The sequence below is a fragment of the Onychomys torridus genome, chromosome 16 (assembly GCF_903995425.1).
Source record: "Onychomys torridus chromosome 16, mOncTor1.1, whole genome shotgun sequence".
Lineage (NCBI taxonomy): Eukaryota > Metazoa > Chordata > Mammalia > Rodentia > Cricetidae > Onychomys > Onychomys torridus.
Window position 1 is genome coordinate 64432466 of NC_050458.1, and position 71696 is coordinate 64504161.

The following is a 71696-nucleotide window of genomic DNA, read 5'->3' on the forward strand; positions in this document are numbered from 1 at the left end:
ATGGCGGTGGAGATCTGTGCGGAGCTGGAGATCTGCTCAGGGTTGGGTCAGAGCAAGCTCAGTGGCGGCCCATCAGCCGCCCACCCTAACTCTTGTCTTGCTCTGTAGGCGGCTGTACACAAGTCTTGGGGATGAAAGAAGGGAGATCTTGTTCTCTAGGTCTGGGGACAAGGGTGGGGACAGACGAGCAAAGTTTGAGGGAGGTGGTAAAGCAGCCCCTGCCTCCTCTAGTTTGCATTGGGGAACGGGGCTCGCTGCAGAGCAGTCTCCAGGTCCTTTCCACTAGGACTCTGCACCTCAGCCAGGGGCATGGTGCTCCTCTGTAATTGGTGAGCTGCGGAACGCCCTTTCTCAAGGCGTCCAGTGTGTCCTCATCACCGTAGCTGCTCCTTGTCTGAAGTGTGAAGACAGTGGAGAACTCTTCCAAGCTTGGCTTCTTGCCAAGAGGCCCAGTTTGTCATGCCTGTTCAAATCAAGCATCAGTCGTATGGTTTGGGCCTTCTTGAGCGCATGACAGGAACCTCTTGAGCATGTTGGCTTCATTGCGGCCACTCTGTGTCATACTTCTGTCAAGTGTAAACAAAGTTGGAGTTTTTCTGTCCAGCCGCCCAGTCTCAAATAAACACACAATGGCTTTTATTAACTGCAGAAAGATCGGCCGATAGCTCAAGACTTATTACTGACTGACTAGCTCTTACATTTAAATTAACCCATTTCTATTAATCTATGTTTTGTCACGTGGTCCGGGGCTTTATTGATCCTCGGGCATCTTGTTTCTTGGGCATCTTGTTTCTTGGGCTGCTGGGTGGCATCTCTCCCAGCCCCGCCCTTCTTCATCCTAGTCCTCAGTTTGATTGTCCTGCCTTGCTATAGGCCAAATAGCTTTATTATTAACCAATGACAGTGACACATACTCACAGCGTAGAGAAGGGTCATCCCACAGCAGTTGAGTTCCATAGTGCTGGAGCCCACCGAGCTCTCTGGAGCCAACACGCTGAAGCACAGTAGGCAGCGTCCAGCTGGGAGGGTGTGCAGCAGCTCCACCATCTCAACTGTCCCATTCAAGTTCTAGACACACATCTGCGTGACTACCTCATTCCCGGTTTTCATTCTTTGGCATGTTCCGGGGCCTCTTCTTGCCTCCTCCTCCCCTGCACAAGCTTCCCTAGCCCTTTTCCTTCCACACAGCCATTTGTGCCAGAGTGCTTTAGGTTTGCCCGGGAACTGGGAGGTGGTCAGGTAAGGGAACTGCTGCTGCTGCTGCTGCTGCAGACCAGAGATCTCAGGCAGTTCAGCCTCGGCTCAGCTCCGGCACTTTCCAGGACTGAGATTTCGAGGTGATAATGGCCTAGCACTCTAATGCCATTATCCAGCCACTTCCCACCCCACCAGGTTATCTTCCCCAGAGCCTCCAAGCCTTATCCAGAGAAGATGCAGAGATTAGTTATCCTCTAACCCAGCTAAGACAGCTCCCTTAAGCTGCCTGACCGCGGGAGGTTCCCGTTAAAGCAGAGCAGCTGGAGAGGACTTAGCCCTTTAATGCCAGCAGCTGTATCTCCAATGTGGCTGCTATGCTGAGGGGCTGGATGCCATCCAGGAGCATCAGGCGTTTAGCCCTAGTCAGTGCACATTAGCCCAGGAGGGGAGAGCAGCCAGCTCCCTGAGAGGAAAGGAGGTACTTCATTTAAGCACTTCCACCCCCAGGCTTCACTTCCCAAACAGGGAGAGAACTGCAGCCCCTGTGCATCTCGCTGGCTGCTGTAGACTGGGCAGAGTATCACCTCACAGGCGGGGCGCGTCCTCTGCGGTAGGAACAACCCGCCTGAGGATAAAGCCGCTTGTTAGTTTTGACAACAGAAAGACCTTGGACCATTAACCACACTGACTCCTGTGCTTGAAGCGAGTTCCCCCTCTCTAAGGTCTAGCAGATTCTTCTGATGCCAGGCATGCACACATGTGGACACAACACACTGAGGATTGTCGAGAGCGCTGGGCCCCAGGGTTGATGAGGAGGAAAGCTGAACCACCTCAGAAAGCCCTGGCACAGCACAGGCTGCTGAAGAGAGCACTCCAAGACATCTTACTCAAAGCCAAATGGTAAACATGAGTCAGAGTGAGAGCTAATGCCACTCAGAGGGAAAAGCAAGGAGCTAATCCGCTGGCTGATAGCATGGCTCACACTTGTCTGTCTTGGCTTTCAGCTTCATAGCACAGAGGCCACACACAGGTGGCATGAGAACAGACTAGCACCAGGACCAACCTCATGTGCTCATACCTGTTCGTTCTCCTCCTTCCATACAGAAAACAGCACAGGACCAAGTTCAAATCCTCCAATGTCCATGCAATACCCCGACCAGTAGGAAATCTGTCCCGTCTTCTGTGCCTGCAGTGTGGGCTGCCCTTGCTCTTTCTGAGTCATCTCTGAGAATGGGGAACTATATCCACGTACAGTTATCAGTGCGTCTTGACTCTAGGTTGGGTGTGACTAACAAAGCTGGGTATGGTAGCATCTCTTTGGATCGGGAGTGAGACCTAGTCTCAAAAATATTCTTATAATGACGAGAGAAGAAAATTCTGAAATATAAATAATCACTGACCACTTCATAATATAGCTTTTTGTCTGTTTAATGTATATGGGTGCTTTGTCTCAAGTGTGTCTGTGCACCAATGTCCCTGTCCCCTCAAAGACCGGGTGGTCCACTGGAACTGGAGTTAGACAGTTGTAAGCCATTGTGTAGTTCCTGGGAATGGAACTCTTCATCATCACTGAGCCATCTCCAGCCCTTTACTACAGTTCTGTTTGTTGTTGTTTTCATTTGGTTGGGTTTCTAAAGTTTGTTTTGGTTTGGTTTTGGCAATTCTGAGGATCGAACCTCTGGTCAAGCACTCTCCCATGAGCTATATACCCCAGCCCTGTTTCTTAAAATTTTGAGACATGGTCTCACTAAGTTGCCCAGACAAACCTTGAAATGGCCAGTGTTCCTGCAATGCTAGAATTCTAAGCTTGGGCCACCAAGCCCAACTAGCTTTGCTTAGTAACTGTTTGACCATTTGGGGATATAAGTAATACTGGGCCTATATAAAGGCCACTTAAACTATCAGGTTAAATACCACTAAGAGGACTCTGCTAATAAGTTTGCAAATAGCATCCACAAAAATTGCTGACACTAGGCTAAGAGCTGGAATTCCCAGGTTCTAATCCCAGGTAAACTATAGTTTGTAGGCATTTGGGCCAAATCATCTCACTGACTTTACCAGCTGGGACACACCACCCATCCTTCTGCCCTCACAAGGTATGGTGAGGTCAAGTAAGGAGTACACGAATTGGACAAATCACTATATTAAGTGTCCTAGAGGCTTGGAGAGCTCGCTTAGCAGTTAAGAGCACTTGCTGCTATTACAGAGGACAAGGTTCCATTCCTACCCAGTTCCCACACGGTGGCTCACAACCACCTGCAGTCCCATTTGCAGGGGACCTGATGTCCTCTCCTAGCCTCAGTGGGCAGCTGCATACACTTAGTGCTATACATACACGCAGATCAACACTTACAGATTTTATGGAGATTCTAATCTGTCCTTAATTTCAGTGATGAGCAGGGTAACTGGCAAGTGCCTTATCCAAAGCCTACATATCCATTTGTCAGGATGGCCGACTGTGTGGGATACAGCAGTGTGTGATAAAAACAGCAGTTCTGTTGATAGAATGGCTGCCTAGCACGGACACATGGGAAACCCCAGGTTTGAGCCCTAGCACCATATAAACTGGTGTGGTGGTACATAGCTGTAATCCCAGCATTCTGGATGTGGAAGCAAGATGATTAAAAGTTCAAGGTCATCCTCAGCTACATTGCAAGTTTTGAGACTAGCATTGGCTACGAGACCCTATCTCACAACCAAAAATAAACAAAACCCAGACACACAAGTCCCCACTTCCAACTACAAGTCCCCAAAGTGGCCTTCTTTCCCATCCTACATGACCACAGAGGACAAAGCTCTCACACACTACAAGGTTATTCCTGGTGACGTTGGCTGTCTTCCACCTGACTTCATGAATAGAAATCATCAACAAATATAGCTCTGAGAATCAAGGTCTAATGAATTACATAAGTTAGGGAGCTCTTGGCCTGGCGCCTTCCATTGTTTACAAAATATACCAGCTACAGGAAGCATATTTAAAAAATTTACCAGGTTCTTAGGTTAAATGGTCATTCTCCAAACTCTGTGTACACTAAAAGCATAATGCTAATAGGCCCAGCGCTCCAGGCTTAAGTTTTCCCTGCATCCTAATGATGGCTAAACCCGAGCCATCACCAAGACCATATTAAAGTACATTGGATGGGAACCTACTGTGTGGGTTAGCTGACTGTGGTCATACTCACTTCTCAAACTTGGACCTCCACAATAGCTCTTTCCCATTCATGTTGAAAGCCCTAGAAAAAATAATGTACCATTAAGAACACCACTGTTTTCCAAACAGAACAGCACATTCCAAATGTACATTGTATGTGTAGAATAATGTATGCAGCTACACACATATGTATGGGTACAACAGCCCACACAGGGCACATTGTATATGTAGAATAATGTATGAGGCTGTGCACATACGCATGGGTACAACAGCCCACACTGGGCACATTGTATATGTAGAATAATGTATGAGGCTGTGCACATACGCATGGGTACAACAGCTGCTCCCATTAGTGGTTTCATTTTGTGCAGTTTCAATTCCCCAGTCAACCATGACCCAGAAATATCAAATGGAAAAATCCCACAAATAAACAACTTAAAACTTCGGTTTTAAGCTGTGTCCTATTCTGAGTAAGCATGGTGACTTCTTCATGCCAATGGCGCTGTTCTCCCTGAACAGGAATGGCTGCTCTGCCCATCTACACACATTATACAAACTATCTGCCTGTTAACCACTTAATGGTCAGACTGTGGTGGTATCAGCGCCAGTGTTCAGCTCTTACTTTACTGAACGACACAAGGGAACAATTCTGATATATCAAAGAGAAGCCATAAAGTGCTTCCTATAATTGCACAGGACATGTGGCACATGTCTATAATGCCAGCACTTGAGAGCCAGAGGCAAGATCTGTGAGTTCCAGGCCAGCTAAGGCTATATAGTGAGATCCCCCTCCCCCCCAAAAAAAAGAGATAGAGGAAGAGAAAGAAAAGAGCAAGTCATTACGCTCCTGCCTGTCATTTGGGGTTGGCTAATAATTTAAGCATGAAGAGATGAAGAACCCCTTCTTTGCATTGGCACATTTTTAGTTTACAGCCAAAAATTACTTTCTTCTCTAGAAAATCAGCTGCACATCCTAATGGTAATAAAACTCAATGCTTTCTATTTCTACAAATGGTAAATTCATTCTCTCTTCTCTTTTCAGGCAATCTTACTATGCAGCCCTGGCTGGCCTGGGAATGGGATCCACCTGCCTCTGTTCATGACTACTGGAATTAAAGAGGTGTGCCACCACACTCAACACAAATTCAGCCTTTTTCTTTGTTGAGACAGGGTCTCTACATAGCCTTGGCTGTCTTGTAATTGACTCTGTAGACTAGGCTGGCTTTGAACTTGCAGAGATCCACTTGCTTCTGCCTCCCAAGTGCTGGGATTAAAGGTGTTTGCTCCCAAGCCCAGATACAAATTCATCTTAAGGAGAAATGGTTAAACACCCAGAAATAAACACATTGCTGCTGTTGAATCAAACCAGGTAGTGCACGCCCAGTTAAGTAAATATCACTAGGGAGCTGTGCATAGATTGAGACTGAAGGTTTAAAGATTCCCGTTAGCCTTGGTATGGTGGCTCAGGTCTAGTTACAGAACCTGGAATGCTAGGACAACAGGACAGCTCCTGGTCCACACAGCAAATTCCAGGGATATATAGTGTGACACTACCCCCAAAATAAATAAAAACAAAAATTCTCAGGTTTGACATCAAAGTTGAAGTAATTCTAGGCCAGTCTGGGCCACAGTGAGACATGGTCTAAAACAAGACGTGACAAGGCAGAGTGAGAAAGGGTCAGAAGCAAAAGAAAAGGATCCAGCCACTTCAAAGCACTGGATCCCTTTAATTAAAAAGGCCCTCGATAGTCAGGCTCTTACATGTGAAGCGCTGCTGAGGCTGAAAGTGGGTGCATTGTCTTTGCTAGAATCAGAATTACTTTCATGGCTAAGGTCTCTTAGATTAGCTCAAAACCTGAGCAACTGCCTGCCAACAACTGACACACAAAACCATTTCCTTTTTCATTAACGGGCCATCAATTCCTGCATAGGGGAGTCTTGCCTTCACTAACGCTACACAATCCATTTACTTCCTCACATTAGTGACTTCAAGTGTACCTTGGAGGGATGCTACAGAACGGCAAATGTGGAGCCAGGCCAATCTGAAGCTTGCAAAGACAGGAAAAAAGAGGTACCATCCTGGACAAAGTTTAAAAAAAAAAAAAAAAAAAAAAAGCCTAGCAGGCCTGTGTGTGTGAGGAGGGAGTCTGGGAGATGGGACCCATCTTCTTCTGTCAATTTGCTGAGGCAGATGGGCCCTGCTGTGAGAGCTGCCCCCTCCTGGGAAAAAGCCAGGAGGTTGTCTCCTCTCTCCACTGTTACATATTAAGCCTGCAACTGTTTGCGTTCAATCTCAGCTCCATTCTGTTCAGCAGCTTCCGAGTTCCGAGCGCAGGTGCCCTCAGTTAATCACCCCAGCTCACTCCAGAGTCACTTCCAGCAGTGAAGAATGTTCCAGGCAGCCAGCCAGCGGCCATCTTTTTCTTTAAATCTGCACCATTCTGGTCCCTAAAGACTAGTTTTAAAAGTTTATTTTTTGTCTAAAATGCTTTCTTCAAACAAGAAGATAACAAATCTAGGACTTCAGTTGAGAAAAACAGACTTAATAAAAAAGGAGAAACAACGCCCTACAGGTTCAGGTGGGAAGGAGATGAACAACAGACTCTAAACACTTTCAGGGAAGACATCTTCTGAAAGGTGTTGAAGGTTTCATTATCATCCTGATAAGAAAACCAACATCACATTCATTTTGAAAAAAAACTATTTATTCTTTCCACATCATATTCCAAATATGTATCTTACAGATAAGAGTTAGTGTGAGTCAGAAAACACCCTAGGGAAGGAAGCCATTTGGACACTGGGAAAATGCTAACCAAAAGCCAACATTCACATCCACGAGTCTGCTTCCCGGGAACAGCTCACCACCCAAAGCGCAAAGACAGAAACAACTAGCTTTCCTGCCATATATGAAGATGTTGACAGTCTTCCGAATTGGTAGCTGACTGCACACTGACTTTTAAAATAAAACCAGAGGTCAGTCACCAGAATGAATTTAGCTTTAGATCAGTCTGGCTCTGACCCCAATCAACTCAAAGCCCAGCCAGAAGCCGGCTAGAGGCTACGAGGCGCAGTATCGCAGGCTGCGGCCCTTTCTACAACACAGACCTAATCAACCCAAATGCAAGTGAAGAATATGCAAGTCAGTGCCTCAGTCTACCCCACTGAGGGCTCCCTGCCACAGCTCAGGCGAACAGGGTCTGGGTTCTGAGCAGGGGCCTTCCTGCAATCTCTTGTCGTGAGACGACACTGTCTAAGTGACACCAAAGTCATTTTATGAGCAGTATTTGGCTTTAAGCCAAGGGATACCCCTTCCCCCCAAAGAGTCACAACCAATACCTATTTCCCTTCCCCCTGGTAACTAGTACAGGTGCTGCTAAGTCACCCAAGTGAGAGGGAGCTGTGTAAAAATAAACTCATGCACAGTGAACTTTATTAAAGCCCAGAGAAGGCTAAAGTACTGATTACACGGAGGCTGAAGACCAAGTGTGTCCTGGGGTCAGCAAACACTGGACACCACAGAAACGGCTTCACTTGAGGTATGGAGCAGGGAAAAATTTGCCTTGTTGACCTAAGTTGGTGGCAGACTTGCTTTTGTTCCCAAATCTAAAAACAAAAAATGAAACAAAACAAATTAGAGAGAACGAATCAGAAGTATTCCACAGGGCTGGTGAGATGATGCCAGGAGGAAGGCAGGCTCTGTATAAACACGGAGACCTGAGTTCCATTCCTGGAGCCCATATAAAGGTGGAAGAGAGCCACCAACTCCGGAGCTGCCCTCCACATGGGTGCCATGGTACACACACCCACACACATATCATACACACAAATACATATTTTTTTAAAAGTATTCTGTAAAAAATATTGAGTAAACAATTACAGTGTTACTTGATATAAAGAACTGAATATAGGAAACTTCTAGAGGGCTATTTAAAGGTGCTATTGATCACCCAATATGACAGAACACAGTGGAATGCTTCATTTAGCCTCTATAGAAGTTTCTTTAACGTCTAGTTACTTCTAGTTCAATTATTCCTTTTACTCTTTTAGATAAGGCCTCACTATACAGCCCTGGCTGGTCCTGGACTTATGGCAATTCTCCTGTGTCAGCCTCCTAAATGCTAGGATTTGTTGAGACTGCAGGCATATACATCACTGTGTCTAGCTTCAATAAACTATTGCTCCAAAACCTAAAGGCCTAAGTTCAATTCCGAGAAACCACACAGCAGGAGAGAGTTGATTCCTACAAGGTATGCTCTAACCTTAATATACTGCTGTGACTCACACATGGGAGGACACACGTACACACACACACATACACACACACACACACACACTCACTCACTCACTCACTCACTTCTGCATACCTGGGAGTGCTCTTGGAGAGGTTATACAATCTCTGTGACAGAGAACTTGATAAAGGAGTCTTGACAAGTTGGAATTCAGGAGTGGTCACAGGCCCCAGCAAGCTCACTTATTTTTAAGAGAATGGGGGAAAAAGAAATGTCTGTCACGATGGATGTTCACGCCGACCACCTTCTAAAGGTTGACATGTAGCAGGTTCACAGGCCGCTGCAGCCCTTGTTTTGTAACTCCTGAACCTTTTGAACTATGCAGGCTGAACTCAATGGACAGCTGACATCGACTTCTGATTCAGACCATTTTCAAGCACCAAATTTCACACATCTAAGATCTGAACATTTGATTTTCAGAGATATTAGAAGAAACAAGACACTTTCCTTAAAAAGAAACTTTGAATGTGTCTATGTGGTGGGAATAAAATGGTTCTACTCACATGTGATTGCTAGTGGCTTCATGAATGGCAAATTTTGTCATATAAGAATCAAATGGGGGTTGGGGATTTAGCTCAGTGGTAGAGCGCTCGCCTAGCGAGAGCAAGGCCCTGGGTTCGATCCTCAGCTCAAAAAAAAAGAATCAAATGGGAAGCCAGTGAGATGGCTCGTGAGCAAAGGCACTTGCCGTCAAACCTGATGATCTGGGTTCGATCCCTGGGACTCACAGCAGAGTGAGAGGAAAGAACCAATTCCCTCAAGTTGTCCTCTGACCTCCACAAATGTACCATGGCATATGCACCCACAGACATAAAATAAAATGTAGTAGCAATTTTCAAAAAATAAAACTGATCAGTAAAACATACCAATAAACCTAAGATGGGAACTAACCCTTAGGGTATATTCATCATGCTGGGTGAAGTACCATCTGTAACTATGAAACTGTTGGAATTTTCAAGATGACTATAAGGGTTGGTGGGGGTTGAGAAAGGGGTCTTGTGTAGCCCAGAATGGCCCTGAACTCAGGATGTAGGCAGAGGACAACCTTGAACTCTGACCTCCTGCCTTCACTTCCCAAGTACTCACCAACACACCCAGCCCAGCACATTGCAAACTAAAGGAAAAGGGCACACAGCCAAGCCCCTGAAAAAGCAAGCATGGCGCAGAACTGACCTTTAAGGTCTGGTGTCCGCGGTGTTGAGCTTCCATTGCCACGCTGGACGTCAATGTTCTCTTGTTCCACCATCATGAACTGATTCCAGTACTCCAGGGGCAGAGAAAGCAGGCGCTCCACCACCTACCAGGCATCAGAGTCGAGGCTTACTTCAGGTATGACTATGTTTGAGACTTTCTCACTCTGCAGCCTAGGCTGGCCTACAACTTGAAATGTAGACAGACCAGGCTGGCCTCAAACTTGTGGCAATTCTCCTGGCACATGTGCCCAGCATGCAAGGCTTATTTTTTTTTGTCATTATGTCATGTTAGGGCATTGCAAAAGCTTGTATTTTATGTATCCCTGCATATGCATGTGCACGCATGTGTGTGTGCATGCATGTGTGCATGTGTGTGTGCACATGCACTTGCACACCTACCTTGAGCTGACGCTTGATGTCCTGAAACATTGTCACTGGGTCTGGATTAGGCACAGTATGGGCAACTATGGTAGGGCCAAAGACCTTAGCTAGATTGGCAATATCCATCTTAGTGTTCGGACTCTGAGCCACTCTAAACAAAAGAAGATATTGTTAAACAAACAAATGTATTATTCCCTTAATTATCAACTAAGTATAAATTCTGTAAGAGAACACTCATAGTCCACGTTTCTCAGAACCCACGTTACCTCCTTGGGAAACCCTCTACCTCCCAAGACAAGCCCCGCTGTGCTGACCTCTGCAGGTGGATCATGAGGAAGGCCAGTGTGTCCCTGTTGGCCTGGGGCAGCTCACTGACAGCCTGGTACATGGCAGCTGTGCTGTTGTCCTCGTCTGCTATCTCTGTAATGACAAGAACGCACTGAGAGGCCCTGACTCTTCCCCTTGACAGCGGCTTCCAAGTTATCGACCACAAGGCTCATCTATTCACTGAGCTTCTGAAACTTCTGATGAGGTTCATGACAGCATCGGACTCTAGTTTCATTACCAAGCGGGACACTGGCCAACAGTTCAATATGAGACGTCAGAACTTCCTAAGCTGTTAGAGAAAGCAGCTGGCAAGCCATTTGCTGGGAAGACATTCAACCACAGTGCGGACCAGCCACAAGGAACTCCATTACCTGACATGTGAGGGCCTACTAGACACCAGGTGCCATTTTAAATGTGAGGCATACAACACAGGCCTTGTCTCCTGGAATAAACACTCTATTGGAAGAGTTGGTCAACAAACAACAACAAACCAGGTAGCTCCACATGAGATAGAGGAAACAGGCAAGAGGGATGCTGGAAAGCAATGGGAGCCGCTACGTCACACAAGGTGATAGCTTTTGCTTAGTTTCTGAAACTGGGTCTCAGGTAGCCTAGTCTACTGAAACTCGCCACTCAGCCAAAGCTGGTCTCAATCCTGCCTCACCTCCCACATGCTGGGATCACCGTCATGAAACCTTAGGAAAGGTGTTTCTGAAGAGAGGAACTGGGGGCGGGGGTGGTAAAGGAACAAACTACAAAGAGATCTAGGGGTAAACATTTGGGGCTAAGACTAGAACCTGGGTTCAGTTCCTAGCACCCACATGGTGGCTCCCAACTGTAACCCTAGTTCCAGGGGTTCCGACACCCTCTTGAGGCCTCCGTAGGCACTGTGTGCATGTGGTGCACAGACATACAAGCAAAACACCTACATACATAAAAGATAACATAGAGCCAAGTCACAGAGGGTCTTTTCAATCATGTTAAGGAGGAGTTCAGTGTAAAACTGATGGGGAAGCTGGGCATGGTACTCACGCCTTTAACCCCAGCAGAAGCAAGAGGATCTCTGAGTTCAAGGCCAGCCTGGTCTACAGAGTAAGTTCCAGGACAGCCAGGACTATACAGAGAAACCTTTTCTTGAAAAATCAAATAGGATAAAATAAAATAAAAATGATGGATTGATGACAAAAGGGACATCAACTACCTTAGAGTGTAAGAGGAGCACTCCAGCTCCCTATGGGATTATCATGTGACAGGCCCGTGCCAGCTCCCGTATAAAGACTATCTTGTAGAGGACACAAGCAGACACAGGACAATCTGTTAGCAGGTTCTTAGCATATTCCAGAGACAGTTAAGTACCATGACTTGTGATAAATATCAAATTTAAGGTGTATTTACAAGGCTAGACAAGATTTGTTGTGGAAAAGAAAGGAATCAAAGATGGTTCTGATTTCAAGAGGACAACCTAAACCTTGACCAAACAACAAACCTTATTAAGTCCTATTTAGTTTAATTCTTCCCTTTGCCTACATGGCAGTCTGAGCACATTGCATGTAGTACCCAAAGAGACCCGAAGAGGGCGTCAGATCCCCATGGACTGGAGTTACAGGTGGTATGACCCAACCATCATGTGGATGCTGAGATCAAACCCAGGCTCTAGAAGAGCAGCCAGTGCTCAGTCACTGAGACATCTCTTGGCCCCCCTATATAGCTAAAGGGAGAAAAAGGCGTGATGAGAGGTGTGTGCAGTTATTCACCCGCCAACTATGTGAGTACTCACTACATTTCAGACACTGTATTGGGCAGCAGGAAAGCAGTAAAATGTGTGAACAAAGTTCAAGTCTGGAATCACAGTCAAGTATTAAGTTCTGCCCTTACCTGCTGCCTCCATAAAAGTTTTGCTTAGCCAAAAGGTCAGAAGGGGTTCTTTGAGGTTTCGAAGGAAGTCTTTCAGGAGGCTACAGATGGCATGGATGTCGTCCACTTTGCTGAGGAGAGGTACAGTTCTCACTTTGAGGAATTTCTCTTTCAGCTCTTTTACTGTCCGGTCACAACCTGAGATCCTGTACAAGCCTGCCTGTTATAAAGACAACAGTTAGGGACTCCCCAACTACGAACACAAACAACAAGTCCCCCTGCTGGAGTCCGCTCACCTCAGTCAGGCCTCGCTGCTCGATCTCATTCACACAGCTGACAACGATAGCAGGGATCATTGGGGAAGTCTGGGACACGAAATCCGCCAGCATTCCCTGGGGAAAAAAGATCTTTATTATTTATACCACTGAGACCAAAAGAGGAAGACCGTGTGCAAAGAGTTGCCATTAAACACAAGGAAATTATACCAGCTTTTGATATCATTTCTATTCTCAAAGTACATGCTAAAATAAAACAGTTTGGGGCTGTCTTAAGTTAGGATTTCTATTGGTGTGAAGAGACAACATGACCACAGCAACTCTTACAAAGGAAAACAGTTAAATGAAATGGTAGGTTACAGTTTCAAAGTTTCCATCCATTATCATCATGGTGGGGAGCATGGCAGCATGCAGACAGACATGGTGTTGGCTACATCTTGACATGCAGGCAGCAGGAAGTGGTCTGTCTCACTGGGTGTGGTTTGGGTATATATGAGACCTCAAAGCCCGCCTCCACATTTTCTCCAACAAAACCACACCTACTCCAACAAGGCCACACCTCCTAATAGTGCCACTCCCTTTGGGGGCATTTTCTTTCCAACCACCACAGGGGCTGAGAGATGGCTCAGCAGTAAGAACAGGTACTGTCTTCCAGAGGACCTGAGTTCACTTCCCAGCACCCCTACACCAGGTGACATACAACCACTCATAACTCCAGCGCCAGGGCAATCTGACATCTCTGGCCTCCAGAGGTATCTGAACTCATGCGCACATACCCCACCCCATACATAGTTTAAATAATAATAAAATAAAATAAAATCTTGTAGGTATGAAGTGTGGCTTGGTTAGTAGAGTGCAGGCCTAGCACGCATTAGGCCTTCATTCTGGTCCCTACAATTTCATATACATTGGACGTGGTGGCTCGTGCCTGTTATCCCAACACTGAGACAGGAGCAGGAGAATCAGAGTTTCAAGGTCATCCTAAGCTACGCAGTAACTTTGAGGCCATTCTCAGCTACAAGAGATCCTGTCTCAAAACAAAACAAACAAAACAAAGAGTCTTGGTCAGTTTTCCTACCCTCATGCTGTTATTGATTTATACAAACTACACTTTCTCATGAGCAAGTAAACACTTCCTTTTCGGGGCTGGAGAGATGGCTCAGAGGTTAAGAGCACTGGCTGTTCTTCCAGAGGTCCTGAGTTCAATTCCCAGCAACCAATGGTGGCTCACAACCATCTGTAATGAGATCTGACACCCTCTTCTGTCATGAAGGCAGAACACTGTATACATAATAAATCTTAAAAAAAAAAAAAAAGTACTTCCTTTTCTTTTACTTAAAGACAAGAGAAAGCAAGCAATGAAGAGATTATAGCCATGGGCTAGGTGTGGTGGCAGAGACTCTAATCCAGCAGAGGCAGGCAGATTTGAGTTCCAGGCCAGTCAGGAACCCTGTCTAGAAAAACCAAAAGTGCACTGATATGAATTCTTTAAATACTTTTTAGATTTATTTTATGTGTGAGTATTTTGCCTTCATGCATGTATGTACACCATGTGCATGCAGTACCCTCAAAGGCCAGAAGAAGGAACTGCATTCCCCTGGAACTAGAATTACAGACAATTCTTATGGGTGCCAGGAATCCAATCTGAGTCCTCTGGAAGAGCAGCCTGTGCTCTTAACCACTGAGTCATCTCTCCAGTCCCCTGATAAGAACAACATTTACTAAGAAAAACTTGGGTTTAGGCCCTATGCATTCATAACAAAGTGACAGAACCCTGCATTTGTTAGTAACTGAGCAAGGCAGGCACACTTGGGGCAAAGTTGTGTATTAGTTAGATGCCCATTAAGGTACCCTTCTTTTATTTCCAGCTAACCTTACAGTGCAAACCAAGCATGTCCAGAGGCATGTCCATCACTTTAATGCCCCCCCCAAATTAGTTTATGTTTTTTAATTATGTGTATGTGTGCATGTATCTGTGTGTAGGTATGCCAGAGGCATCAGAGCCTCTGAAACTGGGGTACAGGCAGTTGTGAGCTCTTAATCATGCTTTAATCTTTTACATGAGTGCATCATGACTTTGAATAAAGCACACCCCCAAAAATGTGTCTTCTATGCTTTCTCCTTAAACAGAGCATGCTGAGGCTGCTTTTGGCATGAGCTGACCCCAAGGTGAATATGTATGGACTCCCTAAATAAAACCTCCATTTTCCTTTGTTCAGGAAAAACCTGATCCCAGTATTGGCCTGGCTTGCTACAGGTAACGCGTCTCTTCCCACTCCTATCTTGGCTGGGCCAACTTTAGCTTTATACTCACTGTATCCAGTTCCATGTCAACATCTAAAGCCAGGTAGAGAAGTCAGCGGTTACCTTATGTGAGCATGGAATTTGACTACGGTCTCAAAAGCTACTGTATGAGAATTACAAGCAGGGGAAAAAGTAACCTGGGAAACTTCTAAAGAGAAGATGATAGGCTTACATTTAGAATGAGCACAGACAGGACTTCCAGAGTTAACATGGATAATACACAAACTGTATTTTGGCAGGGATCAGGTTTGACCCCGGGCCAGTCTCAAATATTCTTTCTAGTGTTAAGGAATTTCATAGTGGGGCTGGAGATGGCTGAAGTTAGGAGTCCTCTTGCAGAGGACCAGAGTTCAATTCCCAGCACATATGTCACCTGGCTCACAACTGCCTACAACTCTAGCTGAAGAGGCTTCAGTACTCGAGGACACAACCAAACATATACATACATAATAATATAAAAATCTTTAAAAATAATTCTGTAGCACATATGTTCTTACATACTATAATATGTTACAGTTTAAAACATGTAAGTCACACATGTGCTGCCTAACATCTATGCTAACAGTAAGTGTCCTAATGCTAAAACTCTGCAAGGACACTTTCACCAAGACTGGGGGCTGGAGAGATGGCTAAGTGGTTCAGAGCATTGATTGTTCTTCCAGAGGACCTGAGTTCAATTCCAAGCAACCACATAGCAGCTCGCAACTGTCTGTAACTCCAGTTTCAGGGGATCTGACACCCTCACACAGACGCACATGCAGGCAAAACACAAATGGACATAAAATAAAAAATAAATTTAAAAAACAAAACTGTAGTTTGTCATTGTTGGCCAACTGACACAGAACAAAGCTCTTTCAGTTTGTAGACTGGACCTAAATAAACCGATAATTTTTCAAAAATACAAACCAAGCAGACTAGCATACGCCTTGGACCCCAGCGCTCTGTAGGCAGAGACAGACAGATCTCCGAATTCAAGACTAACCTGGTCTACAGAGGAGTTCCAGGATAGTCAGGGCTACACAGAGAAACCCTGTCTGGAAAATCCAAAAGATAAAGAAAGAAAATAAGACTGGAGACCTGATAAAACAAGAATGGCTGTGAGATCACAATTGTAGAGTCAAGTGGTAGGAACCAGGGGTTAGCTATAAGAGTGTCTACTGCGCATGTGTGCAATCTTCCTAGGGGAGGAGGGAGGAGGGAGGAGGGAGGAGGAAGAAGGAGGGAGGAGGAGGAAGAGGAGGAGAAAAGACGAAGGGAAGGGAGGAAGAGAAGGGAGGAAGGAGGAGGGAAAGAGAAGGAAGAGGGAGGAAGGAGGAGGGAAAGAGAGAAAGGAGGAGGGAAGGAGGAAGGAAGAGGGACTTTATGTAGAAAGGTTATTAAACAGAGTAACCCAAACAAGATTCTGCCACAGGTCAACATTTTACCATTTCTATTCATTTTTCATGAAAGGAAATTTTATTTGCTATCAATAATTTTAAAATAAAAACTGACTATGCCTTTGAAAGACTAAAGAACAAACAAATGACGGCTGGCTTCCATTGAGACTTACCTCTCCAATCTTAACCGGAGTTCCCACCAGGGGAGAGATGCAGGGAAGGGGACATCGGTCCCGACACTCTGGGTGGGAGACCAAACGACAATCTCGACACTTCAGAGACAGCTTGCCAAATTTGATCCGCTTTCCACATGGAACACAAGACTCAGGCTTGATAACCTGAAGATAAAACAGGGCAGAAGCAATAGAATGATATGAATTAATATCAACCACATGCATTAAGCACACAGTATGCACAAAATAACTTTTTAGGCCATTACATATTTTAATGTAATTCCTACAAAAACAAAAAACAGGTCTTGTTTGCTTCATTTTAAATGGTTATGCTGGGCATAGATAGTGGCACATGCCTTTAATTCCAGTACCTAGAAGACAAAGGCAGGTAGATCTCTGTGAGCTCAAAGCCAACCAGGGCTACAAAAGGAAACCTTCTCCTCAGTTAGGGTGGGTTCTTGTGAGCCCTTCCTCCAGCCATGCTGCTGGAGGGGGAACGTCATTTTTCTCTGGAGGTGTGGCCGCTGGGAAGTTGCTCATGTTCCAGCGTATAAATCATCACACTCATGCATGTGCTGGAAGCACTAATCAGACTCAGTTAGTTAGTAAAAAATAAAACTTACAAAAGGACAGGAAGTTGAGAATGGAGCATGTTGAGGGTAGACCAGGAGTTTCGGGTAGTAGAGGGCTGATCATGATCAAAATACATTTCATGAATGTTTAAAACTCTCAAAGAAGAAACAAACCAAAAATAAAAAATAAAAAAATGGGGGGGGGGGCAGCTAATAATAAGTGTTGACATGACATAGAGAAACTGGAACTGAAATCACTGATAGGAATGTAAAATACACATAAGGGAAGTCTAGAAAATCCTCGGAAATTAAGCATAGTTACTCATATGACCCCGTGACTCCTCTTCTAGGTGTGCATATCCAAGAGAAACGAGAATGGCCTCCATAAAACGTGCACATATGCAACATTTCTGTTGTTGTGTTCCGAGACAGGGTTCCCTGTAGCTTTGGAGCCTGTCCTGGACTAGCTCTGTAGACCAGGCTGGCCTCGAACTCACAGAGATCTGCCTGGGATTAAAGGCGTGTGCCACCACCGCACAGCGCAACATTCTTTCTAGCAGCTGAAAATGGAAAACCCTAAGTGTCTATTCACTGATAAACAGATAAATATGTGGCATATGCTTTCCACAGAGTAGAAGATCATTCTTCAAATAAAAAGAAACACACAGGCTCCAGCATGGCTGAGTAAATGAAAGAAGCCAGACACAAAGGCACGCATACCATATATACATGAAATGTCTTAAAACAGACAAATCCATAGACATGAGTGGTATGGATGGTGGTAGCCTCTGGCTACTGATGTTGATGTAGCACAGCCTGGTGGGGAAACTCTATCAGGTACAGGGTTTCATTTTTGGATGGTGAAAATGTTCTAAAGTTGACAATGGTGACAAAGACCTAATTCTATGAATATACTAAATGTCACTGGTTTTAAATGGATGGATGAAGCCAGGCAATGGTGGTTCACACCTGTAATTCCAGCATGCAAGTTGCCAGTGGAGCTGGAGAGACAACTCAGTGATTATTGTTCTTGCAAAAGACACAAGTTTGATTCCCAGCACCCACATGGGGTAGCTCACAACTGCTTTTAACTCTAGCTCCAAATGAGCTGAAAGCCCACATTAAGGTCACCAATATCATGCGAGGTAACTTTCTGGAAATAAAAATGTGTAATGTCTTGATTAGGATGTGAGTTACATGAGCTATGTGTTTGGCAAATTCGATGAAAAGTACCCTTAAAAATCTGTGTATGAATCAGGTAGTGGTGGTGCTCGCCTGTAATCCCAGCACTCTCAGTGGAGGCAGGGGGATCTCTGTGAGTTCAAGGCCAGCCTGGGCTACAGAGCTAGTCCTAGGACAGATAAGAATTAGAGTTACACAAAAAATCCTGCCTTGAAACACACACGTGCACACACACAAAATAAAATAAAATAAAATAAATAAAAAGAAAGAAAAGAAAAAGAAAAACAACAACAAAAACCCTGTATATTGGCGGCCAGCAAGATGGCTCAGTGGGTAAAGGTAACTGCCATGCCTGATGGCCTGAGTTCAGTCTCCAGGACTCATTATGATGGAAGAAAACCAATCATGACATGTGCATGTCCCCCACCCCCTGCAATGCACACAGAAAATAATAATTTCTTCTAATAAAAGTCAGTATACTTAGCCAGGTGATGGCGCACGCCTTTAATCCCAGCACTTGGGAGGCAGAAGCAGACGGATCTCTGAGTTTGAGGTCAACCTGGTCTACAGAGCCAGATCCAAGAAAGGCGCAAAGCTACACAGAGAAACCCTGTCTTGAAAACAAACAAGCTCAATCAAAAGAAACAATGCCCCTGCTCCCTGCAGACACAAAGACAGACAGGAGTGTGGAGAGGGCTGTTATCCCGCACTCGGGACGTTAAAGAGGAGGCATGATGGAGGTAGAGGCCAACCTGGGCTACCAAGAAAGAGCCTGTTCCAAAACAAACTAACTGCCTCAAAGAACATGAAGCTCTCCTGGACTTACCGTCTTTGAGACAAAGTCATGGAGGCGCATGCCTCCGTTATTCTGAGGGGTCCCCGGATTGTCTGTCTCAGTTCTTGGCTCCACTGGCCTGCTGTTCAGAGCGGAGTCACTGTTCACAGGCTGTAAAGGACCTAGAAAACAATCAAATTTAAATTTCTGTCCTAAAAATTTTCACCCTTCTGGATTTTAATCCCATTTTTATTTTAATTTTACTTTTCCCCTTTTAACTTTGCTTTTAATATAACTAGGAGTAGTGAACACACAGTTTCCAAGAAAAGCTCCAATCCTTCACTAGTGGTACATGCAGACTGACGGCATCAGAAGTAAAGACAGCACAAACACATCAGGCAGCAGCGTGCAGCTAGTAAGAATCTCCCCTCTATGGCTCAGCCTTGTCTCAAGGGCTTCTAAGAAACCCACTCTCAACTTCAACCAATGTTTTCATTTATTTATGTTTGGTTTTGGTAGCCAAGGCTGGCCTCAAACATATGCTTGACCTTCCTGTCTCAGAACCTGGATGGTTCACTTTCAGATATGAGACACCACCCCTGGCTTTTCTTTCCTTTTTTTTTAATTTTTTTTTTTTTTTTTTGAGGTTTTATTAGTTATGTGAGTGTCTGCCTGAATGGATCTGTGTACCACATTTGTGTAGAGCCCAACGAGGCCAGGAAGCAATGTCAGATTCCCTGGGTCTGGAGTCACAGATGGTGTGAGCTACTATTTGGGTGCTGGGAACCAAACCTGCATCCTCTGCAGGAGCAGCTAGCGCTAAGCCATCTCACCAGCCCTGCTTCTGTTTTTTGGTCTCACCAGGTATCCCCGGGCTGACCTTGAACTCACTATGAAGACTAGGCTGCCCTCCAATTCCAATCTACCTATGCTTCCAAGTGATCAGATTATAGCTGTGTGCCTCCACAGCCAGCTCGGCGAGACAATGATGAAATTTAGCCATAAATCCATCAGACCTGATTTCCCCCGACTCCTGGTCCAAGATGGCAATGTCTCAATAGTAGACACGGCTTCAATGGGTCCGCCATCACTTGGAACAGTCACAGTAGTTTTTGCAACTATTGATTCATTTGCCTGAAACAGAGCCATAAGGAAAGAAAGACAGACTAACTTTGTTTCTATATAGGTGTTTCCCAGTAGCTAAAAATTACCAAATCCAGAGTTAAGACTTATATTCTGGTCCTAAGCCTTTAAGTTGAACTCTCAAACACTGCAGGGAGATATATACAGTGATATATATATATATATATATATATATATATATATATATACCTACAGCTGATAGTTCTGGTTTTTTTTCTTGTTTGTTTTGAGACAGGATCTCTATGTAGCCCTGGCTGTTCTGGAACCATGTTAGACCAGGCTGGCCCCAGCTTCACTGCCTCCAGATGAAAGGTGTGTGCCACTGATAGTTCTTAATCAACACCCACTCACATGGACAATAGAGGCTCTTACTACATAGAAAATCACTCAAACTTCTCTCAAAATAGCACTGCAGTAATATTGACTGCCACTTTACTGTGTGGCGCCACTAACCCCTGGTGCGTTTAGGACCCCAGTTCTCTGGCTGACTCCTCTTACCTGGTCTACTGTAGAGCCAATGGAACAGGTTTTTTTTATAGGCCCAGGAGGGCCATCGATGAACTGTCGGCTGTTGGAGCGCTAGAGAGGAGTAAAGACCAAAACTTTATAGTGTCAAGTAGAACTGAAGCCCAGAGAACACAATAATCCTATCAGCAACTACATGCAAGTCCTAAGAAGCAGAGCTACACAAATAACAATGTGCTTTCTTGTGGCCTGTTTGTTAAACAAACACAAAACTGCTTTCAGTGCGATAGAAGAGACCAGCTCTGGAGACAGCATCAGAAAAGAAGAACCGTAATCCTATCTAAGGACATGAAGTCTTTGGAAACACATCAAATACCCTAAGCACGTCAGCCAGATAGAGCTCATATCCCATTCTACACACACTGCATCTGGAGCTTATGTTAGAGTACAAAAGTCCTGCATAAAAATTCACATGACAACTCAAAATAAACTCAAATATATTTTTTCCTATGACATGGAGATGTGGCCCAGACCCATGAACTAAAGTAGAATCCTGCCCACAGTCATTACTTCAAGTGACATCACTGTGGCCCTGCAGGACCGGAGAGATGCTCAGTGGGGAAAGGTGCTCACTGCACAAGACTGATGGTCTTTCCCAGAACCTACAGTGGCTGGGAAGGAACCAATTCTACTCACATGGCCATTCCCCCCCCACACACCTCTCTCTCTCTCATTCTCTCTCTCTCTCTCTCTCTCTCTCTCTCTCTCTCTCTCTCTCACACACACACACACACACACACACACACACACACACACAAATAGTAATAAATAAAATTTTTAAATCAAAAAAGTATTGCCCCAGTAGCACTAATCCATTTGTGTTTTGTGCTTGTTTGTTTTGAAACAGGGTTTCTCTATGTAGCCCTGGCTGTCCTGAAACTTGCTCTGTAGACCAGGCTAGGCTCCAATCACAGAGATCCACCCGACCCCGCCTCCCAAGTGCTGGGATTAAAAGTGTGGTGTTAAAAGTGTGCACCACCATAGCTGACCTACAGTTTGTGTTTTTTGTTTAACGATATCCAGAGATGTGTCAGAAATATAGTTTTGTATCCCAATTTCCCAAAAAGAAGAACTATTACTAATGGGATTTTTTGTTTGGTTGGTTTTTCTCTTAATATTTTCTTTTTCACATTATGTGTATGAGTAGCCTGCATATACATGTGAACACCACATGTATGACTGATGCCCAGGGAAGCTACAAGAGGCATTGGATCCCCTGAAACTAGAGTGACACACATTTGTGAGTCCCCACCTGGGAACACCATCCAGGTCATCTACACAAGCAGCAAGTGCTCTTATAACAGCAAGCCATCTTTCCAGCCCTGCTTTTGTTTTGTTTTATTTTGTTTGTTTGTTTGAAATAGAATATTACAATGTACTTCAACCTGGTCTCAAACTTGATAAATAGCCCAGGCTGGCCTCAAATTCATGATCTTCCTGACTCAACCTCCTTAGTGTTAAGATCACAACTGTGGGACAAGATGCCAGGAAAGAAAAAAAATTGTTTTGGTTTTTGGAGATAGGGTTTCTCTGTGTAGCCCTGGCTGTCCTTGAACTCATCGAGGTCCGCCTGCCTCTGCCTCCCAAGTGCTGGGATTAAAAGGCATGTGCCACCATTGCCTGGTGAGAACTCTTATTTTATTAACAATCAAACATCTGAGTCTAGTGGCCTAAGTTTATAATCCCAACCACTTGGAAGGCTGAGGCAGAAGGATCACAAATTTAAGGCTTTCCTGCACAGTAAGTTAAGGACATCCTGGGTGACAAGTGACTAGTGAGAGAGCATTTGCCAAGTGTCCATGGGGCCGTGGGTTCAAGCACCACCCAGGGAGAGGCAAGGAGAACATATACATACCCTCTTTTCTCGTTTCTTCATTTTGAAATTCTTCACCAGAGAAGAATCCCAGTCCTGTTGACAATTAGACTATGTTAATCTCTTTCTTTGGTTAGGCTGATCATAAATCCTGCAAATAAATTTACAGCAAACAAGTCAGACTACCTAACTTAAAACCCCAGGAGAGAGAAATTAAGACAGTCTTTGGCGTTTGCTCCACAGCTCCAGTTAGCAGCTTCCTTCAAATATTGAAGAAACAGTAACAGAATCAGGAACCAATGCCACAGAGACAGGGAAAGGTTAGACAATCAACCCTGCCGTGATTATTCCAGGTGCCTGGTCCTTTATTCCTGATTATTTTTCTAATTAGTTTTAGAACTTAGAGAATTTAAGACACTGCACTAACCATGTCAGATGTAACTCTTGCCCTAAGTGACTGCTCCAGTCTAATCGGACATTCCATCCAACTGTCCCACTGAAGGAGTTAGTTCACAGTTTCAACCCTCGTATCTCTCTTTCTTGATCCTAAGAGGTGGTTTGGTTTACTTTTGCATTCTGTGATTTTCACTACAGACTAGTTTCACTTCTGTTACGTCCAGTGGCATTCATTTTCCTACCACCCGAGCTGCCCTTGCTCCTGGTTACCCTACAAACACATTACCTAGAATCAGCACATACAACAGGAAGGCAACATGAACTGAACTTCCCCAATTCATGTTCAAATAATTTAGCTAGTGGTTGATCAGCCCCACTTATAACAGCTATCAGTTTTCCTCAAAACTCACCTGATGTTTGACTATATACCCCAGACCTACTCTACGTAATTCTTTATTTCAAAAGGTGGCTTCCCAATATTCATATCCTTAAAATGGACATTTGCTTCTCTGGTTAAACCCTGACTATGAGCAAAAACACTCCTAGGAATGTAGTAAGTACTTGCTACTTGCTTTGCCATCAAAAACCAAACACTAACAACGTCCTGTGCTTTGGTTTGTTTGCTGGGTTTCAGACTCCCACAGAAACGATGAACTGCCGTGGACTACCAGTCTCCTGAACATTAAAGACTAAAACACCAGTAGGGATATGAAACATTACCATTTATACAGAAATTTCACAGTTCTGCTGTCAACAAAAGCAAGGTAACAAGTTAGACACGACAACCATCACTTAACCAGAGAATAATATACTGCCCAGAAATTTAAATTCCCATCCTTCTGGCTCAGCTCAAGTCCTCCTATGAAGGATGGCTAAGCTTCCCTCAAGAAGCAGACTAACTGGGAAATAAAGTACAAATCTACTTGCAGCAGCAGCAGCAAATAAACCTAACCTGGGTTTACACAGCAAGCTCCAGGACAGCTTACAACTACACAGTGAGACCCTATCTCAAAAATTAAAAATAAAACACCCTGCCTGGTCAATCTTGCTGATTTTTACTCCTAGCTAGGGCTTTAACAAGTTAAGACATAATCAATTACTAGAGGTACCTCCCAGAGACCCTTCAGATAAACTCGACCTCACAGCAAATCCTGAATTTTACATTCTTACTTCTAGAAAATAAATATTTAAGTTAGTATCTTATAGCTTGGGTGGATTTATATTTTAAATTGCTAGCTCAGAATCTGTAACAAATCAACAATGAAAGAGTCGTAAAGGCTGGCCAAGGACAGGAGCAGAGATGCTCCTACAGGGCAGGTTAACAAAAGCAGATAACTCCAGAGATCAAATGTTTATTACCAGTGATTCATCAGTCTTGTCAAAGCTGATATCTGATAAAATGGAACCAGATTCATCAATGGTTGACAGTCTGGATTAAAAACAATAACACAGTGTTAGACACAGAACACCATAAAACAGAAAAGCCACCAGTACCCTGAAAAGTCCCACTGGTCAGATAACATGAGCAAGTTCACAGACACGCACAAGCTGCAGTCCTCGATGCAGGAAGCTGCTCTCCATTGTTTCCATAGAGCGCTGTGCGTGCAGAACAGCACAGTGGTGTCAGCAGCAAGTGGGGATTACAGCCAGGGCTATGGGAGCTTTTCTTGCTGTACTAAGGAAGCAGACTGAGGTTCAATTCGATTCCAATCAAGTCTGACACTTCCTACAGTGAATATTACCCAGCACTGGGCTTTAGGTTTGATATTTTTGTCTGAGACAAGGCCTCTAGACCAGGCTGTCCATGAACTTCCTATGTAATTGAAGATGATCTTCAACTTCTGACTCTCCTGGACCCACATCCCAAACACTGAGATTACAGATATGTACCGCCATGCCCAATTTACAAAGCACTGGGGACTGAGTCATACTAGGCAAGTACTCTACTGTCTGAGCTACCTCCCTAGCCCCCAGCACTGAATTTTTAAGACGTTAAGCCTAAGCTGAATATAGTAGTCCATGCAGATAATCCCAGCACTTGAGAGGCAACAAGCTCAGGAGTTCAAGGCCAGCTTGAGATATGAAAAACCCTACCTCAAAAAACAGGAGGGGCTGGGGGACTGTGAGAAGTGACGGCTCAGTGACTAAGAGCTCACACTACCTACAACATGCAGCATATAGTCTTTTACAGCTCCCATTCCAGGGGACCCACTACCCTCTTCTGGTTTACCTGGGTATCCCTGCACACATGGCTTACCCCCACACACTCATACTCATAATTCTTTTCATCTTTATTAAAAGAAAAGAGAAATCAAGTTCACATGTCTTCTTAGTTCTAAAGACCCCACCTGAACGGGGCATGGTGGCATGACAGCTTTAACCCCAGCAGCACTCAGGGGGCTAATGGAGCTCTATGGGTTCAAGGGCAGCCTGATGTAAAAGAGATTCAGCCAGCCAGGGCTACACCCTGAGACTCTGTCTCACCAAACCAAACAAGATTCCCCATGGACCAATCAGCCAACGAAACAAACAACCCTACCTTTTCCTACTTACTGTACTGGGTGGGAGTATTACATTCAAAGCTTGGCTGAGACTATTTTAGCACACTATAGAACCCAAATGATTGTCTGGTCTTAGCTCCCAGCAGCTGCAGAGCTCTCTGGAGAATAAACACTGTGAGTACTGCTGAACCGCTACTTCCACCTCTGGTGTCCTCGCAATGGACAAGATTAGTTATTGATGTGTAATTTAACACCAACATCAAAACTGCACCCACAGTGAAACAACATCCTAAGGAAAGCTTAAAATAATGAAAGGGAACGGTGCAAGCCTGCACCCCCCCCCCCCCCCCACCCCCCGCCTTCCCTCCCTCCCCCCCTAGGCTCTTCTGCTTGCTCAGCACACACCCCAGAAGCAGTACATTTAAGAGGTCAGATAATGGGACTTGTGACAGCTGGGCTGCTTGTGATCAGATGACAACAGATGCGGTTCCCCCACCTATTGTTCCCAGGGTTGCCACTGGATGCTTGGCCTCGGTTGAGAAAAGCTAGAGCTGATTTTTGCTCCTCGCTTAGCTGGATGCTGCCAGATGTGTCACACATGAGTATGTCTCGAATCAGCTGAATCTGTTGTTCCTACAGACCAAAGCAGAGGAAACATCATAACTAGCCAGGGAAGGAATCTTCACCTCAAATTTATGGGATAGACAGAAGACATTAAAATACAACATTATGCAAATGGGCCTTCAGGAAGGCATTACAACAAGAGAATATTAATTCACATCAAGCTCAGGCTGTGGCTGGTTTCTGATGAGTAAAATCAACTCCGTACAGAATGGGGTCTCTGCTATAAGATATTTAGATCACACATACTAATCCAAGAGAAGAGTGGTATAGGATGAGAGTTCCAAAACAGATTTCACATAGCAAAAATACTTCAAGTATTGTTTTTATCAGAACAATTATTGGCTTCTTTTATGGATCAAAGCAGTCACGTGTTTTTCAAACGATAAAACAAAATACATAAAATAAATACAAAGCTGAAATGCAGACAATTTGGGCTTACTGAGGCATCTAACACTGAGTTAAGATGGATTAGTCCCCTCAAGAAAAGCTCTCCTTTGCACCAAGACGCATCTTGTCACATCAAAATAACATGTACACCAGTCATACTGTTCAACTCACTAAGTCCATCTAGCCCTTCACCATGAGCCAGAGAAGTAATGAAGCATTAGCATTGCTTTGGCTGTATCGATGACAGCAGGCCAGTGCCTCCAACTCATAAAAGGAGAGCAATATTCTTGGTATTTAGAATAAACAATATAGCCTGCACATGGTGGCATATACCTCTAAACCCAGTATTCAGGGGGCAGAGGCAGGAGGATCAACCTTGAATTTCAGGCCATCAGGGATTATATAGAATCCTGTCTCAAAAGATACCCACCCACCCCTGAAGAACAGCAAATAAATTATGATACATAACTATTCTAGAATTTCATTATTATTCTCCCTCACTTTAATTCTTAGGAAAAAACAAAATTGGAGTGCTGGAACCCAGAACCAGGCAAGAATTTTACCAACTGCACTACATCCTTGACCATTTTGTTTTAACTCTCATTTGAAATCTGTCTAGTGAAAAAGTTTCAAGTCTAAAGGAAAAAAATAAGTATTAATTTCAAACTTAAAAAAACAGAGGCCAGGGGCTGTAGGAATGGCTCAGAGGTTTTAAGAGCACTGGCTGTTCTTCCAGGAGATCTGGGTTCAATTCCCAGCACCCACATGGCAGCTTACAACTGCCTGTAACTCCATCTCCAGTGGATCTGGCACACAGACATACCTGCTGACAAAATACAAATGCACCTAAAATAAAAATAAATGAATCATTTAAAAAAGAAAAAGAAACACACACACACACACACACACACACACACACACACACACACACACACCCAGAGGCCACAGGCTACAGTTTCATCTCTAATCACAGACAAGATGCCAAACGGGTTTCAGTTGTTTACATAAAGGGGGAATGGGGTATATCTGGTAAACAGAAACATTATCAACAATGCCTTCCCAACCCATCACCAGTCTAACATGCAAAGCAATACACACCAGCTTTGCACATTCAGCCTCAGCTCGCTGTCTCCGCTTGATCTCTACATCTACTTGGTTACGAGCATGCTTCAGCTTGACGTCCAGAGCGCTACGCCCAGTCTCTGCTTTCAATAATAGATCTTTAAATTTCTCCAGCTCCTGGTTGGTTCTTTGACATTTTTTCCGGAAATCCTCGAAGTCCTTCACAACCTGGATGAATTCAACTGAGGACAGGTAAAAACTTAATAATCCAAGCAGCAAAAATACAACTGCTCAAATAAACAGGCCTACAGTTAGCTTCATCCCAAATATAAAGTCTTGCTGGACTACAGTCAAACAGAGCTAAAAATGACCAGGAACAAACCCTGTTTTGTCACTTTGGACGAGAGCTTAGTGGGAAGCAATTCCTGATTCAATAGGCTTCACTTTGGGCTTCACCAGGGCATCTGCTATGGAGTGTGTAACTCATTAGTCACCTGGCTCCAGATGTCACCAATGCTGAAAGCTCCTCAACAGAAGGCAATCAAAGAGGGAAACCTTTGGGACAGCTGTCACACACCAGGACAGTCACATAAAACAAAAAACAGCCACCTTTACAGTCATACATTGCTGAACCTGAGTTAAAGAGCAAATTCAGGTATAACTGCTACAATATGCTCTAGCAGATATAGATTAATATTACAGATATCTAAGGCCTGTAATTCTATTCAGTGATAATTATACAAATATTGACCAGAAAGTAAAGAGCCAATTGCCTTTTCTGTTTAACAATGCCCCGAGGGGAAGTAAATACTCCAGTGTAAATGCAGAAATGATCACACTAGCTCTTGGAAAGTCACTGGAAGCAGAATGGGGACTCTGTTCAAACGTGTGCAGATGACATTCTCACTCCCAACAGCATGGAGCGCCCCAGCACTGTTCATTTTCATCCTTTGCTGGTGGTGCCGGCTGTTCTACACCACACCAGTGCCTTCAACTCCTGAGCTGACCTCAACTATCTCCAAGCATCGGTCTCCACCTACATCCTACGGGTCTATTTATTACTGGTCAAACCCTGTTTACAGATGAAACTAAGCCACATTCACCTAAAGACAGCAGATTTTTAGTTAGAGAAGGCATTTTCCTATACAAATTTAAACCATGTACAAAAATATGCAACATTCAAGCAATTTTAATTTGACTAAATTTCTAACTTGGTATACCAATTCATTCAAAAGAAACCCAGTCAGCTGGGCGGTGGTGGTGCACATCTTTAATCCCAGCACTTGGGAAGCAGGGGGCCAGTGGATCTCTGTGAGTTTGAGGCCATCGTGGTCTACAGAGGGAGTTTTAGGACAGCCAGGGCTACACAGAGAAAAATCCTGGGGGGCAGGGCGGGGAGGGAGATTGAGTCAGTAGCAGACCAATTTTAGCAAAATAGGATAGTATGAAAGTTATCTTAGGCAAAGAAATCAAATATTAGGACTGGAGAGATGGCTCAGCAGTTAAGAGCACTGGCTGCTCTTCCAGAGCACTTGGGTTCAATTCCCAGCACTCATATAGCAGCTCACAACTGTCTATAGCTCCAGTTGCAAGGGATCCAACACCCTCACAAAGACAGGCAAAATATCAATGCACTAAAAATATTTTTAAAATAAAATAAATTAAAGCCAGGTATGGTAGTACAAACCTTTAGACCCAGTACTTGGGAACTAAAGGCAGAGGCAGGCAGATCTCTGTAAGTTCAAGGCCAGCCTGGTCTATATAGTGAGTTCCAGGACAGCCAGAACTTAGAAGACTGAGGCCTGTGCTAGTCAGTGAACTGGAGGCCAGCTTGTCTGGGAGCAGTAAAAACAGAGATGTATGAGGTAGCTTTGTGCTTGTAGTCAGGAATCTGAGGCAAGAGGATTGCCATGACTTCAATTGTCTGGGCTACTGTATGAGACCCACCCTCTTAAAAAAGTAAAACAAAAAAGCAACATGCTTGGAAATCCAGATTTTTCCCAGTTCATGGAATAAATAAGAAATTGGTAATTAATATCAACTATTCTATGGAAAGAGACTCTTGGTAAACAAGCAAGCTAGATGGGTAAAGTTCACTTAAAAACATGATGAATGGGACTGGAGAGATGGTTCAGTAGTTAGAGCACTGGCTGCTCTTCCAGAGGACTCAGGTTCAAATCCCAGCACCCACATGGGCAGCTCACAACTGTCTGTAATTCCAGTTCCAAGGGATCTAGCACACTCACACAGATGTATATGCAGGCAAAGCACCAATGCACATAAAATAAAAATAATTATTAAAAACAAAAACAAAAAATCACGATGGATGGCTCAATGGTAAAGAAAGCCTGAGCTAGTTTCCAGCACCATATCAGGCAGCTTACAACACCAGTACTGCCGCTCCAGAGGCACCTATGCCCTCTTCTGGCCACTACGGGTACCCAAATACACAGAATTTTTTTTTTAAAGAGTAATATAGAAAGAAAGAGAGATGGCTCAGCGGTTAAGAGCACTCACTGATGTTCCAGAGGACCCAGGTTCAATTCCCAGCCTGTGAGGTGTCTGATCATACCAGAATAAAAAAAAATTTTTTTTAAGTAATATAGAATAAATATTAATGGTCCTTTGAAATGAGTGCTCAGTACACTTTGGCCAGCAGTAGCCATCACTGTCTTTTTTTTTCCCTGAGACAGGGTTTCTCTGTAGCTTTGGAGCCTGTCCTGGAACTCACTCTGTAGCCCAGGCTGGCCTCAAACTCACAGAGACCCACCTGCCTCTGCCTCCCGGGTGCTGGGATTACAGGCGTGCGCCCCACCGCCCGGCTTCATCGCCGTCTTTTAGGGAAGCTGAAAGAGCACTCACTTTCAGAATTCCGCACAATCCAGCATTATAAAAACCAAACGCTGGAACCTGCTGGGTTTCCTTTTCATATCACGCACCCTCCCTCCCCACCCTCCCCAGACCAGCTCAGAATGACTTACTGCTTTCATTTCCTTCATTGATAACCTCCAACCGACGCACAAGCTGCTCAAACAGAGTCCACAAATTCACCACTGTAGCATCCATCTTCTGCCAAGAAATCAAATATACATCAGGGAAGCTGCCTTCTCCCCCTTACAAAAGGTTCACTAACAGTCTAGTAAATCCATCAGTGACCAACACCTGGACCCTCCTACTATGCAGCCACCATTTCAAGAATCTTTTGTTTATTTGCTGGTTGGGTTTGTTGTTTTTTCAAGACAGGGTTTCTCTGTTTTAACAGCTCTAGCTGTCCTGGAACTTGCTCTGTAGACAAGGCTGGCCTTAAACTCACAGAAAACCGCCTGGCTCTGCCTCCCGGGTGCTGAAATTAAAGGCGTGTGCCACAACTGCCCAACTACCATTTCAAGAATCTTAAACCAATTTTATGATCCTAATCTAAAAAAAAGTTAATGTCTTTGTTTTGTTTAATTTTTGTGGCCCCGCCCCCTTGTTTCAAGAGATCCACCTGTGCTGGGATTAAAGGCTTGCTCCCACTACTGGGCTGCCCTTTTATTTTTTGAGATGAGGTCTTACTAGTTACTCAAGATGGTCTTGAACTCACAATCTTCCTGTGTCAGAATTACAAATGCTGGGATTGCAAGCATGTGCCTGAGCTGCACTGAACTGGAAACCGTTGGAAACCACGGACAACATACAGCTTCTGTCTACTTCTAGGTCAATCCTCATTCCTTACAATGGTGCCGATGCTAACTGCCTTCAGTAGGAAGGAGCATGTCTGTGGACTATAAACACTACCAACCACAAACAAAATGTGGTTCTTCACATCTAATTTAACAACATTTTTTGCTACTTTAATCTCTCAGACTTTGAAAACCTATAATGTACCTCAAAATGTTTATTTTTTATCTCACTTTTAGCAAACATCCTGTCACAACTGTCTCGTAAAAGGCAAGACATGGTCAGCACATTTCCCACCAATGGCACAGGTGACATCACACAGTGATTAAGTAGGGAAACTGCCAGCTCAGCAGCACAAGAATTATTTCTGTAGTGTGGGTTCTCTGCTGGAATGCATGCAGGGACTGTGTCTAATAAATTTATACTAAGTACAGGCAGAGATTATGTTCTACCACTCTGGCATCGGAGAGACAATGCACCACCTTCACAATGACAAGGGCAAGGGAAAAACCATTTGTTAGTGAGCTCTGGATAGGAATTTCAGGCTTTGTGTTTCCTCCCAAAGACCTGCTAATATCACATTAAAAACTTAGGCCACCTTCCAGGCAGCTTTGTTCCAAATAGACTTCAACAGGAATGGATTAGAAAAATAAGTTCTTTGTTTAGTCGTCAGGAAAAACATTTCCAATGTGACAAAAATTATTAAGGGAAGAAAATGTCAAATTTCTTAACTTGAAAATGAACTATTCTTAGAAACACATAGAGGACTCTCACGCTCCTCTCACCCCTGATGCTCTGTCCAGGTAGTTACTCTATGTAGCTAAATAAAAACTTCAAAACTCTACTTTAATAGAGTTTTTAGTGATTTTGCAAATATTTGTAAGAGTGTACCATAAGCTACAATGGTAAGAAATGGAAAAAAGAAAAGAAGAAACAAACAAAACCCCACAATAAAACAAAGGAATGCATGAGCATAAAAATATCTTCTATTAAACAGTACAGAAATATTCATCTGTAGTCATGAAACAACCGCTATAATAGCAATTAAAATAAAAATTCTATCAGTCCCAAGCCTGTCTGAAGTGTAACTTGAATAGGGCTGGAACCATGCTCTTCAAATGGCAACGTATCTGGTTCCAAGCAACAAACCATGGCAAGCTGCTAAGCAACCAGACTAAGCGACTTATTACAAAATCTTCCTCCAAAGTAGAACGAAGTAAGAGTGGCATTACGGCCAGCAGGAAGGCATGTGGAAGTCACGGAGAGGACCACACACAGGTGCTGCACAACAGAAGCAGGAAGAACACTCAGGATCGATTCAAATGATGATCTCCTCTGGCTCCCAGTAAAAACAGAGGTCAGTCACTAGTCAGCAGTTGTAACAAGGATATTGATCTCTCCTATCGCAGCATCATAAGTATATCCTGCAATTCCAAACATGAAAACCCCTGTGAAGGGGTTCAGGAGAGTAGATTCTGCAGCAACTAGGATGCTGAAAATGAGGGAGGGGATTTCTTGTTTTTGAGACCTGGCCTGAAACACAGAGATCTGCTTGCCTCTGGAATTAAAGGTATGAACCACCACACCAGGCAAAACCACATTTTCGAGCAGGCGAGGTGCTTTGTGCTACAAGCTCAGCTCTAGAGATGGCCACAGGCTCCAGGCCAGGAGGCTACCCGGCAGAGCCTTGTCTCAAAACACAACCAAAAATGTTGTCTTTAATGACAGTAAGACCTGACCTGAGCCTCTCTATGATCTGTGTCCCACCACAGTGTATGCTGAAACTGAACTCCCTATGCAGCAGGACTAGAATGCTAAGGGACTAGTGTGCCCTTGCAAGAGGGCCTGAAGGAGGAACTAGGCGGCCCTACTGCTCTTCTGCCATGAGGTCACAAAAAGGCATCAAGGAAACAAAGGAAATCCTTATCAAGCAATCTTAGGGCACTGCCATCTTGGACTTTCTAAACTCTAAGAAGTAAATGACTGTTTGGGGGTTAAAGAGAGAACTCTGGCGGGCATTGGTGGAGCACGCACACAAAATAAATGTCTGCTCCTCATGAATTATAGTTTAAGGTACTTTGTTACAACAGCAGAAATCAAAAGAAACTTCACATTTTCTCATGTTTCTTTAGTCCATGGTCACTCTGGGTTCTATGCACACCCCAAGGAGCAAGGGTTAGAGCTGGTTGGCTGTGGTTTTGGTGTAGTTCTGAGGAAGGGCTATTTGAGACTGCCCAGGCTGGCTTTGAACTCACAGCAATCCTACTTCAGCCTCCCACGTGGTGATATTATAAGGTATGAGCCACTCTGCCCAGCTGAAGAAAGAGGCAATCTCTTGAAAACAAACCCAATTCCCAAAACACACTCTACAAGACAATGTAGCTGGTGTATGCAGTCTCAGGCTGGTCTCCTCCATGTGTACTAGTTAAAATTCCAATGCAACACGGCAGTGCTGGTGCACACCTTTAATCCCAGCACTAAGAGGCAGAAGCAGGCAGATCTCTGAGTTTGAGGCCAGCCTGGCCTACAGGGTGAGTTCTAGAACAGCCAGGGCTACACAGAGAAACCCTGTCTCAAAAAAACAAACAAAAAAATTAAGCTTATAAAAATATGAAATGTATCACTGTGTTGTTTGGGGTCTGATAGTTTTAATTAGATTCTGGGAGAGTGATTCACAACTCCAGTAATTTCCCCCTAAGTAGTCTAGACTGTCTCCACATGAGGCTCCACTAAATTCAGAAGCAAAGATTATTTTTTAAAATAGTGCTACATAATATTTAAAATATGCCTTTGCTGTGAATTGAGTACTGAACTTGACATTCCACATCTTTCTTCATATGAATCTAATTAACTAAGCTGCTACTTTATAGACAACTTAGAAATAAGAACTGACTAAATACTGAGTGCACATGAAATGCAGGTGTGGAGGCAAAGTCTATCTATCCTCTTTCCACCCTAACACACTCAATGTCATAAAGTATCAACCATATATGCTGCAGATTTTTTCAGACACCTGCAAATCCTAACAGTCACACAGAGCAGAGACCTGTATATGTGTATAAACAGACATCAGCTTGTGCATATGTGTGTACACACAGATGTCAGTCAGCATGTGCATGTGTATGCACACAGACGTCAGTCAGCATGTGCATATGTGTGTACACACAGATGTCAGTCAGCATGTGCATGTGTGCACACAGACATCAGTCAGCATGTGCATATGTGTGTGCACAGACATCAGTCAGCATGTGTATATGTGTGTGCACACAGACATCAGTCAGCATGTGTATATGTGGGTAAACACAGACATCAGCTAGAATCCAGACCAAAAAAGATGACAAACTTCTGCCGGGGTCATACAAGCTGTTCTCGATGAGGCTCTTACTTCTAAAGAAAGTTGATTTTTTTCCCCCTCTAATATAGGTTTGCTTAGGGGAACTAAAATCTGGTTCTAGTAAAATATACTCCTCTTTATATGCTGGGGTATCTTATATTCTAACATTCTACAGAAGTGACTCTCAGGAATTATTTATAGGTGACAAAAATATCTCCCTACATCACTACTAACTCTCAATACCTCAGTCAAATTGTAACTCGGAGAGCTAAAGCTTACTTGTCCTTCTCAGTGTCAATTGAGAATGGTTTTGATTTTCCTGCTGGGCCACATTTTCCTCTCCTGTCTGCTTCCCCCCTGTATTATTTAGCTTCCCGGCTAGGAGACGCACTAATGTGAGAGGAGACGGCCGTGCTGGAAAGCTGCTCTCAGCTGCAGAGCAGCGGGCACTTCTACAGCAGAGGCTGCTGCCTTTGAGAATGCAGCAACCGGCTTGTGTGGGGAGCAAGGAAATCAGTTTATAGAGCACTCTAACAGAAAGGTGCCCAGAATCTCAGCTGTTGCTGTTACTGATGGGGAGCCCCCAAGGTGGGGAAGTCACGGTGTTACAATCCCAATCTGTGAGGATCCCTAAGGGAGCAATTTGGCAACACCGGGAGAAAGAGTCTCAGCTTGCTGTTATTGCTTTGAGGCCCCAATTTAATTTCAATCACCCAGCGAAGAGACAGACAGTCCTTCCGAACAACAGACCATTACAGGTCTTACTGCAGGGCATCCTGGGAAAAGCATCTATACCAGTCCTACAAACAATATTATTAAGAAAACTATATATCAGGTTTTTTAGATGTTATGTAGTATTAGACAAAACAATGGCAGATTGCTTGGTGTTTTGTAGTTGTTTTTTTTTTCTTCTCAACAAAGTGTTTTAATGAAAAACATTATTATACACATTGCTGTTCTAGAGATTCCCAAGAAATTAACAATGTAGGTTTTCTGCTGCCAAGGAAAAGCACTCCCAAAGACAAGCTCGACACGAGGATGAGGTCCTTCAACAGCACTTCAGAACAATTCATTTCCCTAAGTGTCCAGCGTCTGCTCCATATCAAAGGCAGAAGAAACACTACCGTGGGTCCAGCTGTTCCTATGAACAAATCAACTGCAGAAAGAGAAACAGAATGTCCTGGGCTCAACCTGAGTCAGGACTGAAGTGAGGGAAGGGAAAACTGAATTGTAATGTTTTCAGCTCAGCACACTGGTGTTCCATTTCCTGCTAGGTCTTCCGGGTCTGCAAGTCTAGGGTAAGTCTCACCAATCCCCAAAGTCTTAATGATCTCCATCAACTTGGTCATCTGTAACACTCAGGCAGACATAAAAACACTGTCTCAGATGGTAATAGGTGTTGGGAGGATGACACCTTTTAAGCAGGAAACAAAAACCTTACCACCCAGATTCCACCCTTTGTCCATCATACGCTGTCAAAGCTACACTGCAAGGCACACACGATTTCATGTTTTGTTTATTAGCACTTTGTGTCAATTAAGAATTGACTGAATTCCCTTTGGATTTAGATAATTACCCTCTGCCTGCAGTCTCTAGCATGGTATGTCCCATGCTTGTCATAACCACCTCCCCCATCCCAACCCTCCTCCCCACACACACCCAGGAATCTTCACTCACTTCTCAGTGAAGTCTCTGCTAACCACCCTATTTAAAATTGCAACTTTTCAGAAATGCCAGCTTTATTTTGCTCCAAAGCCCTTGTCTCTGTCTAATATACTCAGCTTTACTGTCTGCAAAGCAAAGACTTTTGTCTGTTTGCCGCAGAGCAACCAGCGTTTAGAACACAGCCTGATACCTGGAAGGTGATTTGACACTCACTGAATGAGTGAACCTCATGACCAGTATTCTTCAGGTCTTTAAGGAGAGTCTTTGGAACAGGTTTTTAATTAATGTATCATGGTATAAAGGCCTTAAATGGCTCTTGATAAATACTGCCAAAATATTTTCTAAAACTGGTGGCACATGCATCTATAACCAGCTACTTTGGTGGCTGAGGCAGGAGAGTCCTTCTTGGAAGCCAGCTGGGACAACAAAGCAAGACTTTTGTCAACTGAAATTCCCGGGGGAAAAGCCAATGTTAAGGGTTCTATAAGGCTGATTAGAACTCCTGTGTTTATGGAGCGTCAGACAGACTGTCTCAGAGCTGGAGTCAAATGATCTCAGGTGATGTTTGGCTCCACTAATTCACCAGCACCTCCTTGTGACATCGGATGAAATTTCAGCATGAATGAAAAGGCTACTACTACCTTTGAGCCACCACGCCTGTAATCCGAGCACTCAGGAGGCAGAGGCAGGCAGATCTCTGAGTTCAAGGCCAGCCTGGTCTACAAGAGTGAGTTCCAGGACAGCCAGGACTACACAGAAAAACCATCTTGAGGGGGTGGGGAGACTACCACTTTTCACCAACCCCAAAGCTAAAGATCACCACTAAGCAACATTGAAAACTAATACAGCAGGTTCCCCTGCTTTACTGCAACCCACTGGCACACCCGCTTCATCAGTCAACACATTTTTAAGTAGAAGCAGAAAACAATCTTACTTGGACTTAAAGAAGTGTGCAGCTGTGGTCTTTAGCTCAAACCACGCCTGCCTAGCATGCATAAGCAAGCGCCTGGCTTCTGTCCTCAGCACAGCAAATACTGGGAACGGGTGAGCCACCCTCTGTAATCCCCAAGTTATCCTGTCATGCCTGCTTTCCCAGCACTCCAGAAGTAGGAGGATCGGAAGTGCAAAGTTATCCTTGGCTACAAAAGGCCAGCCTGGGCTACATAAGACACCGTCACGTATACTCGCATAGGGTACAGTTTACTTAGGAGTGACGAAACTTTAAAGAGACACGGTGACTCCAATGACCCTCCTACACACTACTGGAATGCTACCAGACAACAGCCTTAGCTTTTCTGCTGGGGGAAGCTGTGACTAAGCTAAGACGGTTATCTGGTAGCATCAGAAACCTGCTACAGGATGGTAGATGAGTGAGTGACAGAGTTGGGCAATGAATTGTTATTTCAAGGGGGGCTAAAGATCACCGGAGACAGTCAGGGTTCCGAATTTCCAGCATTCCAATTCTCCACCATTAGGGATGCTCTAATTAACCTTGTGGGAGACAGCTCTGGGCCGCCTGGGGCCCTCAAACACCCGGGCTTTCTCCCTCGGAAAACCCTGCTCCTCCGAAAGGGAAAAGCGGCGCCCCACGCCAGCCACTGCCAGGCCCGGCCCGGCAGCGAAGACCACCTGGGGGAACCACACCCCCACCCCCACCCCGGCCACGCCTCGAAAGGACGCCCCGGACAGGGCACGAAACGCGACGCCAAGAGCAGCCCCCGCCCCGGCCGCCCGCTCGCGGCCTCGGCCCCGCTTACCGAGGCTCCCGGTCCCGCGCACACGCAACCCCGACCGGCCCGAGGCGCTCCCTCTCCCGCCGCCGCGCCCCAGGAGGGCTGCTGTCGGCTCGCGGCGCGCCTCACTAACGGCAGAGTGGAACCGCGCCGCCAGATCCGGTTCAAAATCGCGCACCAACCAATCACAGAGGACCTCATCCTCACGACGACGCATGCGTCAGGGCTAGGGGGCGGGCGCAAAAAAAATGGGAATGAGCATGCGCGTTACGTTAGGGAGACGCCAAAGGGGGCCATTTTGACTAAGGGCACAGTTCGGGTGGGGGCGTTGTGATGTGTTTTGCTGGGGTAGTGGGGGGAGTGTTCTGTGGTCCCTGTAGGTTCTCCGCCCTTGGCTCCGGCTCCCTTTCCTGTAATTATTTTAATGACCTGTTGACTAATTGCATATTATTCTTGCCTCCTTGTTTCCCCGGGCAGGCAACTAGGGCTCTTGGAAACTAATAACTGAATAGTTTCGGGTCTTACTGTAGAATAGGAAGAATTCCAGAAGGAGACAGAGTAGCAATCATTTTAACCATATTTTCTGAGCTATAATTATCCCTTCATTCATTCAAGTATTCATTCAGACTTTTATTTGATGCACAGTAAGTATGCCAACTTCATAGCAAACACTCTGCTTGATCATGTGGTCTCTGCTCTCCAGTAGCTATGAAAGGCGGAGACAGTTCAAAGAAACAAACAGAAATACAAAATGAAGTGTTATAATCCCGTATAATAAATGCACTTAAAATCTGGCATTATGCTGGTACAGAGCTTTGGAACTTTTAAAAGATCTGGACCCAACATCAGAAATGCACTTTACACTACAACCAAGTATCAGCGAACTATTCATTCTTAATCTGTTAATGTACTCTCTGTCTTTTTATTCTTTTGTTGTTGTTTCTCTGTCTTAGAGTCCCTTCCTTCCTTCCTTCCTGAATTTACTAATCAAGGAGGAATGGCTACCAGCAACTTGACAAAATACTGGCTAGATAGAGCTTATTAGAAACAGTGAGTCAGTCCCTGTGATGGTGCAAGCCTTTAATCCCAGCACTCTGGAGACAGAGGCAGGAGGATCTCTGTAAATTCAAGTTCAGCCTGGTCTACGTAGTGAGCTCCAGGCTAGCCCATATCTGACTTCTCTACAGTAACCAGCCTGATCGGCTTCAATAGTCTAACCTGGAAAACTGTACCCCTCCTTGAGCTCTCTACAACTGTGACATTTAAAAAGACAGTTCAGGGCTGGAGAGATGGCTCAGCGGTTAAGAGCACTGGCTTTTCTTCCAGAGGCCATGAGTTCAATTCCCAGCAACCACATGGTGGCTCACAACCATCTGTAATGAGATCTGGCGCCCTCTTCTGGCATGCAGGCAGAACACTGTATACATAATAAATAAATAAATCTTAAAAAAAAAAAAAAAAAAAAAAGCCAGTTCAACATGGGCATGGTCACACGCACCCATAATTCCCACACTTGGGAAGTGGAGATCAAGACCATCTTAAAACAAACAAAGCAGATCCAACTATGACTGTTCCTTACTTAAAACCATCAATGACTTCATTTCACCTCTCCTCCCTGATAAAAAGCAGAGCCCTTCCTCAATCTCCAGCCAGGTCCCAAAGTTCACCAAGTACTCCTAGCATCCAGGGCTTTACTCTTGCTGTTCCATCTGCCCCAACACTCTTCCTGCCCACCCCCATCTGACTAAGTTCCACTCTTTGGGTGGCTTGAACTTTAACTGCTTTCTTCAAAGGGAGCTATGCTACCTGCCTCTGTGTCTTTGCTATAAGCACTGTGCCCCCATATGAGTCACCTCGTCTTTTTGTGGTTCTTTTTACTCGTTACTTTTGTATGGCCTCCCACATGCTAACTGAGCTTTGCCTCGGTTGTCTATAAGTGGAAATGATGTCTATCTCATTAGGCCATTCAGAGGAATAACTCAGATGTCCTTGTAAAACCTAGCACATGTCTCAGTGTAGAGTAAGTGCTCAGAGAGTGTCCCTTACCTTGCTTGCTGGGCTGTCAGCTTCGGGAGACAGCAGTGGTACACTGTGCTGATACTTTGTGCTCTAACAAATAAAGTTTTCCTGGAGACCAGAGGGCAGAGCTAGCCACTAATTAACCATAGAGGCCAGGCATGGTGGCACACACCTTTAATCCCAGCACTTGGGAGGAGAAAGCAGGAAGATCAGGAGTTCAAGGCCAGTCTGGGCTACTCGAGATTGATCCAGTCTCAAAGAGAAACAGAGCCAAGTGATGGAGACTCACGCCTTTAATCCCAGCACTGGGGATCTCATGCCTTTGATCCCAGTACTTGGGAGGCACACACCCTTAATCCCAGCACTAAGGAGGTGGAGACAGGAAGTGATATGGCTGGGCGGAGAAAGGAATATAAGGTGGAAGGAGACAGGAACTCAACCCCTTTTCAGGCTAGGAGTTGGCAAGGCAAGAGGTGGTCGTGGCTTGCTCCTTTGTCTTTCTCATCTTTCAGCGTTTACTTTCGATATCTGGCTCCAGGTTTTTACTATTAAGACCAATTAGGATTCCTGCTACAGTATGCCTTTGTACCACATTTCCCATTGTAGGCAGCCCCAATAAAAAGTCATTCGAGCGCAGGTCAAGTTGAGCTCAACCACATGGTGGCAGTATTCCACCCCACCACCCAATCTACATGGTCCAAAGATGCCTGGGGGCGGGTCATCTCCACTGGCACTATCCTACTCAACCCCCTTTGCCTGCTGCTCCAGTGTATTGAGAAAAAAAATGCAGTGTGTGTGTGTGTGTGTGTGTGTGTGTGTGTGTGTGTGTGTGTGTTTGCTGGTATGGGGCGGGGGTGGGTGGGGGATGAGTTGGAGGGGTGTTAAAATCCTTTCACCCCACTTAGTTTTCAGCATAGGGAGCATGTTGGGCTCCACTTGGACAGGGAAAACCAAAGGTTCTTGTTCTAGGAAGCCTAGAGGTCAATCCTGCCTCTGCCACTTATTGAAGGCACCGGCTTTTAATCTAGTTCTTCCGTCTCCAGCCTCTGAAGACCACAGTGGTGCAGAGTGTCAAGTGTCGGGATGTGGATGGAGGGTGGCTAAGTCTGTGAAAGGGCTTCAGTCCTGGGGTGTGAGTCCTTCCTATTGGATCACCTTTGCGGGCAGTCCCATCCCCCCACCCCCCCACACCCACCCCCACCCCCGCCCCAACCCCTCCAGGCCAGGAGCCGGGGCAGAGGTGCTGTCACCTGCAGGCTGGGCTGCAGTCAAGGCATATTTGTCTTTTTACATGCCCCCCCCCCAAACCTGGTTTGTGCCTTTCCATTCCTTCTCCTTTGTTCTCAGTCTCTTTCCAGGCTCCTTCTCTGGATCTCCGAAGATGCAAATTGCCCATCTACTGTGTTCCAAACATATTAGTTGGTTTTGTTTGGGGTTTTTGTTGTTGTTGTTGTTGTTGACAGTTTCATGTAGCTCAGGTTGGCCTTGAACTCACGGGCAGCCAAAAATGATTTTGGACAGCCCATCTCAGGCCTTGCTAAGCACGGAACCCAGGGGCCTCTTCTAAAGAAACACTTCACCAAATGAACCCCAGCCCCAGCCCAACTAGTTTTATTACCTTGTGTCTCTGTCTTCCTTTGATTAGACTTCAGAAACCCGGAAGTAGAGTTTCTCAAATTCCACCTCAGCCATCCTCAGACAAGAAGGAACTGAGAAGCATGACTTGAGAGCCTTTAATCCCAGCACTCAGAAGCCAGAGGCAGGTGGATCTCTGTGAGTTCGAGGCCGGCCTGATCTACAGAGCGAGTTCCAGGACAGCCAGGACTGCACAATAGAGAGACCATGGTGTGGGGAGTGTTGAGAGAGAGGAAGAACGAAGGACAGGACTTGGAAAGCTGTGTCACAAGACAGGGATGCCTTTCTGAAAATGGAAAACACACTTGCCTGGCAATAGGCGGCGGCAGCTTAGAGCCAGAAGGACTCTACTACCCTCCCTCTGCTGCTGCAGGTTCCCGTCCAGCTCGGCCATTTCCATCAAAGGTTTCTTTTGGAAGGGGCCAGGGGACTTCAAAGAGACTTTGGTGTGTACACATGTATACACCCACACCACAGATCGAAGGCCTCCTCCCACCAATAAACTAACAGGATACAGAAAACATTCCAACCCAACCTAAAGATCCACGAAGAGACAGACAGGACTCTACATTACGCTGGGAAAGACAGATGTGCAGGCACACACACAAGCTCAGGCTTAATTTTAGCAGAACAAATGAAAAGCCTAGACCTCCCGTCCCCAACCACCCCACCTCCAGCTTCTCCAGGGAGAGCGAGTGACCGACTTGGCCTGCCTCTCTGTGCTCTACAGTTGCCACCAGGCCACATCTATGACCACACCTCACTTATCTGCTCTTCCTGCCTTGTACATCACCAGCACCCCACTTCTCCTGCCTCTGAGCTACACATTTCTTCCCACAATCACTCTGTCTAACCTCCCCCACGTGTGCATGCATGCTCCTTGTTTTTCTTGAGACAGGGTCTTTCTCTGTAGCCCTGGCTGGCCTGGAACTTACTGCGTAGACCAGGCTGGCCTTGAACTTAAAGAGATCCACCTGTCTCTGCCTCCCAAGTGCTAGAACGAAACAAAGATGTACGCCAGCACACCTAGCCCAGCTCCCTTTTAGCCCTCTCTACCCCTTATCTGGGCTTCAGATACCATCTCTATTCCCCAGGCTATCAGCTCTCATGTCTATGTGTCCCATCCTCACCCTACATCTGACCCTTACAGAATGCCTCAGCAGAGAAGACCAGAAGGACAGACGTCAAAGGAGCAGCAAGTCACACATTTGGCCAGGCTTCTCTGATCGGCAGAGGACAGTGGGACAGACAAGCAGGCAGATATCCCTTAAACACATATAGATACAGACCGGCAGACAATACAGGCACACAGATGGCAGGCAGGCAGACAGACACACAGACCCACACACAGTGCTTTGCAGAGGTCTGCTGTCCTGATGTGTCAGGCTTGCTTCCTTACTACCCACCCTACTTCCACGGGGAGACCCTCGGGTTGAGGGACTGGCTTTCCCTGGGAGCTTTCAGCAGGCTAGAAAGCAGGCCAGGACAGGTCTGGGATCACTGCAGCTACCCCGCTGACAGCCTAGGCCTTCCTGTCCCCTCCCACCTCCATGAAGCCTTCAAGGCTGGGTGGGAGGTCAGAATGGAGCCCATCCTGGCCAAATGAGAAGAGATTAGAGCAATACATTTGCTGTCAATGGCAATAAGGCTGCCTGAGCAGGGGAGGAGGAATATTTGATTTCGGGTTCTCTAGGGGTCTTGAGAGAACACTGGCAGGCTGCAGCCTCAGGCCTGGCCACGACAGTGTGAAGGGCTGGTCCCAGCCCCAGCCAACTGGGGACCCTGGTGTCCCAGTCCTCCTATATCCTTATCAACCCTGGTCTCCGCAGTTACCGCAGGCTGCCAGCTCCCTCCTCCTGCCTACCCCTCCTTTCTCCCTCTCCTCTGCCAAACGTGTTTCCCCAAAGCAGTTTTTCTACCCAGCACAGTGTGATGAAGCACAAAGATCAGCGCTCTGGGGCCTGGAGAGGAGGCTAGGACTCCAACTTCCAGTGGCCTCTCAGCTCGGGACAGTCACTGAGACTTCACGCCAGGGTCAGAGAAGCCTCTGTCTGCTTCAGTCTTTATTCTCAGCTTTCACTTGTTCATCTGTAAAATGGGGCTGAAGGAAGTCAAAAGCTGGGTGAACTCAGGTAGAAGTATCTAGAAGGCGATATGGAAGAGGTAACATCGTGAGGATTCAGACATGCTCCTGCTAAAGACTGGCCTGGGCACCACCAAGCCTCCAGAGGGCCCTGCCAGCCCTAGGATGCCTGACTCTGGCCTGGTCTTCTGTGGTGGCATGGTCTGAGGAAAGGGTACTGAAAATTGGCCATTTCTCTGTCAACAGTCCTATGCTGAACGGGGCTGCTCTGTTTCTCTGATCCGGGTTTTTATTTGTTAAGACTAAATTGATTCACACTTCAGGAACTGAAGTTACAGATGGTTGTGGGCTATCATGTGGGTCCTGGGAATCCAACCCAAGTCCTCTGCAAGAGCAGCCAGTGGCCCTAACCACTGAACCATCTCTTCAGCCTCAAATATCAGGATTTCTTATCTGGCTACTGTGAGTGTTTCTCACAAAATATCTGGACAGCACAACAGCCTGAGAAGGGGTAAAAATTATCGCAGAGGCTAACATTGTAGGGGTCCATTGTTACTAGCTGGAAGAACCCCAGGCCAGTTACCTCGATCCCATTACCCCACATTGTCTCCACTGAGCATCTAGGCCTCTGCACAAGCTTATCCCAGGCAGAGCTGGAAAGCTAGGCTGATTTTTGCCTCCCACATCCTAACCCCATGCTGGAGATTGAAGCCAAGGCCTCATGCATACCAGGCAACTGCACCACCACTAAGCCACACCTGCAGCTCATCCTCCCAGCCCCCAGCCCCCCACCCCCATTGAAGAGGCTGGCTCTCATGAACAGCACAGAGGACTTTGGAAAGCCCAGAGCCATGTACAAGCTTATAAAGTGCTGCATCTCCACAGCCTGCTGTCTGTTCCAATCTCAGTTCTCACAGCTTCCTTCCCCTCTGGCTGGATCTTCTCACTCCAGTTTTCACCTGAAGCATCCAGACTAGTAGCTTCCCCTGCCGGTCTCCTGTGGTGATTGCATTGCTCGTTTAAGGCCTGAGTGAAAGCCTTCAGGAAGCCCTTACAGCGCTTCTCCTCCGTGAGGCCTTCCCTACCTCCGTGAGGCCTTCCTTACCACCCTGTCCTAGCTCTAGCTTTATGTCCACTTGACACCAGCTAGAGTCATCTGAGAGGAGGGAGCCTCAATTAAGAAAATGCTCCCACAGGGCTGGAGAGATGTTTCCGAGGTTAAGAGCACTGACTGCTCTTCCAGGGGACCTAGGTTCAATTCCCAGCACCATCACGTGGTGGCTCACAACCATCTATAATGAGATCTGGTGTCCTCTTCTGGCATGCAGGTAGAACACTGTATACATAATAAATAAATAAATCTTTAGAAAGAAAGAAAGAAAGAGAGAAAGAAAGAAAGAAAGAAAGAAAGAAAGAAAGAAAGAAAGAAAGAAAATACCTCCATAAAAGTGGGTTATAGGCAAGCCTGTAGGGCATTTTTCTTAATTAATGATCTATGTGGAATGGCCCAGGCCATTGTGGGCAGGGGCATCCCTAGGCTGGTGGTCCTGGGTTCTATAAGAAAGCAGGCTGAGCAAGCCAATAAACCGCACCCATCCAAGGCCTCTGCATCAGCTCCTGCCTGGGATCCTGCCCTGCTTGAGTTCCTTGTCCTGACTTCCTTTGATGAACAGTGATAAGGAAGTGTAAGCCAGATAAACCCTTTTCTCCCCAGCTTGCATTTTTTAATGTATTATTTTTATTAATTCATGAGTTTTGCTTGCAAGTATGTGCATGCTCCATAGAGAGTCCAGGGACTGAAGCTAGACAGCTGTGAGTCACCATGAGTGTGCTGGGAATTGAACCTGGGTCCTCTGGAAGAGCAGCCTCTGGAAGATGGCTCTTAACTGCTGGGCCATCTCTCCAGCCACCCCCACCTCCCACTTGCTTTTTGGTCATGGTGTTTCATCACAGCAATAGAGACCCTCGCTAAGACACATCTTGATCTAGAAGCAATGAGCACAGTTTTCCTTGATTTACCACTTTTTAGGACTGTGTCCTGATTCCTCTACTACAGTCTCCAACTAGTGACAGAGTACACCTCCCACCTCTGTGCCATCCTGGGGTGTAAGGAGAGTCTGGCACATTTTGGGTACTGGAAAGACTTTTGCAGCTGGTAGTGATGGTTTTTGTGCTATGAAATGACATGAAGAAGGCAATGGTGTTTGTGGTGACGGTGGCTGGTGTTGATGTCATTGATACATAAGAAATTCCACCCAAAACTTAGCTGCTCAAAGCAATACACATTTATTAGCTCAGTTTCTGCAGGCCAGGTGTTTGGATGGCTTAGCTGGATGTCTCTGGCTCATGTCTCTCACAGGTCACCTATAAAGGTGACAACAGGTCCTCCAGTGTCATCTCTTGCCTTCATTGGAGGGTTGTCTGCGTCCAAATTCACGAACACAATTATTGACAGTATTCAGTTCCTCCTAGCCTTGGGACCTTGCTGAGGGTTGGTCTGAGACTATCCTCCACCTAAGCCCCTCCAGGGTCATTGCCATCATGGTAGCTGGTTCTGCTCAATGCAAGTAAGTAGCCAAAATGGAAGCCACGGTGTTTTTGGAGACTAATCTGCTTATCTATCCATCTGTTTGAGACAAGATCTCATGTAGCCTAGGCTAGCTTCAGATTCCCTGTATAGCTGGAGCTGGCCTTGAACTCCTGAACCTTCCGCCTCCATTTTCACAGTGATATTACAAGCATGCGCCACCACACTTAGTGTGGTCTAGTCTTAAAGTCACATCCCGTCACCTCACTGATTATATCACTAGAGATGTTATTGGGCGTTCTGAAGTGGTTCAATGGCCAAAGGGCAGGACCAGAAGTCTGTCACCTGAGTTCAGTCCCTAGAACCTGTAAAGAAGAATGGGAGTACTGACCATGAGGTGGCCTCTGACCTTCACACACACACACACACACACACACACACACACACACACACACACCACAAAATAAATAGATAAATGCAAAAGTAAATTCAAGTAGAAATGAGTTATTAGCTGAGTGGTGGTGGTGCATACCTTTGATCCCAACACTCAGGAGGCAGAGGCAGGTGGCTCTCTGAGTTCAAGGCCAGTCTGGTGTACAGAGTGAGTTCCAGGACAGCCAGGGCTACACAGAGAAACCCTGTGTTGAAAAAGAAAGAGAGAAAGGAAGGAAGGAAAGAAGGAAGGGAGGAAGGAAGGAAGGAAGGAAGGAGGGAAGGAAGGAAGAAAGGAAGAAAGAAAGTTGTTAATAACAGCCCATACCCAAAGGGATAGGATTATACACAGCATAAACTACCAGGAGGCAGAGGTCACTGGGAGCCATCTTAGAGAATGTCTACCACAATGGTAATAATGGTGACCACAACCTGAAGGAAAATGGAGCTAATGGTATTGATTAGATCGAGGATGGTAGGGCATCTGGAAGTGAAAGCATTGGTGTCTGCATTACAGCTGAAAGACACTTCCTCCAAACTGGATCTGAACGGGCTCTACTATACCCTAGCCCATGCCACATTCCAGTCCATTCTATTCCCCAAGAGTCCATCTAATCCATTACTTCTGCCAATCACCCCTACTCTAGGCTGCTCCTCTCCTTTAGGCAATTGATGAGCTAAGTAATGACCAAATGGAGAGCAATTACCACCAGCAGACAGAGGGAAGAGGGTCACATGTCCAGAGGCCCAGGACAGACAGAGGGGTGCTGCACTTAGGGCTTGTCTGTGGCTCTTTCCCGTTAGATAAAGGCACCTCCCTATCCTATACTGAAACCTCACACCCTTGGTCCCCTGCTGTCACTTATCTGTAGACATCTCCCACCCACCATCTATTGGTGAAATTATTAAGGCCACTCCACGTAGTTAAAAGGGAGGTTTATTTTGTGGGGTAGCTTACAAATGAAGGGATAGGTTGTAGGGTCTGGCAAAGGTATGGCGTAGTCCAGCGGTGTTCTCTGGAGAACTCTGCTTGGTCTCCCTCCAGCGTCCAGGGTCCCAGAACCAAGAGAGACCTCTCCTCTAGATCCTGGGTCTTCCGCTCCCTCCTCAGCCCCGCCTTGTGGGCGTGACCATTCCTGAAGCCTCAATGGGGGTTGGAACTTCCAGGCCAAGGCTGGGATGGCTACCCACTACACCATCCCTTCATCTTCCCTCTCTCAGTCTTCCCACACACTTTAAGACAGAGAGACACTTGAAGGGGAGCCATAGGCTGGGCCTCCATCTCCAGCCTCCAATCTCCTTTCACCTCTGCCTCCTATTAGTTTGGCCCCCGAAATACCACAGGTGTTCCTAGATAAGGCTAGGAGTGAACTCGCCTTTGCTGAAGCCTCATCACTAAATCCACTCCTGACCACCTCCCCAGTCCCAGCATTTTTAACCCTGACAAATGAAACAAAAGCTTCATCACATGGGAGAGGGTTTTCAGACAGCCTTGTGCAGTAAGATCTCCACACTGACTGACAAGTAAAGGATATCAGGTTGGGGTTCGGAATCCCAATTCCAGCCTTGTCCCCCTAAACATGTGACATTTGCTCTCCAGCCTCAGGATGCATGTCTGATTTTGGTTTGGCTTTTCCAGGGCTGGGGAGGGGGGAGGGTTGAACCTAGGGTGTTAGACATGCAAGCAAGTCTTGCACTGAGCTACAGTTCCAGCACTTGGTGCTTTGAAACAGGATGTTGCCATATAGCCCAGGCTGGTTTTGAATTCCCTTTTTTTTTTTTTTTTTTTTTTTTGGTTTTTCGAGACAGGGTTCCTCTGTGGCTTTGGAGCCTGTCCTGGAACTCACTTTGTAGACCAGGCTGGCCTCCAACTCACAGAGATCCACCTGCCTCTGCCTCCCAAGTGCTGGGATTGCAGGTGTGCGCCACCACCACCTGGCTGAATTCCCTTTGTATCCTAGGCTAACCTTAAACACGGGATCTTCCTGCTTCCACCTCCCAGATCCTGGTAGTGCAAGCGAGCAGCAGCATGCCTGGATGAGTTCCTGCTGGTCCTAAGCTGCTGCAATTCCACCTCTCAGAATCTCAGGGAAGGGTGGAGATTGAGAGGGAGGTGGTAGCTGTGTCAGCAGGCTGAGGACCATATGGCACACACAGTTTCTGCTCACTAGGAAAAGTCACACTGGCCACAGAGGGACCCTTAGTGCTGAGCATCAGAGGATCCTGGAGCCACCCTTGCCTTCCTGTCTTGCATCTTTTCAGGTCCAAGGTCACAGCTTTAGTCACTAGCTCCTCTGTGGCCCCATCAGCACATCCTATCGACCCACCCTATCTTTTTACGTCTTTTCCTTCCCTGTCTCTTGACTTGCCCAGACTGCACCACCTAGTTCAGACTCCACCCACTTCTGTCCTGGCCTCCGCAACACACCTTCCTGTTTCTTGCCCCCACCCCCTTGGTCCCGGGACACCTCCTAGTTTGTCTTCACCCTTCAGCTAACCGTTCTTGGTACCCCTTGTCCTTCAGTCTCCTCATCTGCCTCCTTTTTGTTCACACTTACATTTGTGCAAACCCTGTGTGGTTTTGTCCTTAGCCATTTCATCATGGTAATATGATAATAATAATTTTTTTCAAAAAGGACTTAGTGGTGCTTGGAAGGTACAAAGGGCTTCACATGCATTTTGTTGATTCAATGAGGCAAATATTATCCTCCAGTTAGCAGAAGTCAATTTTGCCTTCATGGACTTTCTATAAGAAAAAAAAAATTTTTTTTAAGTTCTTTTTATTTCCATCACTGCTGTCCTAATTTAAGCCCTTAATACCTCATCTCAGAAACTTGCTTCAGTGCCCTGGATGACAATACTGGAGGTCTTAGCGGTTGAGAAGGAAAGGCTGGAGTTCCAGTTAACCAATTGACCAAGGGCTTTCAGCTTAACCAGACCAGGGCCCCTTCAGAATGGTGCTATCCGGTGGGCTGAGCAGTAAAGATAAGGCCCTCAGAACCAGAATCATTTGGGGGAAAAGATTAGGGTCATACATGAAAATATCACAGCCTGTGATTGGCCTGATGGAATAGGGGAATGGATGTATAATGAACTCCAGAAGAATGTCCTTAAAAGACCTCCCACCCCTGGGGTGTGTGCGCCCACCCATCTGCCTAATCTCATCCCTTAGTCCCAGCCTGCAGGAAAAGGTAAATCTGCCCTCCCTAGTTTAAGTTAGGAAAATCCTATGCCTGGGAAGGAAAAGGAAAATACAATAAGAACAAAGGAAGTCACGCTAGAAACATCACACAAAGAATATTAGATGCACGATGTTGATTTTGTAATGGATGTTTTCTCTGCATTTAATGATGTTTAAAGCTTTCGAGAAAAATTGATGGATTTGTGATTTCATCTGCAATCAATGTTTAAATATTTGGAGAAATAAAATGTGCTAATTGCAGAAGTTTTTGATTTATTGGTTGTGTAAGTAGTATGAGACTATTTAGAGGAATGTTAATAATTGAATAAAGATTAATAAATTGAACATCAAAGTATGAAAAAAGAGCTTTTTTTTCCCATGCCTGAAAGTGCATGGAGTTGCTAAATAATTTATTGTTTCAATCTCTGTTTCCTTCATTGATTTCCATTCTATTGCCAACACCTCGGTGACTCAGTTTTCTCGTCTATACAGTGAGGTGACATCACTTCTCAGCCTCTTGCCTAAGACCAAGTGTAAAATGGGATGACCTCGATGTCTAAGGGTTTCAATGAGATAATCTTTTCCACAACATTTAGTACAATGCCCAGCATACAAATGATCAGTAAAGCCGGCTCTCTTTTCCTTCCCACGGGTACCATTTTGACCAAGCCACTTTCTGCTCACAGCACATCAGTGGCCAGCCTGCAACCTCAGGGCAAATCTATGTCTTCACCCTGACATCCCCCATCATTTTTTTTTTTTCTCAGAAAAAGCCTCACTTCCCTCTCACACCATTAATACCAGTTCAGACTAATAACAAAACCGCATCTCATAAACACCACATTCTAAAATGCTTTCCCGGTTCTCACCAACGGCCCTTCCTCTGAGCACTTTTTCCTAGCATCTCATCCTTTCTTTCACCGAATCAGTTACCCAGGTGTCAATCATCTCCCCTGGTTACTCAGCTCTGTGAAGTCAGGAAGCACGGGCCTGCCTGTCCAGGGCCCTGCCTGTGCTCAGCTAACAGGTGGTAGGTTCCTTTAGCTCTGGATCTTGAAGCAGTAGAGACCCTCACTGTCCTTATGCAGACCACGAAAGCACATAGAAATGAAGGGAGCCAGTAGTTGGCACGTGCCAGGGCCCACGGGGCAGATGGCAAGAAGCTGGCAGAACCAGATTCTAGGAGCATGTGGCGCTGTGTCTGCTCAGATCGTCAACATTTCCCAGACATCAGTCAGTCAACGTTTCTTTAGACTCTTTCTGGGCCGATGCTGTCAGCACAGCAAGGCAGACATCAGGATGGTGTCAGCTTACAAAGAGGTATGCCCATGTGCCCCCGAGCTCTGTGTGTCACATACGTGTGCCCATGTGGTGTGCCCACGCGTGCCCCACATGGGCAGGGAGTCCCAGCTCGCCACAAGGCAGCCTTGTGCGCAGCGAGGCTGAGGGCCACCCGACACCCTGTTTCCAAACAGCTCCCCTCTCCGCGCCAGCGCTGCTGCCTCTGCCGTCTGTTTGCCCCTCGCCTCCTCCTCCCTCTGTTGGGGCTGCCGCCGCCGATGATGAAATTTGGCTCGAAACACCCTCTTCCTCCGGTTCCTGCAGGCCTGGGAGAGGATTAAGCCGCTGGAGTCTGAAATCGGAAAGATCCCAGCTTCTGCTCCCCGGCACCTCCCCTCGCCCTCTCCCCCTCCCCGCCCATGCAAAACCAGAAAATTAATCTCCCCTTCTGCCTGTGATATGGAGGGCTGCATTACAAGCTGGGCGTCGAGATAAAGCGGAGAGCCGAGGGACTGCAGCCCAGCACAGGGGCCCCCGGGTGGGGCCGGCCGGGGAGATAAGGGCCTCCCAGTCCCATGAATTATTCACCGCCTCTGCCTCCTCCGGCTCGCTTGCCGCCCTGGGCGCTGAGATTGCGCCTTCCCAGGGCTCTGGCTAGGGTAGGAGGGGGGCCCGTTGGGAAGGGCAGCGGACTGAGAAGTCCTGCTAGGTGGTGGAGGATTGTGCTTTGCTGGGAACAGCTCTGAGACCCCAGTGCCCCAAGGACAAGCTGATGGAAAGGAAAGAAGGCGCGCGCACGGGCACACTCATATACACACACGAGCACGCGCGCGGGCGCGCACACACACCCTGCCTAACCCAGCCAGGATTCCCAAGAATGCTCTTCATTTATTCAATTCCTTAAACGCTATTTCCCCAGCTGCATTTACCAGGTTCATGCCAGGTCTCTGCATCTCACTGTCAGAAATGTAGTCCCTCCTCCATGTGGTACCCTGGACCCTGTGCTCCCACTGCTGGCCAGCAAGTGAAAGACTTGAGCACCCTTCTCTAAACCCACCTCATCCACAGTGTTCTCGCTTCTGGCAATCAAGGCAACCCTTGCTTACTCTGGGATACCCCACCGGAAGCAGATACAAAAGGACAGAGGACAGACCTATCCCCAAACAGCCACAGCACCTGAAGCAGAGAAAGAAGGTAGGGTGGTACAGGAGGACCTGGAGCTCAGTGCTAGGCGGGAAATTAACCAGGGAAGTTTCTGGAGCAGAGCCCCTGGCTCGAGGGCCTTCTGTTTCCCTTCTGCGCTCATTCCTCAAAGACCTATCCTTTCCAGGCAGGGAAAGGCCACCAGGACTCTGCCCTGTCTCAATGTCTCCAGCTTACCCCTTCCCTCTGTATCCATCTGCCCTTTTAATCTCCACCTTGTTCCCCCCGCCCCTCCCTCTTCTCTTTAGTGATCTTTCCCTTGTAAAGCTGTGGCTTCAGAAAATTACATGTTGACACATAAGTCAGAATGTGTGGCAGAAAAGAGGTGGTCATCTTCCAGCCCCCTCCCGGTGGGGGTAGGGGGCGCAAGAAAAGTTCAAGCTTAACCATGGCTGTGCAGACAGGGGCAGCAGTATAGGGGATATCCACCTCCACCCCCCACCCCGACACACACCTCCTGACACACACCTCCTGCCCCATATCCCGTCCTGCCTCCCTGCACTGACACAAAGCTGAGCCCTCAAGCAGCCAGTGGGCCCGAAGTCAGAAAAAAGGGCCAGAGGAGGCTGTGGGGGCAGACAGGGGACCCGGCAGGCAACCATGAAGTTGCTGATTCCTGTGGTAGATATGGAATGCATTCATGAGTACCAAATTTAAGTGGGGGCAGGAACCAGTTAGGTGGGAGGGAGGAGGGAGAGAGAGTCTTGAACTGCAGAGAAGGCTGGGACTTGCATGGATGAGAGGAGGAAGAGGAACAGGAGAGAGGAATGGGTCAGAGTGATCAGCATGAGCTAGAAAGGGTGAGAGGTGGCAGAGAAGCCTAGAAAGGGGGGCAAAAGGAGCATTTGAACCAGAAAACCAAGACAGTGGAGTGGGGGAACGAAGTCATGGGTGGGGGGCACAGAGGGTGAAGGAGTGTGAGGATGGGTCCCTAGCCCCTTCCTTAGTGCCTGCTAATTAACTTCTTAATCGCCTCTGCATTTGCTGAGCTAGCAAATGAAGTGGATGTGGACAGATGGGGGCGTGTGCGATTTCACGCACGGGGGAGCGAGAAGAGCTGCCTCGGAGTCCCAGGGGGCCTTGTCCCCCCTCTGCCCTCCCCTCTTTCCCACCCATCTCTGACAGGCTGGAGGATGCTTCGTGCATACAGCAGATGGGGCCATACGCAAGGAAAGGGTCCAGGGGGAATTTACCCCCATCAGCCTCTCAGGGATGATTTTGGTGCTTGGCACTATTGATGGGACACCTACTGTTAGCCAGGCACATGCTGTTTCATCAGCCTAGGCACTCACTGCATTCTATAGTTTATGGGGCAATAGTGGGGCTCAGACTACATTTCTTGGCCAGGACCACACAATACTGGTGTAACACATCTAGGATTGGAACCCAGGTCAACAAGATGGCAAAGTCTTGGGCGGGTCCTACGCTGGTGATCCTCTCTAGTGGAGGGAGGAGCCTGTTTCCCTCCCATGCTCCAGAGGCAAAGGGTATGAGGTCTAGGAAGAGCATGGAGTAGATGTCACCAGTGTGGAGCAGGGTCTGTCAGGGCCTGGGGAAGAGTAGGGGGCTCCAAGAAGCAGAGGGACTAGGATGCCTTCGTTAATCACCCCTCTGGATCCCTCAAGTGTCATCCAACAAGGCTTTGGCACCATGACTTCCTGCTCCCTGAAGCCCTGTCAGGATAACGACCCCTCTGTAGCCCAGTCCACCCCCATTTCACGGCTGACCTTTGTAGCACGAGTTTTTAGAAGGTCTTATTAATAAAAACAAACCTAGTGTCAGTTATTGGGGTGAATACTGGAAGATCAGAGAAGCAGAACAAGCCACAGTTAACCTCACCTCACCAGTTCCTCAACTGATCCTGTTTCCTCAGTCTGGAAGCCTCTGAGTTCTTATCCAAATGGATCTCAGCTGAACTGCTGCTCTAAAGCCTAAAAGCTTAACCAGCTCTAGTTCCTAGTTTTCACATATTATAGACCTTTCTGCTTCCTGCCATCACTTCCTAGGATTAAAGGTGTCTGTCACCATGCCAGGCTATTTTCAGTGTGGCCTTGAACTCACAGAGATCCAGATGGATCTCTGCCTCTGGAATGCTAGGATTAAAGGTCTGTGTGCCACCATTTTCTGGCTTCTATATCTAGTGGCTGTTCTGTTCTCTGGCCCCAGATAAGTTTATTAGGGTGCACAATACTTTTGGGGAACACAATACCACCCCAGACGTTTGTTCTGGAGCACTTGTCAGCAAACTGCTTTGCCACTGAGAGGCTCTGAAGGCGGGGACCATGCCATTGCTTATTTTTTCCCCAGGTCTGACACAGGAAAAGCTTCAGTGGATGTTCCATGCAACGTACAGGGCTGGGAGACAGGGACATGTGTGCAGGGTTACATTTCATCTCAGCAAATAACAGAATGAGGAATTTAGGCTGGGCGTAAAAACCAAACTCCTGAGGCTGGGGCTTGTGGTAATCACATGAAGTCTTAATTCAAACCTGCTGGTTCTGAGGAGTCTCTCAAGACTGACTGCCTTTAGAGGTCTTAAAAAAGTTTGGTTGGGGCTGGAGAATGGCTCAGTGGTGGCTAAGAGCATTTGCTGCTGGACCAGAGCACTCAGGTTCAATTCCCAGCACCTACATATTGGCTTACAACTGTATACCACTCCAGTTCCAAGGGATCTGATGCCCTCTTCTGGCCTCCACAGGCACCAGGCAGTCATGTGGTACACAGAAGTACGTGCAGGCAAAACACCCATACACATAAAATAAACATAATTAAAAAAAAAGTTTGATCATGACTAGCCAGGCGCGGTGGGTGGCTCACACCTTTAGTCCCAGCTCTCAGGAGGCAGAGGCAGGCCAATCTCTTTGAGTTTGAAGCCAGCCTGGTCTACATACATAGTGAGTTTTAGGCCAGCCAGGGTTCCACAATGAGACCCTGTCTCAAAAGAAAACAAAAAGTTTGGGCATCTGCACTCCACCCACGAGGGTGTGATTTAACTGATCTAAGGCGGGTCCATTTGGAAGACTTCCCCAGCAACCTGAATTAAGAACTAATTAAGAACCATCTCAAAGTCTGTCCTGATGTGGCTACACTGGTGGTTTTTACCTGCCGATCCAAATCAGACTGCTGATAATATTTGTTTTTGAGGATCGACTAACCGGGACCAATATACTGAGCATTGTTCATTCAGTGGTTAATGTAGTCCTTGAAATACATACATTCTTCATCATATAGATGAGGAAACAGAAGTTGAGAGCGGTCAAGGGTCCTGCCTGTGCTGTGGAGGGGCAGGAGCAGGTCTTGGAGCCCAGAAATCTGATTCATGCTTTTGATCTTCCCCCAGACTCCTCCTGAGGCTGTTCATTGGCCTCATCAGTCCTCGCCTGCCCCCTCTCACCTCTGCACCTTCCCTCCACCCCCGCCGCTCCCAGCTCCCTCGGTAACGTCCCAGGTGATTGAAGCAATTTGCAGCCATTAGAAGAGGCCCCACGTGTCACCCAGCTCGTGAAGGCTGGAGAGTGAAGGAATTACAGATGTTCCAAGATGGTCCTCCCCTCCCCCGAGGACATTTGGGAGCTTGGAACCAGACTAGACCCAGTGCTAAAAGTCATTGCTTCCTCAGACCCAGTTTGCGACCCTCCTAGGGTAATTCCTACTCCCAAATGCCCCCCCCCCTCCTTTGAGCGGAGTTTAAGTATCCGGGAGAGTGCTGGCACCCAGTGGCTGCCCGGGGGCATGGCAGCCCACCAGCGCCGCATGTGCTGCTGGACAGCTCCCCAGGCTGAATGGAAGATTCTATCTTTATTTTGGCAGCTTGGTGCTCTGGATCCTGCTGAATGGTTTTCAGTCTCTCCCCAGCTGTAAGCCCCACTCTCTCTATGGAATCTCCAGATTTCTTCACTGATTCCCGGGTTACCCTTTACTTCCAACCCCTCACAGGTTCTCATCAACTTCTTCCCTCTCTGTCAGCTCCTCTTCACTGCAGGTTCATCCCTCCAACTTGAACCCAGAGCCATGTCCCCAAGACCTGCAATTCTTGCCTTCCTTCCCTCAGAGCTTCACCAGCCGGTAAGTGGAGCAAAGGAGCTGCTACAGATAGAATTCTGGTCTTGCAAAACACACACACACACACACACACACACACACACACCATCATCATCATCTGACACCATCAGACCTCAACAGCCTCAGTGCTAAGAGCCCCTAATGAGCATCAGCAAATTAACAACTTCCCCTTGATTGCTCCTTCTCTGCTAATTGGATAGGGAGGGCCCCCCAAGGCCTCGAAGAAAGGAGGAGGGAGGGAAGGAGAGAGGTGACCGCTACAGGAACCGCCCCCAGGCCTAGGTTCAGTGCCCAGAGCAGGCACCCCTTTCAGGCTCTCCTCATCTTATACCCATTTCTTCCATTTCCCCTCTCCCTACTTCTGTGTCAACCGCCCCCCACTTCTGGGTATGTCTCTTTCCTTCTCTCCTGCTTCAGAGATCTGCCACTGAGGCGCCTCACACACGCTCCTTAAGCAATCCAGGGGTACACGAACGGAGTCTGGGTGTTGAAGGCTGTGTTTATATATGTGCGTGTGTGTATACGTCACGTGTAGGTGGGAAGCAGGAACAAGAGCAGGTGAGTGGATGTGTACAAACAGGTAAATGTTCATGTGTGGGTCAGGGTTCAGGGATGTGTAGGCGTATGTGATGTGTGGATGGCTGAGTGGCATGGTAAGACTCTGGTCTCTATGCGTCTGTATCTCCACACAGGCAAGTGCTTGAATCAGTCAAGTGTGACTGTGACTCCGAGCGTGTGTGTGTGTGTGTGTGTGTGTGTGTGTGTGTGTGTGGACACGTGTGCTTGTGGCCCCCCTCCCCCGTGGAAGCAGCAGCAAGAGGCAAGAGCTTCGATCCGAAGGAGCAGCGTGGGGAGGGGGACTCTGGGGGCAGACACCCTCCTCCCTGCGCGCACACGCGCGAGCAAGCAAGCAAGCGCGCGCGCACACACACACACACACACACACACACACACACACACACACGCCACACGCTACAGGGCCTTGCAAGCAGAGAGCCGGCTCCAGGATCCTAGCGAGGCAGCGCTGCTAAGAGCAGCCGGAGGAGGCGAGCCAGCGGGGGGAGCCCTCGGTTCCGCTCCTGGGCCCGGGGCCCGGCGCACACCGGCCCAGAGACACCCTCGCAGACACTCGTAGGCGCGCACGCGCACCCTTTCCCCTCCTCCTCCCCTCCCGCCGCCTCCCGGCCGGACGATGGATCCCTGCAGATCCCGGGGCTGAGAGCACCGCGCAGCGCCAGCGCGCCGAGCCCGGGGCGGACCGAGCCGAGCAAGCAAGCGCGCGCGGGCGGCGGACCAAGCTGAGCCGAGCCGGCCAGGCGGGCCGCTCCCTGCAGGGCTCTGCGCGGGTGCCGCGGTGGCCGGCGCCTCGGGCTCCGGGCCATGAGCCCCTCCGCGGCGCGACGCTGAGCCCACGGACGGCCTGCGCCCCAGGACCTGCAGCGGCGGCCGGCTTTCCCCAGCCCCCTCAGGTGGGTTTTTCGATCCTGCTGCCTTGGGCCGCGGGGCTCCCCAGCGCCCCGAAGCTGAGACTCTCCTCCCCTGTAGCTTTCCCCAGCTTCTGGAGAAGCTAGGTGGATGGGGAGGGGGCGCAGGGGGGGGGTGCTGAGACGGGAATCTGACTGCAACGAGAAGCTGGACTGGAGGGGGATGCGTTCGGGGCGGGGACAACCGGCTGTCATAGGAAACCGCGCCCCCCCCTCCTTCATACATCCACCTCAGGCAGCCTGCCACCCCCTCCCAAACACACACACACACACACACACACACACACACACACACACACACACACACCCTGCGCCTGTGCCTGTTTGAGAACTGGAGACACAGAAGGTGAGGATTCAGGCTGGGCCCCTCCCCAGATGTGCCCACCTCTGGAGATCTTCTGGCCCTGGTTTAGCTCCTAGGGTGACAGCCTGTTCCTGGGGATACCCTTCATTAAGAGAAGAGCTCTTGACCCCTGGCTCAGCCCATCAAGGGGAGTTTGGTCTCAGCTGGGGTACATTCCTGTCCCAGAGTGACCTCACATCTGGAGGGAACTCCTGTGCCTGCCTTGGGTGCATCAGGACTTCCCTCTGTCACTCTAGTGATTATATCTGGGGTCTCCCGTAGTCTGGGAAGCCTCATTTGCAGAGCATTCTCCCGACCTCCGCTGACACCCTAAGCCTTTATATTTGAATGATTATCGTCTTGGATGGTCCTTCCGACAAGCCACCCTGGAGCCTGCACACCAGGGAAGTCCTCCCTTGGATAAGCAGTGACCTCCAGAAAAGGATTTTGGACGGACTTAGTTGGAGGGGCGCTGTATGTACCTTCCTCTCAGGACGATGACAGACTCTTGTCTCTCCTCTCCTTTCCCCCAGGACCCCCCTGGCAAGGATGGAACTGAAGACTGAGGAGGAGGAGGTGGGTGGTGTCCAGCCGGTGAGCATCCAGGCTTTCGCCAGCAGCTCCACGCTGCACGGCCTTGCCCACATCTTCTCCTATGAGCGGCTGTCTCTGAAGCGAGCACTGTGGGCCCTGTGCTTCCTGAGTTCACTGGCCGTCCTGCTGTGTGTGTGCACCGAGCGTGTGCAGTACTACTTCTGCTACCACCACGTCACCAAGCTGGACGAGGTGGCTGCCTCCCAGCTCACCTTCCCTGCAGTCACGCTGTGCAACCTCAATGAGTTTCGCTTTAGTCAAGTCTCCAAGAATGACCTGTACCATGCTGGGGAGCTGCTGGCCCTGCTCAACAACAGGTGGGCAGCTCCCATCCACCCCTCTGCATGGCTTGTGGAGTGGCAACCTCCTTAGCCCACCAAAAGTCAACCAGCTCTGCCCTGTAGCACCCCCCTTAAACCTGCCACAGCAGAGGAATTGAGATAGTGCTGAGCACCAATTATGTACACACCATCTCTGATTCCAGCATAGTTCCAAACAGCTCCATCCCTACCCAGCCTGAGCTTTGAGATGTTGGAACCTTCCCTGGAGTGAGCGTCACCTTCCTCCTGTCACTATAGCCTCATCCCCTCACTTAGGGGATGGGACAGACCACCTTTAAAGGGGAGAGACTGTGCCATCCATAGTTCCTGCCTTACCCATGCTTCTCACCCTAGCCCCCCGGGCAGCCACTACAGATCCTTTGTCTTCTCACATTCTATGTGTCAGGTTCTCCTGACATGCCCAGCTCTCCTTCTTTGCCTACTTATGCCCAGATCTGATCCTCCAGGGGCTGAGTACTGCCCCTACCCCACCCCAATTAGGGCATGGGCACTAGTGGTCATGCTGATCCATGTGCCACTCACCCCTGGGCTCCAGGTATGAGATACCGGACACACAGATGGCTGACGAAAAGCAGCTAGAGATATTGCAGGACAAGGCCAACTTCCGTAGCTTCAAGCCCAAGCCCTTCAACATGCGCGAGTTCTACGACAGAGCAGGGCACGACATTCGAGACATGCTACTCTCCTGCCACTTCCGAGGGGAGGCCTGCAGCGCTGAAGACTTCAAAGTGGTGAGTCCCTGATGCGGAGTGCGTCACCCCAGTCCCTGAAGGGAAGCAGGCAAGAAGCTGGCCTGGGAGAGGAAGCTGGGTGTCCTGGGGTTTGCTTCTGGCAGAAGGGGACTTGATTCAGCACATGGTGGATTTGTACCGCATGAAGACTTCCTCACCCGTGGTGGCAGGAAAGAAAGCCTGTGGTGTATACTACACAAACCAGCTACGTAGACACTTACACAGACATGAACACACATTACCTGGAGTGGCCCAACCCCTCCAATCTTATATTCTGGGCCACAGAGATCAGAGTTAATAGTGGTAGGTAAGCTACAGCCTTGTTACTGAAAAGTAGGTCTGCAAGCTGTCATCTGGGAGCGTGGAAGAAATGAATGACTTTGCCACCCCACATTCCTAACCTACTGAAGCAGAATCAGCAATCTGCGTCAGATAAGATCCCTGGGTGGTATGAGTGCATGTTAAAAAGCTGTGGAGCATGCAGAGTTAGGGGAGCTTCCTCAAGAACGGCGGCCACATGGGTCATTCTTCTTCATGACACACACACACACACACACACACACACACACACACACACACACACACACGGTAGGTTCACCCTTGCCCATAGTCTACACTCAATGTCAGAGGATCGAGATACGGCACAATTACAGCCTGAAAATGGAGATACCACCCCTGCCATTCAGATCATGTCCTATAGATGTGGTACCCTCCGGCTGGCACCCCAGGTTCTGGGAAACTGACTTTGGCAACTAATGTGCTAGGTGCTCTTGGGAAATTCACACAGATTCGTTGGGGTTAAAAAAAAAAAAATCACACACAGCTGGATGTAGGGTACACACCTGTAATCCCAGCACTTGTGGGGGGTGGGGGGCGGCAGAGGATTAGGACTTTGAGGCCATTTGAACTACATAGCTAGACCCTGTCTCAAACAAACCAAATGTACTCAGGTATGTTGGCACATTGCTCCAGCTACTTAGGCGTCTGAGGCAGGTGGAACAGTCCAGCCTAGGAGTTTGAGACCAGCCTAGGCAACCAAATAAAATTCTCAAATTAAACAAACAAACAAATCCCTGAATACAATGCTACAAGCTTGTAGCCCCAGCACTCAAGCAACTGAAACAAGAGGATATTGAGCTCAAGGTGTGCAGCTTGGGCTACATAGGGAGACGCTATCTCAAAATACAAAGAAGAAACACACCCCCACACCCCCCCCACACAAATACACATGCACAAAGGCTAGAAAGAAACCCCAAGGATCTGGAGTCTAGACTCCTAATCCCTTTGAAAAATAACCATATTATCTTTATTTTGCAAATGCACAGACGGAGACACAAAGAAGCAGATTAATTTGCCTTAGTTCACTAGCTGGTTGACAACAGACCCAGGATTAGAACCCGTGTCTCCTTAGTCACCAACGCAGTGTGCTTTTATCATTAGCATTGCTGACGCTGAAATTCCCATGTCTCTTCCACTTTTGACACGGCTTTTTCAAAGCCCAGTCTCCCCAGGACGCTGCATTTCTCTCTCCTCCCAGCTATTTTTTTCTTCAATTCGCTTGCTTCCCCCTTGCCTTAGACAGCCTGAACCCCACCTGTTTGCATAGGAACATTAGAGTCCTGGGCATACTTAACGTTTCCTGCTGGGGTTACACAAGACTTCCCGATCTCTTTCAGCTCTGGGAGGCAGACCCTTTTTGCTGGCCTTTGTCAATACCTTGAGGATTACAGGACCACACTCCTGGCTCTGTTTCACTTCTGCCCCCACAGGAAAGTCCTGGATTCCCGCAGACCTTGAGGCCAGAGGGCTCCTGGGCTCATAGCTATGTTTCCAAGAGAATTAGAATGATAGGTGAAGGTAGGAAAGTGTAGCCAGGCGTCCCTATCTCCAACATTCTGAATACACAAGCAGGAGGGACCACTGGGGAGGAGAGGAAGCCTGCTTGCTTGGGTGTTGGATGCAGCAGGGGGATGCACAGCTCAGAGAAGTGCTGAAGTATAAAATAAGGATGTAGTGAGTCCATGAAAAGTTTAGTTGGGGGCTGGCAAGATGGCTCAGTGGGTAAAGGCGTTTGCTGCCAAGCCTGATGACCTGAGTTCAATCCCTGGGATCCACATGGAAGAGAATCTGCTCCTACAAATGGTTCTCTGACTCTCACTTCAGTGTGCTGCACACACACACACACACACACACACACACACACACACACACACACTGGCCCATAATGTTTGAGAGGATAATTCCTTTTTTTTTTTTTTTGGAGCTGAGGATTGAACCCAGGGCCTTGTGCTTGCTAGGCAAGCGCTCTACCACTGAGCTAAATCCCCAACCCCTTGAGAGGACAATTCTACGCTGTCAGACAGAGATGTGTTTGGTTTGCGGAGTTCTAGGGCAGTCTGAGTTCTTTGTTTTGTTATTTTTTATTTATGTGCATATGTGTTTTCACATGTATGTAGGAACATGGGTATGTGAGTAGCCTCAGGGGCTGGGGTTACAGGTGGTGTAAGTACTGGGACCCAAACTTGGCTCCTCTGAAGGAGCAGCCAGTGCTTGTAACTGCTGAGCCAGCTCTCCAGCCCCAATGTGAGGTCTTGCTCAGAGGACAGACACACAGACCAGCGTCCTGAAGACCCAGCTGTGGCATTTCTTGGTTCTGTATTGTCAGGGAAGACTAGGGCTGTTCTGTTTCCCAGCCTGTGTCAAAATCCTGATCCTGAATCCAGCTGGATCCAAACTCCTCAGTCTTTACCCGAGGCCAGCAGGCTGACCTCGCTGCCAGGCGCTTTCCTGCTCATGAGCACTGCCTTGGTCTGCCTGTAGGGGTCTGCTCTTCAGTGAAGAAGGGCCAGGGTAGCTTTCTCCCTTGGCTCTCCGTGGTGTCATAATTAACATCTGTCTCCCTGTCTTATCATTCTCTGCTCTGCCTGGAGGGGTGTTGGGGATGTGCATCTAGCTTCTGGGCCAATGTAGCACTGAGAAAAAACATGTGTCTGCAGGGTCAAGGCTTATAGGAGACTACCCTGGCACCCCACAATAGCAAAGGGGTCTCTCTTTTTTGAGTTGGGAGTCTTATTTTGTAGCCCAGGCTGGCCTCAAATTCACAATCCTTCTATCTTAGCCTCCCAAGTGCTGGGATTGTAATTGTATGTCACCACACCCAGCAGAGCAGGGGGTCTTAATTGAGGGTCCAAGCCTTTGATCGGTGTTTGTGGATACTGTGTGCACGGGCATATTTGGACTTCTTTGTGTATTTCCCAAAGGCAGTCTTCACGTAAACAGCAACTACTCAGTTCTTGAGGACTGTTCAGGAAGGTGGAGAACAAGGCTACCCCAGTGCCCAAAGATCCCATCTCCCCTGACAAGCTATTCCCCCCTCTAGAGGTGCTTCTGAACCCAGCTTAACCTCAGGGAATGGACTGGTGGTCAGAATGTTAGGCCTGGGAGAATGGGGATGGGGTTGGGGCCTGGGAGGATGGGGATGGGGGTAGGGCCTAGGAGGGTGGGGGTAGGGCCTGGGAGGATGGGGGTAGGGCCTGGGAGGATGGGGGTGAGTGTGGGGCCTGGGAGGGTGGGGGTGAGTGTGGGGCCTGAACTAAGTCTGGGAAAAAATTGTCTTGGAAGTCTTTTGGGACTGAGACAGGCAGGAAGCAGTAAGGGATATCTCTAGACAATCCAGTTGGGTAGATTTCAGTTGCTCCCTCCTGAGAACCCAGGAGAGCAGGGAAGGCACCAAACAAGGTCCCCTTCTTTGCCAGTTATCTCCCTTCCTTCCCAGTGGGGTGCTTGGTTGCCAGAGCAACAAGGTCTGAAGCTTCTCTCTCCTTCCCCACCTAAGGCAGCCAGGCCAAGGCAGGGCAGGGGTTCCATGGGTGGGGAGGTGGGGGGGAGGACTCAGCTGCTGCTAGTCTCTGGGAGGGGGCCGAGGAGTGAGCACAGTCACAGCTGGTGCCAGCCTCCAGCTGCACCTTATCTATCCCTGGCAGTGGGAGCGTGATGTGGCCGGAATGCTGAGCAGTACCAATGGGAGGGGCCTGCAGATGGTTGCCCAATCCACCCTACGCCCTCCAGCTGAGACCAGAGCCTTTGCCTAGGGAGAAAGAAGCAGGAATTCATGTCTGGGCCTTGGAAGAGAAAGAGGACATAGAGAGCGGGTTCTGGAGGTAGGGGTGTGGTGGGAGCAGTCATCTTAAGCAGGGCTGGAACTAGGAGCAGGAATCTGTGTAGAGCCCACAAGATTCCTCCAAATCCTGAAGTCACCCAGTGAAGGGGTGGGGTGAAGGGGGTAGACCCTTCTCCATGGTTCTGGAGCAGAGACATGAAGGCTCTGGAACACTGAAGGGAGACAGGTGCTATGAAAGGGTGCCACCCTGGGGCTCAGACTGGAAACAGAGAGGTCCTCTAAAGCAATTGAGGCCTAGGGACCTATAGTGATAGAGTGCTTATTGGCAAGAGCAAGGCACTAGGTTCTCCATGAAAACAGTGAACACTTTGAAAAATAAATAAATGAGCCAGGAATGAGAGTCGAGAGATGGCAGCCTCTTCTCTAACACCCCTTACTCCAGCAGACCCCACAGGTGCTCAGAACAAACATCCTTCCTCCCCACATCCGTCCTCCAGCGGGGAGGGAGTGGCAGGGTGAGGGAGAGAGCAGTCCTAGTGACCCTGCCCGGGACAGTGCAGAGAGGAACAGACCCAGACTTTAAAGAGGATTTAGGAGAGGTCCCACAGGAGGCAAGGCTCCTCACACCCTGGTCCTGCCCTCCTCCCTGGGGAGTGCCTGTGTGGACAGAGACTCTATGGGGAGAGGAGCTGAGCAGAGCCAGTTGCAGGAACCCAGAGAGCCTGGGGCAGGGTCTCTTGCTCTGCCTCCTCCTCTCTTCCCTGCACTGAACAATCTTTGGGTGACTTAGCTCCCTCTCTGGCCCCCCTCCCCCACCCCGCCGTCCTCCCAGACTGCTATCAGCTAAGAGGCCACTCTAAGCTAATTGATCTCCCTGCTCTTGCCTAAAGTAATAGGGAATTGATGTAAGTAACTCAGTGCCTCTGGGGGCAGAATCGGAAGTGAAAGGCTGGGAGAAGGAGTGTTTCCTGGACGCCCAGCTAATGCCAGCAGCCAGTGGACACACACTGGGAGAGGTATGCTACACCCTACTGTGTCCTGGAGGCAGAAAGGATGCCAGCAGAGTGGTTGGGGACATTCCGTTATAGGTACAGGTCATTCCAGAATGGCTTCAACTTTATGGAAAGCAATTGTGATGATGGAGGGGACGGTTGGGTATGTGGTGGGGGAGACTGGAGACTCGGGATGAGGAGTTGGGACAGTGGGGGTGCCTATGATTCATTCCCCTCAGACAGAGCTACTTCCAAATGCTAGCTCCTGCTCTGGGGCTGAGATGTGGCAGTGAAAAGCAGATCTCACTCTTGGGAAGATCCAGGTAGACTCCTCCCACCTACCTCCTCAGCTGCTCCAAACCGTTACAGCATGCTCCCACCCAAAAGACAGTTCTCTCCAGCCACAGCCATTTGCCTGCCATTGGCCAGGCACAAGCTTTCACTTATTTTTGGTCTGAGTTGTTGCCAGGGCTTCTTTCTGGCTGAAGACAGTCCAGTCAGGACCCATAGGTGGGCCAGGGAAGCACCCAGTTTCTCTGTGTCACCCAGGATGTCCTGGAACTCCCTTTGTAGATCAGGCTGGCCTCAAACTCAAGGATCCCCCTGCCTCTGTCTCCTGAGTGCTGGGATTAATGGTGTGGGCAGCCATGCCCAGCCCCAAGGGATATTTTTAAGTGAGCGTGAAACTTCTGTGTTCCCTTAAGAAGTTGTAAAAACTGGGGCTACTGGCTGGAGATGTAACTTAGTGGTGTGCTTACCTATCATTCCTAGAACCTGGGTTCTGGAGAGCGGAAGAGAATGGGAGGAGAGAGAACATGAGAGTGTGCCAATGCCATCCAGAGGGAGAGGAATGGCCCGTTAAGATCTTTTGAGATCCTATGGATTCTAAGAAAGGAAACTCTTCCCCACCCGTCACCCTGAGGTCCTCTATGTGACTGTCATAGAGGCCAGGAGGTTGGGCTTTGCTGGTTAGTGTTGTGTGTCTCTAATTGATGTGTCCCGTCAGCGTGCCAGGTGAAAAGCATCCCTAAGGAGAGGTTGCTGCAGTGGCCTGGACCATGGACAGCAGCCAATCCAGACCCTCTATCTCCATGTCTGGAGAGAATGTGGACATAGAATGTGGAATGGACATATGTGGATGTTCATGGGGGCATGCACAGCTCTGTGTGTGCTGGGGGAGGGAGCTTTCATGTGGGCAGACTTCTTGTTGCATGAGGAGACCATAGCAGCAACTTTCAGTCTTGCTTTGAAATTAAAAGTTCCCTTTACTTGTGCTCATATAAGTCTCACAATTCCTGAATCTGGAAGAAGCCTATCATTGGAACGATGGGGAAACTGAGGGCCAGGGTGATGTGTGATTTGTCTGAGATCATGACAGTCTAGGGCCTTGACTTTGGATCTTCCAAGACCAGGTTCTCCTGGCTTTGGGCACAGGACTATGTGTGGCAGACAAAGCTGTTCCAGCTTCCCTGCTGCATGTGCTCTGAGGAGAAGTGGTCTGTTGAGGCAGGAAGGGTGCAGAAGTGACCCCAAGAGTCATCCCCTCATGAATGTCCTAAAACTTTAGATGTCTGTCTGTTTTTATTTATTTTACTTATTATACTTATTTGTGGGGAGTGGCTTGAGACAGGGTTTTTCTGTGTAGATTTTGCTCTCCTGGATCTCGCTCTGTAGACCAGACTGGCCTGGAACTCACAGAGATTCACCTGCCTCTATCTCCCAAGTGCTGGGACCAAAAGCATATGCTACCCATACCCAGCAACATCTCTGCTTTTTGATGGCAGGCACCATCTTTCCAATCCCCAATCTTAGAAGAACCCACCACTGACCCCACAGAGGGTAGCCCCAGAATAGTCTCACTGTATCAGAGGAAGCTACACCCCAGAGCAGTATGGCATCATATCCATCACATGTTTTTCATAACCAACATCCTTAAGTTGGCCTGCATGCTACTTGGAAACCCTGCTGTGTCGTCCTGGCCAACTGGTCAACCTCTTCAGGGATGCCTGCAGGCTTCTTTGCTCTGCCTTTCTGAGTTTTTGTTTGTTTGTTTTTTCTTTTTTTTCCCCCTTCCTAACAGATGACCTTGCTCCCATTTGACCAAGAAAAGAGAAGCCTTAGGGACTAGAGAAATAGCTTAGAGGTTAAGAGCACTAACTGTTCTTCCAGAGGCCCTGAGTTCAATTCCCAGCAACCACATGGTGGCTCACAATCACCTGTAATAAGGTCTGGTGCCCTCTTCTGGTCATACATGCTGTATACATAATAAATAAATAAATCTTTAAAAAAAGAAAAAAGAAAAAGAAAGAAAGAACGTAAGAAAGAAAGAAAGAGAGAGAGGAAGAGAGAAAGAAAGAAAGAGAACAAAAGAAAAGAGAAGCTGGGGCTGGAGAGATGGCTCAGTGGTTAAGAGCACTGGCTGCTCTTCCAGAGGTCCTGAGTTCAATTCCTAGCAACTACATGGTAGCTCACAACCATGTGTAATGAGATCTGGTGCCCTCTTCTGACTTGCAAGGACACATGCAGGCAGAACACTGTATATGTAATAAATAAATAAATCTTAAAAGAAAAAAAAAGAAAAGAGAAGCCTCAGACAAGATCTTCTCTTGCCTCTTGGTACCAACCCCTGGAAGGGAACATTCATCTTATCTAAGATAGTCTTGGCAAACCATCTGATTCCTTCTGCCTTTTTTAGGAGCTTTATCCTCCTGATATCGATCCTCCCTCCTTTATAGGCCATCTCTACTCCTCAGGTGGAGCTGTCCTGTATCATTAAAACATATTCAGTATTCTCTCCACTTAAAAATACATACCTAAGCCAAGCACTGTAATGCATCTGTAGTAACTAGCTACCTAGGTAGCTGAGGTCAGATGATCACTTGAGCCTTAGAGCTGGGGACTAGGCTGAGTAACACAGTAAGACCCCATCTCAAATAAATAAACACATAGATAGTTATAATAATAGCTACCAATCATAGTACTCCCTATGTATCAGACTTTAGACTAAGATTAAAAAAAAATACATAGATACATCTTTCATCTCTAGAGTACCCTCCACATTTTTTAGTTTGTTTGTTTGTTTGTTTGTTTGTTTAGATTTATTTGTATTGTATGTATCTGGGTGTTTTTGCATCCATGTGTCTGTGCACCATGTGCATGCAGTGCCCTCAGAGGCCGGAAGAGGGCATCAGATCCCTAGAACTGAAGTTACAAATGGTTGTTAGCAGCCTCCACACTATAGGGCTTCCTCTGCAATGTTATGAGAAGTGGTGTGTAGAGGGCTGGAGAGATGGCTCAGTGGTTAAGAGCACTGGCTGCTCTTCCAGAGGACCTGGGTTCAATTCCCAGCACCCACATGGCAGTTCACAACTGTCTGTAACTCCTGTTCTAGAGGCTCTGACACCCTCACACAGACATACATGTAGGCAAAACACCAATACACTTAAAATAAAAATAAATAAATCATTAAATTTAAAAAAGTGATGTGTGCAGCTCTCAATACCCATTTCCTCATCTCCAGCTTAGCCGGGCTGCCTCTTCCCTGGTCCTACCACTCTGAATGGCTCTAAGGACCAGTGGGGACCTTCATGTTGCCAAATCCAGCAAAATGTTTTAGTCTTGATCTTCAATAGCTTTCAAAACTTTTGAGCCAAGCCATGTGTGGTGGCACAGGACTATAGACCCAGATATGCAGGAAACTGAGGCAAGAATATCTCAAGTTCTAGGCTAACTTGGGCTACCCAATGAGATCCTGCCTCACAAACAAAGAGGAGTATGGAGTTTGAATGAGAATGGGCTCAATATTCTCATATACTTGAATACTTGCCGCCCCCCCCCCCAGTTCTTAGAACTGTTTGGGAAGGATTAGGAGGTGTGGCCTTGTTGGAGGAGGTGGGCTACTGGGGGTGGGCTTTAAGGTTTCAAAGTCCCATGCTATTCCCAGTTAGCTATCCCTGCCTCATGCATGTATGCTTGTAGATCAAGATATAAACACACTCAATTCCTTAACCAGCACCATGCTCCCTGCCATATGGTCCTGGACTCTAACCTTCTAGAACCGTGAGTCCCAAATTAAATGCTTTCTTTTGTAAGTTGCCTTGGTCATGTCATCTTATCACAGCAACAGAAAAGTAAGAAAGGCAGAAGTTGGTATTGGAAATGGAGTCTCCTCTGTAATTCACCTATAGGGGCCTGCCAAAGGCTCCAACAGCATTCTTATTTACCACTGACACCTCAAGTACTGTCAGGTCTGCTGGGTCATGTGGTCCAAGCGGTAGAGCAGCCTGCACAGCAGTCTGGACCTGCTGAAGAGCCTTCTCCTGTTCCAGGTCCCAGTCAAAGCTGGCAGCTTTCCAAGTCTTGGTATATGGGCTGGAGTAACACAGGCCCTTTATGCATCGAGCTTCTTTCTTGGTGGTGGGAGGGGCTAGGGGCAGTAACTTACCCTTCACCTTAGAAGGAGTATCTCTGTATGCCCCACACTACTAGACTCCTAGAAATTTCACTGAGGTAGAAGGCCCTTGAATTTTGGTTGGATTTATTTCCCATCCTCTGATGCACATATGTGTTACCAACAAGTCCAAAGTGGTTGCCACCTCCTGCTCACTTGGTCCAATCAGCGCAATTAGTTTTTGTTTGTTTGTTTTTTTTTTTCTATTGCCAGAATAAGACAACATGACCAGGCAACTTATCAAAGAAAGCATTTAATTTAGGGCTCATGGTTCCAAAGGGTTAGAGTCCATGACCATTTTGGTGGGGAGCCTGGCAGCAGGCAGACAGGCATAGCTCTGGAGAAGAAGTTAAGAGCTCACACATTTTGATCCACAAGCAGGCAGCAATGACAGCTAATTGTGGGAATGGCATGGACTTCTGAAACTTCAAAGCCTGCCCCCACTCCATGACACACCTCCTCCAACAAGGCCACACCTCCCAATCCTTCCCAAACAGTTCTACCAACTGGGAACCAAGTGTTCAAATACATGGACCTGTGGGGGCCATTCTCACTGGAACCAGCACAGAGAGGACTGGGGACCCGCTCCATTGGTAGAGGGCTTGCCTAGTGCTGGCATGATGCCCGTGGTTCTCTCCAGCAGGGTGTGGCGGCTTGTTCCTGTAATCCCAGTACTCTGGAAATGGAGGCAGGAGGCTCAGGAGTTCAAGATCATCCTTCCCTACATAATTAGTTCAAAGCCAGCAGGGACACATGTGACCCCCAGTCTCAAAACGGGGCGGGGAATGGAAAGGTGGCACGGTCTCATAGTCCGAGGTCTTGGGAGGTAGAAGCAGAAGGACCAAGGGTTCAAAGTCATCCCCAAGAAGATCAAGAGCTAAATGTTAGCCTCAGCTACATAGCAAGTTCAAGACTGGTCTGAGCTACAGAAGACACTGTCTTTAACAAAACAAAAAAGAAAATAGCAAAATAAACAAACAAACCTCTAAAGGGCTGGGGGCAAAGCTCAATGCTAAGTGCTTGTCTGCATGCAGGAGGCTCTGGGTTTGATTCCCAGAGCAACAGCAACAAACAACAGCAACAAACTGACCGGATCTGTTTTCTGAGCCACTGTGTGTCCTGACTGTTGAGTCTTGGCTTGACTCTTCTGTCTGGCCACTCCTCTGTTCCTTTGCCAGTTCAATCTCTTCTACTTGGCTAGAGTGTGCATTGCCTGCACTCCAGGCTTAGCCTGTGATCTCTGTCTTATATCACGAGGATGTAAGTTAAAGGCATAGCTTGAAGAACTTCACACCGGCAATCTTACAGCAGAACGGTACATACTACATCGGTAGATATTCTCATTGACACAAACATTTCCGACACCTCAGGTGACTCCTTCAGGTCAGCACCACCCCACGAGAGCCTGCCATTGTCCTAGCAGTGGGGGTAAAGTTTCACTTCTCTTAAACGTCCCTGAGTTGCTCACGCCCTCCATCTACTTCTCGGGGCTATCTACCTTTGCGCGTGATCACTCGTGAGAGTCAGGCGTGTCATGTGTAGACATTTCTCTTTCAATGCTACGTTATCTCATTATATTAATAGAATGCAATTTATTTAGCCACTCTACTATCGCTAGACATTTGGGTTGTCACCAGTTTGGGACTGTTATAAATAGAGCGACTGTGAACATTCTTGTTCCTGGTTTTTGGTTGACACGTGTACCTGTTCCTCTTGGGAACAGAAGTGGGGCTGTGGTTAAGTCATAAGGTAGGATTCTATTTAGCTTTAGTGGATACTGCCAAAGCAAGTTTCTTTTCCTTTCTCTCTGTCTTTTTTTAAACTTTATATTCTATTCTTGGGCAGCTGCACCTTCACTCCTGACTCTTCAATTACCACTTACACACTGCCAGCTGCCAGCTCTGTGTCTCAGGCCAGCCCTCCCCTCCTAACATCAGCTCCAGCTTTCCACTTAGAATCTCTACTCAGACGGCCTGAAGGCTCCTGCAAACCAGCACATACGGAGCCAAACTTGTATCCTTGTACTCCTCAAACAAGTCCTTTACCGGAATGTCTGCTGTGGAGTGCCACCCCACTAGTTATGCAGACCATGTGACACCCCAACTCCCTTACCGACTTTAATAGAACCTGCCAAGGCCTGACAAGATCTGCAGCTTTGTTCATAGTCTCCCGTTCTCTCTCCCTCTTTCTTTCTGGTTTGTTTGTCTTTGTTGTTGTTTTTTCGAGACAGGGTTTCTCTGTGTAGCTTTGTGCCTTCCCTGGATCTCGCTCTGTAGACCAGGCTGGCCTCAAACTCATGAAGATCCGCCTGGCTCTGCCTCCCGAG

At 47.3% G+C, this 71696-nt stretch overlaps 2 protein-coding genes across 3 annotated transcripts in view; one reads left to right on the plus strand and one right to left on the minus strand.

Annotated features, from left to right (window-relative positions):
• Nucleotides 1–7067: 7067 nt before the first annotated feature.
• Racgap1 (Rac GTPase activating protein 1) lies at nt 7068–38011 on the minus strand. The gene is made up of 17 exons (XM_036208476.1): nt 37917–38011; nt 30482–30569; nt 27537–27742; nt 25924–26060; nt 24286–24355; nt 22573–22626; nt 20691–20771; nt 20066–20183; nt 19101–19231; nt 16521–16685; nt 12689–12784; nt 12414–12612; nt 10526–10631; nt 10230–10362; nt 9811–9934; nt 8713–8818; nt 7068–7951 (listed from the first exon to the last, which is right to left on the minus strand). Exons 2-17 carry the CDS (start codon nt 30564–30566, stop codon nt 7876–7878), a joined length of 1887 nt encoding a protein of 628 aa, XP_036064369.1. The 5' UTR covers nt 30567–30569; nt 37917–38011; the 3' UTR covers nt 7068–7875.
• Nucleotides 38012–57250: 19239 nt separating this feature from the next.
• Asic1 (acid sensing ion channel subunit 1) overlaps nt 57251–71696 on the plus strand; it is a 28644-nt gene continuing 14198 nt past the window's right edge. Inside the window, exons 1-3 of one of the 2 annotated variants that reach the window (XM_036208190.1) lie at nt 57251–57784; nt 58676–59053; nt 59613–59808. In XM_036208190.1, the coding sequence (XP_036064083.1) occupies nt 58692–59053; nt 59613–59808 (558 nt within the window). In that variant the 5' untranslated portion in view covers nt 57251–57784; nt 58676–58691. The remainder of the gene's footprint in view (nt 57785–58675; nt 59054–59612; nt 59809–71696) is intronic. The other variant, XM_036208191.1, reaches the window with a different exon arrangement.

Bases quoted from the DNA above. Each gene is read 5' to 3' on its own strand.
- Racgap1 (XM_036208476.1), bottom strand. From the start codon at position 30,566: ATGGATGCTACAGTGGTGAATTTGTGGACTCTGTTTGAGCAGCTTGTG. The intron at 10,363-10,525 runs GTCAGCACAGCG...TCTTTTGTTTAG, and splicing joins CTCATGATCCACCTGCAGAG to AGTGGCTCAGAGTCCGAACA. The intron at 7,952-8,712 runs GTATGCAGAAGT...TTTTGTTTTTAG, and splicing joins CTCTCCAAGAGCACTCCCAG to ATTTGGGAACAAAAGCAAGT.